Genomic DNA, 69,727 nt, shown 5'->3' on the forward strand with positions numbered 1-69,727 from the left:
GAAACACTGGAGTTACTCACTGAGAACAGAGAAACAGAAAAATGGAGGAGCTGAATGCTGAATGCCTCTCATCACCAGTGAGAGTGAATCAGTTTGGAGGTAGTGGAAAAGTCAGCTCTTTAAACCCAAGCAGCAGGAATTCCTGTCTGTGAGCAAACATTTTGAAACAATCCAAAAGGAAGACTTCTATATCATTGCACTTTCATGTTTCTTTCCCTGGAATGTGTTTTGGGTTAGCAGCTGGTCTTTTACAATAAAATAAACTGAGAAAAAAGCAAATAGAACAACACATGCATGGAGAATAACCTGCGTGGAGAGTTCACTAATATCACTGCTCTTCATCTGCTATGCATTATCCTCACTCTGATGGGACAGCTGTTAGCTAAAAGTCAAAAACAAGCAAGTCACACAATAACAATGTTTGTACTTTGGGATGAGCTGTCAGTTCTTTCTAATTTTAGTGAGGTAGCACCACCCCTACGTAGCAGGTAATCGTGCTGATTACCACAACAGTAACAGCATCTGTCATGCCACCAGCAAGTAACTTCTGAGGTGTTATGGTTTTGTTGTGCTCTTAGGGATGATAATTAACCATCAATGGAAAGGACTCCACCGCAGTAAAGGATGATCCCACTGTACAACAAGTTGAACAAGTTGTCATGGCTTGCTGAAGAGAGCCATGACAGAACTAATGAGCTCTCCTCCTGGATCACCATCCTTGCACTAGCACTGCACTCTTCCCCACCACATCAAGGCAGGCAGAATAAGACCTGGAAGGTGATTAATTATTCTCTTGGGAATGTTTCTGTATCACTTCCAGGGTGTCAAGAACCTATTATATGACCTTAGCTATCGGTGGTGTATTGGAGAAACAAAACAGACTGCTGGATTTTCAAACAGCAGCCAGTACTGTGAGTCACACAGAAGAGCTGTGCTTTGGACAAAAGCTGCCTATTAGCCTTGCATGCTCATGAGGGATTGTGAGCAGCATCCTGCACCCAGCATGCACCTGGCACATTTGCATAATTTGCAGTATTAGAGTAGAAAGAGGATTATGAAAACAATGGCTGAGGCAATATTCTGCTCCAAATGGACGTGCTGCTACTACCCTACCATAAAAGGCTGCTGACAGAATGAGCTTTATATAGATTTCTCACATCTTTGGCCTTGGTGTCCCTTTATTCTTCTCTTAACCTCTTTATTACTCCATTAATGACTCTCCCAGCTTCTCTCTCTTCCCACTTTTCACCATGCTTACTCAGCCACCACACCACTCTCTCCCCTCTCTCCCACTCATGATGATTCCTCTTTTCGTGCCAGTGTCTCTGCTTCAGCCACAATAAACCATGATCAACTACACCAGGATCCCACTTTTGATAGCAAGTACTGGTATATATATGAAGACAGTAAGAATCAGCCTTTTTTCCTCCATTTGTGAAGCCATTCTGCTTCTTCTGTCCCCTCACCTTGCTGTCAGTCAGCCTTTGCTCTCAGACCTGATCATGTGAGGATACAAAAAAATCCTAATAACTAGATCTGAGAGGATCAGGAGCAAAGTTTTACAAGAGCTCACCATCTGGACAGCACTTGGTATAGAGCTGTCACTCAGTACCAAATTCATATGCCAAGTCAGATCTATCATTACAGAGATGCCTGTGCGCATGGACCATATTCACAGCTGAAGCAGGAAAAATCTCAAAGAATTAATCTCCATTTTCACACATTTTCATTTCAGGCAATGCTGTAGAAGCAGTGTCCCTAATCCAGCATTTCGAGATGCTGTTGCTGCATCCCAAACAGCAAAACAAGCACCAAGAGTAATGAGGTACTGCTCCTCCCAAGCATGCTGCAAGAGGCAGAAAGAATCTTACCCTGTTGCCCTTAAACAATCTGAATTTTGCTGCAGCAAACTGCCATTTCCCTTCCCTAATCAAACCCCCAGAGTGGCAAGTCCACTTGGCCACCTCAGTATTTCACAGTCTAGGAAAAGAGAATGCCTGTTGTGTTGGCACAGGAGGGAGGCACAGGCAGCCACGCACAAACTTGCTGACCTGGCACAGCATTCAGCTGTAACACACAACTGCTTTCCCAGGCAGCTCATTGTTAGCGTTTAATTATGAACACTGTAGAAAAGACTAAGGGATTTTAACGGAGGTTATGGAAAGCAAAGCATGATCTGGAATGCTGTTCTGCAGGCTAGAGAGCAGTTGGGGAAAGACAGCAGAGGCTGCCTGGGTAAAGGAAGGCTGAAAGAAACTAGCACTACGCAACAGCCTGTCTCCAAGCACAAATAAGACTAGATCACCACAGAAATCAATTTTCATACCTACTCTCATTGCCACTATAAAAAGTATATAAATCACATCAGTAATAAATCATGTAAGCATTGCATGATTGGATTCAGGGGTGGAGGGAGCAAAGGGAAAACTCATCTTGCCCACCACAGTCCTCTTCCTTCCATCTCTGAGGGACACTGAGTCCTTTCTGATACCCAGTTCCTACCAGGAGCTGTAACTTACCATGTCACTCAGCTGAAACCCTGCTTAGGATATTAAAAAGCAAAAATATATGCTTCTTAACAGAATTCTCTGGATTATCGAATTGATTTTTAGAAATTAACAATAATAATGCTAAAGCATCCAGCAGCTAATTATCAGCCACTTCTCATTTATATTCCCATTAAATTCACAGCTGCTTTGCAAAGTGACAGGCTGCTGTGTGAAGACTGCCTTGTATGCTCTCACCCAAGCTGCTTCCATTTATTCCATTGAGAATGACAACACAAATAACTCAAATGCCTGCTTGTTATTTGGCAGGTGCCATTCGTGTATGACACACTATTCAAAAGGCAAACAGCAAGAATGACATGATGTTCTAAAGGAAATAAACATGGCATTTTATTCCTCTCATGGTAATAAAACTGTTAATTTTCAAGTATTTGCTGACCTTTTCACCATCCAAAGGAATTTTACTGTGAGCATAATCTGCCAGCTTACCTGTCCTGTAACAAACCATAGCTGAAAAGTGGGAAGGTGGGAATATTACAATTGCTGTTGAGGGGTGGGGGGAGAAGAACTAACAAGCAAGGTGTCTGCATGACTGGCACACTGCAGATAGGACCCCGAGGTGTCAAAGTGCCATCTTCCAAAACTCACCCAGCTGGGTTCCTTGGCAGGAACACCATGAAAAGAAAAGAGAACCTGCAATTGCATCTCATTGGCTTTGAAAAATGCTAAATTGACTGAATATGTGTCAGCTTTATGCAGCGAGATATTTCAACATCTCTAAAATGTACTTGCAGGTGTGTTTCTAATTTGCAAGGACATTCTCATGCCAAGCATGTGGGTACTTACCTGATGACACAAATCTACAGCAAGAACAAGTCTGCATCTTGTCAGCTGAGAAAGGAAGTAGTTTTGCTAGACAGAACTAGGCTGATTTCAGGCAGGATGTTGTAAGAAAGCACAAAGAGGTGTATTATACCTTTGCATTACATAGAACAGCCCTGGTATAACTCAATCTGCCAGTGCTTTGGCCCTGGAACTATTTGTCGCCCATAAGGTGGTCTGTCAAAACTGATGCAGTTTCTACACACAAATTCCTGCCCACTGAGATGCAGGCTGGGATGTGCCTGTCTGTTTCACATTTAGCAAAAGGCTCCCACTGTAAAATTTTATCTACTGTGTATTCCAGCTGGAATAATCCAGACGACCTAATGACAAATAGTCTAAATAATGAACAAACACCCTGAGGTGTTTTGTTTTCCAGGATCAACTAATCACACTCTGCCCGATAGCTTGATTCAGTGTCTCCAACAAAAGTGAGAAGCACAACTGAGAAGCACGACTGAGATATTTTCAAGTAATTACATTTTCACAGCAACCAATTTTATCACCATATAAAATGAAGTTGTTTCTCTCCACTCACACTACCCCTAACTAAAAAAACAGGAAAAACAGAGAACATGTGAAATACAGTTTTTACAGCAGCCCTTGAAGGTCAAACACAACCTTTGTACTCAGCTGATGTTTGCCTATTCCTGATTTCAAATAGACAGAAAGTGGGTTATTTGGGACATATTTGGTTTAAAGGTTCTCTTAAACAGACTCTTCAAAGCCAGCCATAGGATAGTGAACAGAACATATATCTAAAATATTGAAAATGCTCAGTTTCTGGACATTGATTATATTAAAAGAAGAAAAGCTTGTCATGAAAGAATGAGTATGAAAAAATGATGCTGGACTCAAGCCGGATACAAAGCAATATAGAAGATCTGTTTGGCAATATCAGTTGACATGAGAGGTGACAACGCTACACTTTAGTGTTTTAAGAGCTGCAGAAGAGCATCCTTATTAAGATCAGGAATGCTGTGCCGACAGCAATACTCCCTAGACATTCACCTGGAGCAGAGGTTGCTACATTTTGTGCACAAAGATCTTGGGGCAGGTGCAGTTTATAAATGACAAAACAATCCCAAAGTAAAAGATGCAGCCTTAAATACTAATTTGTAGTAAATACCACAACCTGAGCTGAAATGAGAAAGAAAATTGGCACTTGTGATTTGAGGGGTTGACTCAGCCAAAAAGTCAACAAAACCACAATGAAATATGGAAAATATAATAAGCCTAACAGCTTTGCAGGAATTTGTGATAGGATCTGTGTGCCTTGGTTCCTGTTCTAGAATAAATCAGATGTCATGTTGGGATTCAGCCTAGAATTTTGCAGGGTTTTTTATTATGGGGTAACCAAACTATGAATACTATACTTATTTTAAGTAAAAACCTGTGAGTTTCACAGTCTCTTCTAACTAACCTCAGCCAACACACACAGATTATCAATGACTTAAACTTGATGAATTACATCTGGTTTCATCACCATGCAGCTCATAAACCACAAAGCAGACCAAAAGCACGTTTTTACAAAATAATTTGTAGTCAATCAGGTTCCAGAGCTTCGAGATTTTGAACTTGGAAATCAGAAGCCAACATGTGAATTTAAGGCAGTCTGTTTACTATCAATGATGCTTCCTTTCTTACGTGGCTATAAACATTTGGTTGGCTTATTTTTGAAGGGGTAAGGAAGAGGCGATGAAATTAGATAGAATGATTCTGTTTGTTACAAGAAAACAAGATATTTTTATTTACAGGCTTATAGCAGAGTGCTCTGGGAGCTCTCCTGATAAATGCTTCACCAGCTGAGTCACAGTGCGCACAGGATTAGTCACGGCTGAGGAAGTGTCCCAAGGTTTCATTTGCAGCCGCAGATTTACCTGATGTATATTAATTCCTCCTGTGAGCAGCAGCTCTCGGAAGATGTGTGCTTCAGAAGCCTTGGCTCCGTCATCGCCTCCACGTCACCACAGCCTCAAAGACGAGGGTCAGAGCGGCAGTACGCACGGGGGAAGGCGATGTCTGCCGGCTGTGGAGGGAAGAGGAACCGAGGGCTCCCAGCCTGTACATCAACATATGTTCTGTGGGCCTCAGCAGAGCAGAGCATGCGTCACGCTCACTTGACGCTATTTTAGGCGACAATGGGTAAACGAAATGACTTAGCTGAGTGACCCAGCACACTCCTGGCATTATGTCCTCCAGCAGAGAAACCTGAGAAACCAGCAGTGCTTCTCTGCATGTGAGCTTCTACCCATGGTGTCCCAGTCGGCAGATGGGGAGCAAGGACAAGAGGTAAATAACTTTGCCCAGGGTTTTATTGCAAGTCCCTGGCAGAATAAAACACCTACCAATACCTCAGGCATCCAGGTTTCAAGTCACCCTTTGCCTGAAAGATTTGACCTAGCAAAGCCTGACTCTTCCATGAGAGGTGTAAACTGCCTTCACTGGATCACCAAATACAAGGCATCTTATCCCTGTTACGTTTCCTCACAAGTTTGAGCAGAGTCTGAACATGGGTGCATGCACGAGTTAGCTGCACGTCCTCTGTTTTGAGAGGCTCACATGAAGCAAATGGAAGATCAAACCTGCCCACTTGAGCAACTGTATGAAACCAGAAACACAGGATTCCTAAATGGCTAAAGAGCGAATCCAGCCTTTGGAACCCGAAGGCACCTGTGTTTCTGCACCCTATATCCAGTTTTTACACATTTGCTGATTTTAGACATGGAGAGCCCTTCTGCTGTTGCCTACATCCTCATGCCACCTGTGTGGATGATGTTGCCTTCCCAACAGGCTGTTCACATTCTGCCCAAGGGATGTCTACATCTTGCTACACCTCAGAGACTTGTCCCCAGCCAAGTGAACTACAGACACACTTGAAATTTCTTCAAGTGAAGGTCTATCTTAATGAAAAAACACCAAAAAAAAAGAAAATTGTAAAGTATTAAAACTGCACTTAAAGGCTATGTTATTACAGTAACAGCCCCTAGACAAACTTAAAATTACTATTAAATGCATTTTTGCATGAAAGCAAACCACAGTGAAGCTGCTGTATGCTGGTTGACATTGTTTATAGCTTTGAAGACAAATACAGAGGTCAATTTGTCTAATGAAAATAAACAGCTTCACTAGACTGTTCTGTTTCTTTTGAGGTGAATATATATTTCATTTAGTTTAGCATGTCCATTGGGTATGTGCTAAACATTGACTCAATTTTGCATTTCTTCCTGCAGCAGAACACAAATTGTTAACTCTCACCTGTGGGTTAAGCCATGCCTAGTTTCCTTCCTTCTATTATTCTGTATTCTCCTTCCTCTCTTCCTGTTTCTGTGCTAAGGATACTGACATCTACTTATGACAAAATTTTCCTCCTTGCTTTCAACAATTTCTCCAATAAACAAATAGCCAATTTTTCAAAAATTTCTCCAATCAACACGTTTTTGTAGAAGCTTCTTTGGTCCTTGACACAGAATTCTTTAATACCGTGTAAATGTAAATATATTGTCTGAAAGCTTGACTAGTTCCAACTAAGAAGTGAATCAATATCTACCAAACACTCTGTACTAAAATGACTTGTGTTATTAATACAACTGATGACAGGACTAGTCAACAGTGATTTGAAGTTTCAAAACCAATAATGTTTCCCTGCTCAGATCTATACAGATGCCCCAAAGAAAAGAAAGATTATTTCCCAAGTGGTTTCACTGAAGAAAAAATAAAAAAGGTATTAACATAGCTGATCTAATATTTCAACCACTTTACACCACAGTTCCTGACAAGCTCTCCCTCAAGGTTAGCCTTAAAATTACATCACAGCCTAATTTCGCCTTGTTTTACATTAGTCTGAAATCATGTCTAGATTTTATTGAACTTTGATTCTGTTATTGGTTTTACATATTACCCAGATTAAACTTTTAATATGGTTTCATGGTTTGAAAAGCATCATCATCTACTGGTAGGGAGTTTTTAGTGCAGCTGGAAATGGAATTAGGAGAGATCCACTGATTTAATTGAGGATGCCACTAAAAGCTTTGCCAACTGCAAATATCCTGCCCTTCTGACTTCAGCGGTGATCCTGGGCAGAGAGTGTGGAGCAAATTGTGCTCCATGTACACAGCAACTCTGCCATAAAGAAGCCTCTGATACAGAACAGACCTGCTGATGTACATCACATCTAAGGGTGCATTTACTGCCTTTAGACCACTAATATTATCAGTATGATTTCAGGCTGTGTAACAATTTGATATGATAATTGTACTGTGTTGTGCCTGCCAAAAGAAACACCTCTGTCTTCTCCACTGCTGCAATGTATATTCAAATCCCCAAACTAAAAAAGGAGAAATGTACAATGAAAACTCATCTAGCGATGTGTCAATAGTATTTCCTATGGTCACCATTCTGATTTACCAGGCAGCTACCATCTTCATTCTATTACAATAAAAGGGAGGTGGAGACCTCAAATGAATGCCCTAAATCTAGGAATACTGACACCATGACTGTTAGTGAAATGAGTCTGCTTGGAAATATCTCAAAAAATGAAAAACACAGAGAAAAAAACCTTGTTTGAGTTTTGCACCATGTTTTCTCCCTGTATCTCAAGATGCCAGTGTCATGACTCACTCTGGAGATTTGAATTGCTCCCTGGGCGATATGACCTTCTCATACCAGCTTTGTTCCTCATGCTAGCAAAAATTGGTCATCCACGAGTACTGAAGGAAGAAACTTCCTTATTAGTCATCTCTGAATCTATAAAACTAATACCGGAAAATGGGGTTCAGACAAGCCTACTGCCGCTTCAGGTATGTGGCCATCTAACATTTCAAAGCTAAATAATTTTATCAGGTGTGGGAGGAAGGATAGAAAAAGGGTAAAAAGTTAGATACATAAGACATCTGGGTCAAGATGAAATCTATGGATCAGCCCTCCTTGAAGCAGTTTGGGTCTATATTTAGGTTTTCATGTTTATATGCTTGACTGGAAAATCCCATAGTGATTTTGAAACTAATGCTTAAAAACTCAAAAACCTACTAAGCCTTCAAACTCAGAAGGCTGAGCTCTCAGTTGCATTTTAGCTGGTTAGATGTCCATCCTCATGCATGCTGTAAAACACTGTGACTTCTCATACTCCATTAAAAACTACAGATCAAATTCTCCTTCCACAGGAAGAATAGGTGTTTGTCTACACATGCTCTTGCTTGCACCTCTCCTGGAATAGTTCATTACATCCCTGACTTTGTACGAAACTCAAAACTCAGAGTAAAGCACGCTGCATCTCAATAATTAATGTTACAGATGTGTTGCCTCATTCAAAAGATACTGCAATAGTATCAAGTAATACCCATTATAATGGTCCCTGACAAAAAATATCACCTTGTTCGCATGGACATAGGTTGCTTTTTTGTTTAAGCTCTCTCTGCTAGTAACAGAACAGGGTCAAATGCCATTGAACAGCGTATTTCACCCTCTTCCCAAATTATGTGAATAGGATTGACCAAGATGAGGACAAACATTCCCATAATTCCAGGGGACCTAATCAGAATCCATCATCTGTCTCTGAGTCAACAACATACTAAGCCAAGTGCTAAATGCTCCTGCAGATCTAAAACTTTGGAAAGATTTCAGATCTATAACTGCACTGAAGAACTGAAACCTTCTCACATGGGAAGCACAAGTAATCAAAATCCTCATGGAAAAAAATCCAGGGTATGAAACAGCACAACATATTAACTACACCTTTTCTCCTTTGTAACTAAAGGATATCGATAGCACTGCACTTAGGCAGTGCAAGACGAAATTGCTAAAAAACTTGAAAGAATTTTTTTTTTTAAAAATAGCCCAACCAAACCCCCCCATAGATTTTTAGCCAACACACAATGAGTAAAAATTATCCCAGAGCCCAAACATGGTGTTGACATCTCTGTGTGAACAAGAATCCAAATCTTATTATATCTCTAACTTGCCTATATCTTACTATACCCTTGGCAACCTGTTATCCTGGCTTCCCATCAAGATGGATACCACAATATGTTCTTAGTAAGTTTAGCATTTAAAGAAATATCAACTAGTAGCTCCACTTTTTTTCCTTCAAGTGACATATAAGTAGGAACATTGATAAAAATAGTTCTAAGTGCCCATTTAATATACTCTTCTTTTATTAGTAGCCTCTGCAAAGTGCCATTTGCTGGCCAAGGTTCCAATCTGACTTCATCTGTAGACAGCTGCAACGACATGCAAGAAAATTTCTGTAAGAGACATTTCAGTTTCATTTTCAGAGGAAACATCTTTAGAAGGACTTCCAGTTTCTCTAAGTGTTGGATCAGCTGAAGGATGTCAGACAACATTCTCTGATTACCAAACACGCTGATTACCAGGAACAGGATTCTAAAGCACATGAAAGCAGTCTTGCTGCTCAAGTAGTGACTAACATGATGTAGAAGGAATGTTTAACAAGTTCTTTCATGCAACAGGATGGGTGAACACCATCTCTACATGCACACTCCAGAAATTCTCTCACTTCAGGGAAATGTGTCTGAAAGTCTGTCAGTAGGCTGAAGGATGGAAAAGTTTGGAACAGTGATGCACATATTTTGCATTTTATGTAAATTGTACATGTTGTTTATATTGGTAAAGGAAGTACATTGATGTGTGTGAATTCTGCAGCTGCTATGGCATGGTTAACCTTTTTAAAGGTTCATGTACACTATAGTTAGCAAAAATAAACTTATCATAGCTCAGAAACAAGAATGTTAACTACTGGCAACTTCTAGGTTCACAGGATGGGAATCCAGTGTAGCATAAAAATGTAGTCAAACTACAATAGTCCTTGATACTGCTCTGATGTCAGTTATTCTGCTTCTGCATCAGTAGAACTCACCACATGATAATTTGCCTTGAATTATAATTTAGAAAGAGAATTCTTCATTTTTTCACTGGATCTCATTTAATATTCATCAGTACTATGTGGCAGTGTTTTTTAAGTATTCATTTCTACAACATAAGGTAGCTGTATTATCCCTTGTTCTAAAGGAGGGCAAGGAAACAGAGGTACTGACGTCCAAAGGTATCCATGTGATTAATTAAACTTCTGATGTCATTAACTTCAGAAGACACAGAAAATAATCAGAACACTCTTAATAAATAAGTAACACTGTTTCATATCTCTTCCTATTTTTGACTGCCTCCAAAACGACTCGTATTGCCTAAGTAACACTCATCAGGAGTGGTAGCTCTTCCAAGCCAAGATGCTATGAACTTTCAAAACCTAGGAATGTATGATAGTTCCTAAAAGCAATTTAGCCATGCCCCTGTGGTAGCAAAATTACGTCCAGATGAATCAGAGCTTTTGTGGTCAGTTCTCAACTACAAGTCCCATGGGGCAATTAGCTCTAAGTTTACACTCTGAGCTTTTATTGCATTCAGAGATCTACACCACTCACAATATGTAGATACTCCTACACAGGAGAATAAACCCAGATCTTTACATGGCTATTCAGTAGCCCTCTTGCAAGGCTCTCTTCTTTCAGCTCACTTTCCTTTACAATTCAGACAAGAGCAACACAGGATCCACGAAACACTGCCTATTTTTAACTACACATTCTGGGTTACTGTAAATCCTGTGTTCTGAACAGAGTGTTTAGACCAGGAGAGTGCAGCTCCGATGGGGGTGGACCACCATGGGTGACTGCTGGCACCAAGCTGCAGCAGTGAGACACAGCAGAGCACATCACCAGCACCCAGAGGCCACAGAGCTCATGGTGGGCGGCTGCCGACCAGCTGCCACAAACCCCAGCCAGTGCGTGGCACACAGCTGGCAGAAAGCCTGTTCTGGGAAAACACACACAGTCATCACTGCTGTCAGCTGCACCTCATATCCCCTTCCCTCTCCTTTCATGTGCTCATTACAAGCTGCCCTCTCACTATGCATACAATACCCTCCTGTTTGTCTACCCTCACTGTGCAGGACTTAGGTTTCCTCTCCCCCACACCAACCCCACAATCCATCCCAGCAGTCTGTCTTGTTCCTTACTTCCCAGGTCCCTCCCCACACACAAACACAAAATACCCCCACGCTGTTCCCATATTAACCTCAAGTTCCTGCTTCCCAAACCTCCCACACTGCTGGCTTGCTCCCTCAGCTCCTCTCCTAATCCTCCCAGGCTCCCCTACCCGCTGCAATGGCCCATGCTCCCTACTTTCCAAACTTCCCTCAACTTCTCAGCGTTCCTGCCACTCAAACACCTTCTGGATGTAAGGAGTCTCAGAAGCACAATTCCTGGCACCCTGAGAAGAAGAACGAGCATCTCCAGCTGCTTTCTCCTGCAGTGCCCAGGCTTCAGGGCTGACACGCTCCCTGACGCAGATGGCAGAGCGCCTCAGAGAAAGAAGTCACACCTTGCCTTGGAATATTGCTCCCAACTGAAGGCTCACGAAGCTGCAAATCCCATCTGACAGACTGTGTTGTGTAGGCCTGAGCAAGACCCAGCAAACGGACCTGCTGCTTGTGCCAGTAAAGTAAACGATCACACTGGCAGGTTGTCATTTCCCACGTAAGCTGGCATTCTCACAAGCTGTCAGTTGCAGGGGAATGGAAATCCAAGAGCTTCAGACCCTTCTGAAGTGGATGACATCATAAAGGATGCAAGTTTTCAGTCCATTCTTCCTAATTCTGACATTTTCCCCTTATCCCCATGCTGCCCCACCCTGGATCTTATTCTTCATCAAGTTCTGATTCACTTTTCCCCCTCAGTTTTAGTCACTGTGCCTTTTTCACCAATGGGACATAATTTCTAGAGTCATTCAGAGGACAGAATATGTTTGAACTCTCGGTTTCTTTCCTTAGCACCACAATTTGCACTGATTACCCGGGCTGCAGAGAGTCAAATTATGTTCAGGAATGTGCACACAACTCACTTATCTGACCTTCCACACAAACTTCTGGGTAAGCAGGGATTGCAAAACCTGACAGGCCAACTTTCAAGAGAGTAGACTGACAAAAAATGCAGAATTAAAACACACAGAACATCCCTAAGAAATGCTAAGCCCATGTTTTAAAGCAAAGAGGCACTTAAACCTCTCAACAGTGTAAGTGTGCATTTTAATCAAGTGCCTGAGCAAGCAGCATTTCTTTCTATAACTTGATTTTATAAGTGCCGAACTGCTGAACTGTTAAGTTCAGCCAGACTGAAACAGACCAGAAAAAAACCAAAACCAGACTGTAGAAACAAATTTTGCAGGAACAACACAAACAAAATGCCTCATTATGGGAAGTATTGCAAAACTGTATCTATGGACAAAGTTGACAGTTCTGCTCATAATGACAAATGGCTAGGGGAAAAAAAAAAACAACCTCAAATAAAGCAAATTTTGCATAGAGGCACAGGGACAACTGAACAAAAATCCCTTGCATCTTCAGGAAATAGAAGAAACTAGGGAACCCTAAAAATTGAAATATCAACACAATATTTTCTTAATCCAAATTAATATACCAATAGCTTTCAAGACTGACATATTGCCCAACTGACAGGGCAATGCCTGCTATGCAGGCAGCCTACCAGAAAAGCCGAAAAAGATCCAATGTTTCCATTCTGGCCTGGACTTGAGTTACAACTTCTGTCATGAGGACAGACTGGTTTGTTTGCAGAAGCCAAGTTTTTGCTAGTGGATAGGTCTCTGTGCTGAGCACAACAATACACCCCTACAAAGCCGAAAAACAGGACATTAAACCATTTGGACATAATAACATCTTCACAGCATTGGCTGCTGCTCAGCACTCGGATCTCTGATCCTTAAGTGCTTCAGGATTTAACATTAAGGAATACAGAATTTTTCAGATTTAAGCGCACTCGTTCACCAAAGCACACCCATGTTTCAAAAGACTGTGTAGTTCTAGTTACTTTCAAAAACAACTTCCTATATATGTTTTCATTATCTAGTCATAAAAATCGCGCAGCAGACTGTAGAAAAAAGGCAGAATTGTGGACCTGGAACAGAGTTGTTTCTCGAGGTGCTAGTCAAACGCGGCTGGCGACGCAGACATCTTGCGCAGCACCACTACCACCTCCTGGCGAAGCCAAGCGTGGCTGCGGGATGCGCCAGCGCCTCTTCCAGCGGCAGCTCAGTTTGCCTTAAAGGCAAGCAGCCCCTTCCGGAGCGCCAAGGCATGCCCAGCTATCCCGGTTACTGGAAACCTCACCTTCCCAGCCAGCTGCGCCATTCCCTGCACCGCCGCTGCCTCTCCCGGCTGCCCCGCAGCGCCAGCACAGCCACAGAGGCTCCGGTTACACCAGCTTTCCCTCGTTGTTCCGCAAGTGCACTCAGGTCGGTCGGACAGCTTCCCACCTGGAATCACAGCTGAAAGCCCCAGTGCTAATGGCAACAGAGTTTGTTTTTGGTGAAAGGCAGTTGAGTTGCCTTTTCTTTCTGTTGCTCGGTTATATATATTGCTATGAGTAGTGCTAATGTGCTACTGCGTACATATCCCTCCAAGGACCAACCATTTAATGAACTACAAAACATAATTTTTAAAAAATGTATTCTGAAAGATAGCAGGAAGAAGTCCTCCTTACACTGTTTTTCCTCAATATAGTATAAAAGAGCTTCTCAAGTCAAACACAGAAAAAAATATCTCTATCTTTGGGTGAAGATAAATCCAGTTTTAAGGATGCGATTAATCAGAATTTTCAATTTGTAGGAGTTAAAGATCAGTGGTTTCAAGATCTGGCCTCTCTTCCTATATATAGCATATATAGCTTATAATATTGGTGGCTCTTTTTAGATGGCTGCAGACCCCATAAAACTCCATACTCTAGAACCATAAAACTATTTCAATATTAACTCTCACCAAACATTCTATAGAAATAAAATGCCTCTTTATGCTTGCTTCTGCTGATGCAACCCCAGAGGTTGCAAAAAGATCTCCTTTTTGCTGTTGCTGCCTTTGGAGATACCTGGACAGTGGATACCTTCTCAGTCCCTCTCTGTCATTTCAATCCTAGACACAGCACAGATTTCTTGTCTTGAAATGTGAAGTTGAAATTTATTGTACTAATGTCCATTTTAACAGATAGGTATGCCTAAAGTCATTAGGATTGCTCTGTATTGATAAATTCGTATGTATTACAACAGTCACTGATCTATCCACAAAGTCTTATCAGAAAATGTTTTCTTATCTATTTCTAGTTTATTGTTGCCCAATAATGAAAATACTAAAAAGATGCTGTTGCTATTTTCATTGTTACACTTATTAATCAGTCTCTGAACAGTGTCCAGTAATTTCTGCATTTTAATTATCAAATCATACACCAAGATATAGAAATGTGTTTCATTCTGGGTCAGGATATCCTCTGAGGACATAAACCAAGTGTCGTAGAACACAGCAGATATATTTTCCTCGTAATACATAAACAAATCCAGTGAGTGAAGTCAGCTTCCTGTGCAGCACCATGTGCCTGTGAGCATGAGGGGCAGGATGTTTGCAGGAGACACCAATCCTCCTGCTAACATGAAGAAAATTTTTGGGCATCTGCTTAATTTGCCTGGCTCACAGGCTCACATTCAAATTAATCGCTGGTTTTCCACCAGAAATATATTTTTCTTCCTGTGACAGGCTTGAAGAAGCCACTGAGCTTTTCCTCTCGGCTTGCTCTCCTATTGCAGAACCAAATATCGAAACTTAATAGTTTGATAGTGTCCGGAACGAAGATGTGAGTGAGCAAACCCTGGGTCCTGGCAGGCTTAGGGATCCCTGCAGCAGTGTGTCCTCCGACAGAAAAAACCTATCATCATTCCTCTGTGAACTAAGCATCACAGAATGGTTTGGATGGGAAGGAACTTTAAAAATCTTCTCAGTCGAACCCCCTGCTGTGGGAAGGGACACCTCCCACTAGACCAGCTGGCTCTGAGCCCTGTCCAGCCTGGCCTGGAACACTTAGAGCCGAGCCTTGCCCCAGAGAGGTGTTGATGCCATCCGGAGCACGATGAGAGGACACAGCCTCAGGCGGCACCAGGGGAGGTTTAGGTTGGCCATCAGGAGGAATTTCTTCACACAAAGGGTGGTTAGACATTGGAATGGACTGCTTAAGAAAGTGGTGGAGTCACGGTCCCTGGAGATATTTAAGGGAAGACTGGACATGACACTTAGTGCCATACCCGAGTTGACACGGTGGTGTTCGCTCTTAGCTTGCACTCGAAGATCTCAGAGGTCTTTTCCGACCGAACCGGTTCAGTGGTGCTGCTGCCGTGAGTCCCGTTAGGGCTGGCGCCACAGGGCAGCTCCGTTCCCGTCCCGCGGAGCCGCAGCGGGGCTGTGTGCCCGAGGACGAGCTCCTGCAGCCGCTCGGGCCGGCGCTGTCCTCACACGGGGCCGGCCCTGGGACGAGAGCCATGCATCGCCGCTGCCCATCCCGTTCCCGGCCGGCCCACGCCCCTCACGGCCCACGCCCCTCACGGCCCACGCCCCGGTCCAGCCCACGCCCCGGTCCAGCCCACGCCCCGCCGGCCCGCACTCTGCCCCTCAGCCGCGGCTCCGCCCCCTCACGGCCCGCTGGGCGGGGCGCCCTCCACGTGACCGGGGGACCGCGTGACGCTCGCGCGGGCCAGAGGCCCACGTGACCGCTCTCGCGAGCTCCGGCGCGCGCCGGCCGAGGCCCCGCCCCCTCCCGCCCCCCCACCCCCGGCTGCGGCGGAAGGAGCCGAGCGGAGCGGAGCGGAGAGGCCGCGGCCTGACGGGACCCGGAGCGGCGCCCCCGGCCCGGCACGGCCTGCACCCGCACCGCCGAGGTGAGACCGCCGGGTGGGCCCTGCCGGCCCCGCGCGATGAGCCGCTTCCCGCTCCGAGCGACCCTGGGCCTGCGCCGGGCCCGGGCTGGGCCTGCCCGCCGGCGCGGGGCCTTCCCAGGCCCTTCTCTTCTCCCGCGCTGTTCCGGCTCCCCGAGCCCCGGGTAGCCCCGCGAGGGGCCGGATGCCGCAGAGGATGGCGGTGCTGAGGCGTGCGGCAGGCAGGGGGCACACACCGCAGTGCGCGGGGCTTTGCTGGGGACGTGCGTGCATTTTCGGAAGAGCCGGGGAGCTGCGAGGGTTGCTCAAGGCCCCGCTGCTCACACGCTGTGAGCTGTGCGTGTGTCCCTTACACAGCTCCAGTGCAAGTCTTCTGTTCCTCACAAGTCTCTTGAGAGCAGCCAGAACTGTACAAAAATTAAATGAGCGGGTATCTATGGTTAAATTACTGAACAAATACTTATTACTGAAACTTAATGAGCTGTGTTTCTAACACATTAGTAACAGCTTTTTTTGGTTGTCATTTCACCTCACTTGGCCCACAAGGCGTGATTAAAAGGCACCAAGGCTTTTGTTGTGATGTGTGGTTTTTGTGTGTGTGTGTTCCTTGCAGATGTCAGAAGACCTTGCTAAGCAGTTGGCCAGCTACAAAGCTCAGCTCCAGCAAGTCGAGGCTGCCTTATCTGGGAATGCAGACAATGAGGATTTACTGAAACTGAAGAAAGACTTACAGGTGAGAGCTTGAGTGTAGGTGAAACTTCAGGGTCTTTTACAAGTGTTTTATCTTTCCTAAATATTTGTCCTGCAACAAAAATAGACACTTGGTGGGTTGGTTACTTTCATTTCACATAGCTTGATATATGCTGTATGGTAGGCTTAGTTTGGAAAAACTGAGGGTATGCCCTATTTTAAATCTATCTGTTTGGATGAGTGAAAAATATGTACTAGTTTGTGCGGCAAACTATTAACTTTGGCCAGAGAGGTGAAAGATATGCCAGTGCTGTCTTTACTATGTGTTAATTTTTAATTCTTTTTTCCCCTGAAGCATTTCTCAAAGCCATGATTTTTTGTTGCTTTTACTCATGCTGAAGCCTGATGGTTTGGCTTAACATGATGTTCTTACTGGGTTCTCAAATAACTTGATCCAGAACGTGCTTACTCATTAAATGCATTTGCAGTGCTAAAAGCTTTGGAGTGTAGTTCTGTGTTCCTGAGTCTCGACTGTGTTTCTGTGTAAGAAAGGAAAAGAGTTGTGTTTTCCATTTGTCACAAGAGCATAGTGTGTTCATAACAGCTAAAACCCATTTCTGGTCCTTGGGGTGTGGTTTAGTGACAGGAAGGCCACTAGCCTAATTTTAAATGTATGAGTGGTCTTTTAGATTCTCATGCATATAAAGACACATTGGCATATAGAAAATCCCAGCAGTGCTGTTAAAATCTGTCATGAGAGTGCAAGATGTTGCTTCATTTCTGTTGTGGATTGCTTTAGCCATCAGGTGTAAAAATATATAAAACTACCCAGTGCAAGGTTCAGTGACTACTGCTCGGTATGGAAATAACAGCAGTAAAATGGGGCTTCCACCAGAACACAAGTAGTGCCTCCAAACAGAGATCTTTAGAATTCCTTTTAAACTGCAAAGGCTTTGTTGCCCACAAGGCACTTTATAGATCATCTGAATGTGCTCTGTTGTACACTGTTAAAAGCATGTGTATATTTTTATATTTTTTAAAATGCACAGCAAAACCCATATGGGATGATATTTCCGATACCAACACGACCTCGGCTTTGATATGCAGAGATCATTGATGTGAAAGGACAACTTGCAAACTTTTTAATAAAAGCTTTCTGCACAGAATGGGGAAGATCTTTACACTTTCGTCCCCAAAAGGTTTGCTATCCATATGTTCCACCTTGAAAATGACATAATGTTTTGCAGACTTGATATATGCCAGCTAAGCAAACAATTGTAAAAATGGGTTCAATGCATCAGTGTCCCGACTAAACAGCTTTTTGTCTATTCAAAAAGATTGTTACTATGTAATTGGAACATCTTTTTCCTGTTATAAATACTGATGCATCTTGTATGCTTAGATTATTCTTGAGTAACAAGATTAAATATTAGAAGAAATTGTTAGAAGTACTTAGCTTTTCACTTTTTGGTTCACCAAAGCATTTCTAGGACAGTATCTGTGCACCCAAGAACCAAACTTACCTTTTCTATCAAGTAGGATTGATGGCAGCTGTCATCTTCTGTAGTTGGAAATGAGATCTGTGGGTGTTGTGCTCTGGAGTGTAGAGCTCTGGCTTTGCAGAGACCAGTGGGTCAGGAAAAAACTTGGCAAACTCTAAGCAGTGTTCTCTGTGGGTCACACCTCTATATCACAGGGATGTGGCACTAAGCCATGTTGTTCAGTCTGTTTGGCTGTACTGAGCTGCTGTGGTAGTCCAAGTCCTGCTCAGAAATTTTCTTGGAATAATTTGTTCTCTTAAAAACTTGAGACCTGTCTCATGGCTTGCAATAAAATTAATATCCCTATCTTGTGAGCTGAGCATTATGATATATGGATATCAGATGAAATTTTTTACAAAAAGTTTGGTATTTTAATAGCCTGGTGTGTAAGTGGCTTTTATTAAATTCAGAGGATTCTTGGTCAACTTGTCTGAAACCATTCACATCCAAGTTCTACAATAAGCCATCTCCATGTGTGGCAAGGATTAGTCAACAGTTTGGTATTACTGGTAGTTGCAATACCTGAAACACTAATTTTCAGGAGTGGCTTGTGCCTGATGTGATGTATTTGACCTGCTAAGAGAGAAGCTTGTCTCAAACCATGATGCCTCTTGGATTTGCAGAATACAGCGACCTGTATGTTGAGGAATAGTTTGGGATTTTGCATCTGGGAGGGAAAATTAGGCTAATGCTGTATGTTCTCAAATTAGGTAACTTGATAATCAAAATCTGTTGTGCTTCAGCTGTGGTATTAGGAAAATGGTGAGCTAAGTAGTAGAAGTAATTGTGTGTTTCTGTGCTCACAGTTGCTACTGACTGTGCTCACTGGAGTACTTATTAACCAGCAGCTGCTCCAAAGAGCAAAACTTCTATTATAGTTGTTGGAAATTCAGACATTAACATGCTGCAACAGAAACAAACTGTTAGGCCATTGATGCTAGTTGTATAGTTTCTCAGATAAAAATGCATATAAGTTTGTATTGTATTAACTTATTTCAGAAGTGCTTGCAGTCCTTTAGGTCCTTAAGGAATCATGAACTACTCCTTTACTGCATTTTCCTTAGTCTTTGTATGCCCATAGCTGAAGTAAGATGTGAAAGCTGGAGGAAAGTTCAGGCTCCTCTGAGCCACAGTTGAACACTGTTTTTCTGTAACTCTCCCCTGATTTAAATGTTTGCTGGTTGTTAGGAGAGTCACAATGGTTCATGCTGAGGTACTCAAAGAACTGAAGAATTTTTCTTTAGGGCCTGCAAAGTTTCTTTGCATTATTATACAGAAAGTTTAAAAAGCCCTTTTGGTGCTGTCTCCTTTGACTTTTAACACCAGTGAAAAAGAGAGGTCTTGATTGCTTAGTCTTTAATGTAATAGTTACAGGAAATTGGGAGAGGCTTTTGCATGCTCCTGCCTCCAAATGAATAATGTGTGAAGGAACTGGGAAACTTTGTTTGTCATTTTGGATTAGCAAGGGTAGGCCTGACCAGAAATCTCAAGGTCAGGGAATTTAGTAAAAAAGACACTTCTATCAGAATTACTTAGGGAGACCAATTTCTTTAGTGTGCATCTGGATACTTTTAAACAAAATGACAGGGCTTCACCGCTTGGAGGGTGCTCTGCCACCCTGGCTCTGGATGCTGCAGTTCAGCTAACGAGAGAAATGCTATAAAAAACAATAGGCTACTTTTTGAAAATTTGAGGAGGGCATGGGCAGCTTTACAGCAGTACAGTGAAGACCATACATATTTTCATCTACAATTACAATTAATGTGTTTAATTAAATTATTAAAAAAACAAAGTAAGTGTAATTCACGCATCAGCTATGAATTTAATACAGTAACTTAAAATCCAAACCAAAACCAGTAAGCTTGGGGTTAAAGATATGCTTGGTAAGAGGAATTTGAAAAATTATTCTTTGTGGGTTTTTTGTCTTTTATAGGAAGTCATAGAGTTAACCAAAGATCTCCTTTCAACACAACCTTCGGAAACTCTTGCCAGTTCTGACAGTTCTGCGTCTGCCCTGCCCAGTCATTCATGGAAGGTTGGGGATAGGTGTATGGCCATATGGAGTGAGGATGGACAGTAAGTGTAGAAAACTTCTCTAACAGTTACATGAAATAGTTCAATGGTAAGAGATTTTCATTCAGTTTGAATTGACCTAGGGTGACTAAAAGCAAAAAGAAACTGGGAAACAAATGTGGTATTAAGTATTCTTGTGCTGTTTATTAAAGGTCAGTATTTTAGGTAGCAAAGAGATGTGGAGTTATTTTATAAAAATGCCCTTTTTGTCACTAACCTTATAAAAGTAGGGTAGCTTTGTAAATTACCATTTGCTGATGTAATACATGGCAGATTGGAAGAACTGATCTGTCAGGGCAGTCTTTTATAAAGCTTTTGGTATGTGTAGTTCATAATTTGTCATTGCATTCATATATATATATATATCTATATATATCTCACTGATTACAATGAAGAAAAATCCTTGCTGTATCTCAGTTTGGGCCTCTAATTGGAAATGAATTTTAAATTTTTTAATTGAAAATTCTGGGTTTGGCTGTAAAATAACTATGTAATGTAACTATAGAATTAATCAACATTTTGGGTTTGGTCTCCTATATATTAGCTTGTGTAGTTCTGGGAACCTAAGCAGATTATTCTCACAGCATATACTTTGAAATAAACATTCTGAAGTTACTTTTCATACTGCAAATGAGTAACTGTTGCAGCTTTAAAAAAATAACTGTTTATGCAGGAGCAATATCTCAACTGTTACCACTTAGAGAGAAGCTCTATTCAATGAATGTGCTTCTCTTAACAATGTAGTAACCACATGAGGATTTAGGTATAGCTGTCAATGTTGTAAGTAGAAAACAAACCTAAAAGTGAACAGTTCTTCTGTTTATTCATGAGTAAAATGTTTTTGTGTTAGAACTTAAAAATTGAATCTCTTAGTCTTAGATCACCATTGGGTCATTCTTCTTGCTCTGATCTCTGGGTTAGAGGATCAGAATTTGGGGAAGAGTGTGCCAGTGTCCACTGAAATGCATCTTATTGGACTTAATTGTTCTGCTTTGTTTAGAAAACCCTGCTTCTGTTGCAGCATTTCTTAAGTGAGCAGTGTTTCATAAAGAGCTAGCCAGACTTTTGGGCTTTCATGTATTTTCACTTAGCTCAAGATGTTGGCCCACTGAAAACACACAAGAAATTAACTTTCTTAATTGGAATACTGTCTATGAAACAGTTCTTTTTTTTTTTTCCTCTGTTTGTTCTAGATGTGTCCTTTTGCCCTGAATTTAGACAGAATTATTTTAAATATTTTTTGAAATATCAGTTGTCTTTTTTTTTTTTTTCTTTTTCCCATTTTGAGGTTAGTTTGACCAAAGTGTTTCATACATGTAAATATGAAATGGACTGATTTCTGTGAAAATTTTAAAATTTCTGGTTTAAATCAGTAAGAAAACTTCTGAAGTGTTTAAGATGCAATGTTTTGAAAACTTCAGTTTTTATTAATTCTTTTTCGTGTGGAGAAAAATGGAACCACAGCATTGTGCTTCTGAGCTGGCATTTTCTAAAACTCCTCAATGAATTCCATGAAAACTGTTCTGTGAATGCAGTACTTTTTTTTTTTTTTTCTCCTATCCCATGACCTGCCAGAGCTAAAACCAAATCAGGATAGCTGATTAGATTGGCGCCAGCATTAATCATGAGTCGTGATTGCTGTGAGGGCATTGCTTCTTGAAGCTAAAGGTCAAATACAGCAGATTCCAGTCTTTGTACCTGTGTCCCTTTGACCTTAGGACAATAATCTCTTGGTTTGATTTGTGTATTGTCCCTGAAAAATGAAGGCTGGTATCTGCAAATTTTTCACTTAGTGGCATTAGCTGGCTGTTGTAGGTGTTGCTGAGTATTAAAGCTTTACTCACATGCTTACAGCCATGATATCTTTACAGGTGTTACGAGGCTGAGATTGAAGAAATAGATGAGGAGAATGGAACAGCTGCGGTTACATTTGCTGGATATGGCAATGCTGAAGTCACACCTCTGTTCAACCTCAAGCCTGTGGAAGAGGGAAGAAAAGCAAAAGAGGACAGTGGCAACAAACCTATGTCCAAGTAAGTAATACACAGACAGAAGTCTGAATGCTGCTTGGTGAGTCATTTTTGGGTTGGTTGGTTTTTCTTTTTTCCCCTCAACTATAAAAATTGGTTAATGAAATAGGTAGTTTTTTGGCTTTTGTTTAAATTTAAATTTACTTGGTATCATGTTGTGTCTAACACAGGAAGGTATTTGTAAGGGCTGAAAACTCTTTTTTTTAACTTGGAAAAAACCAGATGATACAATTTCAGATTTTATTATAGCCAATGATCCCTTTTCTAAAAGGTTGTTCTAAGTGCACTGCATTGTGGCATAGATTGACTCCTTGAACTTCCTTATCTTCACTGAAGTAATCTTTGTCCTTTTCCTTCCATCCCTGTCAAATACTTGGTAGCATCAGAGTCTTGCAGACCTCCAGAAAAGTTTGGGCTTTTCACTCCAATGGGCTATTTACCTTTGCCAAACCCGAGATGTTTCTGAAATTTGCAAGTGCTTATAGGTCCCTTTTCAGTTTCAGAAATGAATTGCACCAAGTCCCATGGGTTGCTGTGTTTGGGATGGGCTTGTCAGGTGTGGTGGTGGTTGTTGTCATGCCAAATTTATAAATAAGTAAGGTATTCTTACTAATGGGAAGATTTGGTTTGGGCTTTTATTTTTTTGAGATTTTTTTTCCTCCTAGAAGTGGTGAATATTTACAAACTGGTGAAGATGTACAAATACAATATTTCTGTCATTTACTTCTGGAAAACTAATGTGCATATCTGTTTTAGACAGGTTTTAATTTGTTACAGGAAAAGGCACAAACATAAAATGTGGGGTTTGTTTTTTGTTTTTTTCCTTTTCTCCAGAAAAGAGATGATAGCCCAGCAACGAGAGTATAAAAAGAAGAAAGCTTTGAAAAAAGCTCAAAGAATTAAAGAACTTGAACAGGAACGAGAGGACCAGAAAGTCAAGTGGCAACAGTTTAACAACAGAGCCTATTCTAAAAACAAAAAAGGCCAGGTTTGTTTGCTTTTGTCAGTATGTGAGTAGCAACAGGGCATAGACTTCTGTACAGTATCTTGGGAGAAAGGAGGAGGTGGTTTTTAAAGGGATGTAACATGGGGATTTGGGAGTCTTTGGGATTCTGAAGTGTGCAGTTTTTTATTTTGTACACTTCAAATGCTTGGGTTTTTACTGGGTTGTTTTGGAGGATTGCTGCTCCTAAGAGGCTGAGTTTGCACTTGGCTGGGAGAGCTGGGCTTTCATCAGTTGCCAGGTCGTGTTTGTTGGAGCCAAGAACCTGAGGGCTCCTCTAAACTTCCAAGTCTGGCTTCTTGCTGTGTTTATGACCCATCAGACAGAGTGCTGAGGACGTGCCTGGAACGGCAAGTGCAGTGCAAAAAAGGTAGTGAGGACATTGAGTCTTACTCCATTTCTATCATGGCTTGACCAAGAACTGCCAGACATCAGTGGTAAAACTTCAGTCTTCCTTATGAGCAATTGTTAGAGATCACTTTATGAGAGGTGAATTTTATTCATTATTGGCCTGACCTGACATCCTCAGTATGGCAGTCACATCCAGTACTGAGGTGCCAGGAAGTTCCCAGCCCCATTGCCTCACTTAGTGACATGTCACAGCTGAGCTGGCCTTTAGAGAGCGTACCCATCTGTAGGGCAAAAACTGAGAATGTTGAAGCACTTCAGATGGTAATGATTTCTTGTTTTTTTTCAATAAACTCTATCTAGTAATTATTCAGAAATGGTGTTTTCTGTTTTATTTCCAGGTGAAGAGGAGTATTTTTGCTTCCCCTGAGAGTGTGACTGGCAAGGTTGGCGTTGGAACATGTGGAATTGCAGACAAACCTATGACACAGTATCAAGATACCTCTAAATATAATGTCAGGCATTTGATGCCTCAGTAACAGGTGAAAAAGGTGGAACTTCATCTCTGCAGGGCTTTACACTTATCTTTTTATCATTATATTTTTCTAAAAGTAAATTATTTGTTGGCACATAGTGAGTAGTCCATTTTGTCACCATCACTTTGGCTTCAGCTGATATGAGCCTTAAATCTCCAGCTATTGATTTGAACCCCCCCAACCATTAAACTTTTTGTAGCAGGTAAATGTTCATGAACTGCTGCTGCCTGTTACTTTGAAAGCAGTATTTGTCTGCAGCTTTGAATCTTTCATTCATACCAGTAGTGAAGGTTTGGTTTTTTTTTTTCCTTTAAGAAAAGTGGTGGTTTTAAAATGGCACCTTAAGAGCCTCCCTGGTTTCTGTAGTCACGGTGCAGTCTGTGACACACTCAGCATTACAGAGCTGCTGCAGCTTTGGGACAGAGCTTATATGTGACATGGAATTGCCAAGGAAGTTTGAATAACTCCCTTACAAATCCACTGAAGATCGATTTGTACAGCTGTAAATGAGGGCAGAACAGGGCTGATAGGATCTTTATTATTAATGATCATTTACATTCTACAAACAATAAATTTTACTTAATTCCTGTCCAAATTTCTTGCGCTTGAAGTTAAGCAGAGGAGATGCTGTTTCTTGTTGGTTGTTTTTCTTTGTTTGTTTTATAAATACTCATCAAATTATAATAGGAAGTTAATGAAATGTAACCAGAAAACCATAGGACAAAGAACTGTATTTAAAAGTCTCCACCCCTCCCCAGGGATCAGAGCTGGAGTGTCACTGGTTGTGCTGTGGAAAGGAGCTGTCCTCTACTCCCTTGCAGATCTTGTAGGTGTGCTGGTACAGTGACAAACCTGTTGGTACAGTCACAGCAGTGACAGCCTGTGCTCCATCCAGACAAGAACCACGGCACTGCAGATACGAATGCCTAGATCCCACTTAGTTAGTTGTGAGTGAGTAAAGGTTAGTTGGGAGTTTCTGTCCTTACATAACTGACTGGCCCTAGTGTCCATTGTACCTTCAGCTGTATTACAGTGCTGCTGAGCCCCTTCAATTTTATTCAGGAATTCACGTGTAAAAGCTCTTGCTTTTTTGTACTCTCTCTGTGATTTGCTTTCCTCTGTTACTTGTCTCGCACTTACGGTAGTGATGCCACTCTGAACCCGTAATGTGTTTAAAGAACTTAATGGGTAGCCCTGTATACAATGTAGATATTATTTTTGTAAAATCTAGGGCTGAGTTAATGGACAAGAGTACATCAGCTATTTCCCCCATTAAATAAAATGCGTGTCTTGTCCATTAACCCTGACCATTATTTCCCTGTATATTATGTTAATGTAGCTCATTTTGTAATTTGTTAACTAGATCAGGTCACGTCAGCAATTGTTGATGCACTGATTGGTGGAAATGTCCATCAGTTACCTGAGTCACAACTCAAGCTAAACTCTACAAGCAGTAGTTTAGAATCCATACATAGAAAAAGGTTCTCCCTATAATGGGAGAAGGTGATTTTTATGAATACAAAGTGTGTTAATTTCAGTTTTGTATGTTTAACTTTTATTAAATAAAGTGTTTAAAATCTGCTGGATATATTTGGTGAAGTGGAATTATTCATGGGGGGCAGGATGACAGTAAATCATGAGGACGGGGTGAATACAGAATCTGCTGGACAGAATGTAATACTCAAAAGTGGCTCCAAAGTACCACACACACTACAAGATGAAATGGGTGTTGCTTAATTCTTCATCTTCACTGGCAGCAGGGAGCTTAAATTTTCTTTTGCATAGAAAACCTCTTCAGAGTGAAATGAAATAATCTGCTTTTTAGAAAGGGAGTTTGTACTGCAGCTACAGCCACGTTCCAGCAGTGACATTAAATAGGTGGCAGTCATGGCACACTGCCAGCTTGGTGCTGAGGAACGTCACCTGTTGTCTTTCACAGGTGGCTGTGATATAATGTCCCTTTCACTTAGCCAAAAGGAGCATCTTGAAGTTACAACTGAAACACTAAAGTAGGCAGAACTGGAGTTTTCAGGAAGCCTATTCTGAACTCCACCTGTTCTTTTAATAGAAAATAGTCTTTGGAAAAAAAGGCTCAATCCATACCTGAGATGCACTACATCTGCTTATCTTTATTGATTGTATTTATTACATTAGACCATCCCAGGGTGATTTATTTGTTCACTAGTCCTGAAGAGCAATAGAGTGAATCATCAGAACACAATGGGTGTGTAAGCCTCCCCTGCAAGGGACAATCCAGCCCAAGTTGCTTTAGCTGAACCTTTCAAAAACTTTAGCAAAACTTGTACCTTTCCTTTGAGTAATTTACTGTGAAATCTCTTACTGGGGGTTGCCTCATGAACTTGGCTGTAAATCTTCTGTTGGGCACTGCTATGAAGCAGTGAAAGAAAGTTTTGATAGGCTTTTTCCTGAAACACCTTACCTGGAATAAGTGAAATGGTAAGACCTCTGTGCCTGGGGTGGTCTGATCTATGAAAACATCTTGGGAATAACTTACATGAACAAAAAAGCCCCATCAAAACTGCTGTGTTGGATACACTGCCATTCCTTATATCAGGTGTTTTTATGCTCTTGCCTCATCTGCAGGATCTGGCCAGTTCATTGTAGTCAAGCTTTGGAACACAGCCTTAGTAAAGTGGCTTGAGAAATTAATAAAAATAAATGCTGAGTTAAGCAATGCTAGCAATTGCCAAAACGTAGAGTTCCTTATATTACAAAATCTGAGTTGACCTGAAATGGAGCTGATGGTGTTTCAGTTGGTTGGGGTTGTTTTTTACTATTTATTTCCCAGTTTTATTAACTGGTCTATATAGTGAGAAGCCTGAGAACTCATGCTCTGCATTGGACTTTTGCACACAAAGTGCCTACCCCAGAGCCAGCAAATCCTGCTGTAGGCAGACAGAAACACTGAAATGACATGGAAAGTTCATTTAAAAGTTCATTCATGTAAAAGTAAAGAGTTCAACCCCCCCAAGTTATAGACATGGAAGAGATATGTGTCAGAGAACACAGCTTTGTGCCTGTTTGATAAGGGTACTGTACAAAATGTCCAGTATGGGCTACATCTTTCCTTGTAAACCATTTCCTATAGGGCGTTACTTTTATCTAGTACAGCCCCAGTCCTGTGCAAATTGAAACCTATTGTGGAAATTAAACAAGTATAAACCTGACTCACAAAACTGAGATTGCCCCAGTCTAAGTATTTAGGAATCTTAACAGTAGCAAGTTGAAATTCTTATGGTCATGGCAATCGATTTCTCTTTTGCCTTCCCTTATGCCCAGTGAGTGCTGTGTCACTTATTTATGTAGCTGCTTGGGCTCAGAGGTTTGTAAATACGAAAAAAAATATTTTATCTGAGAGGACTACAGTTCAATAGTGGAGATGTTCAGAAGGTGAAACCCACAGCAAATCAGCTGTGGCAGGGTCTTGGGAAACAACTATTGCAACAGTTAGTGAAGAGTGAGGTTATGGAAAACATTCCTGGGCCAGGCCCAAGAGAAGGATCGCTGCCTGGCAGCTGGTGCTACTCTGCATTGCAATTTGTCCAGTCTTTATCTGAGCTCTAAAAACCTTCACTTAGATGGCAAAAGAAGGAAGGACTTTTGCATTGGGATGATGGTGCCACCTACCCAAGCCAGTAACCTGAGTCAGCAGCTTTCAAAACTGTGGTCTTGTGCTGAAGGCTCTGCTACACAAAAGCACTTGCATAATTCCCTTCTGTAAAGCAATTCCCTTTCTATGCTGAACTCACCTTGCAAGGACTCCTTGGTCTGTACAGAAGTGCAAAGCCTTCCCACATTAGTGCTGACTGAAAATGTCTTGCTCTCACCTAGACTGAAAGGTGCTGTTACTTCCCAAAGAGATATTCATGAGGAACATGAGTGATGCTGCATTTTACACCTTACCTGTCTGACTGACCTGCTGAACCTGGTATTTCCTGGGGCGACAGATACTATTTTGTAGTAATCCACCACTCTGGGATAAGGAAAGAGCTTTTGTATTTCCCCATCAAACCTTCCAGGAGGAGATCCAAACCAATAAATTGTTTTGAGACATATTTTTGAAAGGGGATTAAATGGAAAGAATTTCCTAACCTTAGCTGAACAGAGCATTAGTGAGAGCACTGGTAGCCCAAGTCATGGCCTAGGTCTGTATACATTCTAACTAACGACCACAACATTAAAACCACCATAAAATGCTTTAAATTCCTTCATGGCTTATTCTGCTTTGCTGCAACATCCCTCAAGATCAAAATTAATCCTTGCTGAAGCTGTATCCTTGCTGTATGAAAATAAAGCTTCATCACATGTCTGCAGCACAGCAGCCTGCAAGCCAAGAAGCTGGATGACAAACTATTCAGCTCACCCCACCAGCTTGCTCTGGGCCTCTCTGGGGTACTACAAACCAATGGGCTGATTTTTTCCAGTGTGATAAAAATAAATTGTTACCCACAGTTCTTACAGAGTGGTTGCTGTTGAAGATGTTTCCCAAAAGAAATGATGTTTCACACCTTTGACCAGCACCAGCCAGGCCAGCAGCCCTGTGAGACTCAACTGTCCAGCTCTGTACGAGCCCACACCTCCAAGGACACATCCACCCTTCCCAGAGGCTGCTCAGCAATTCCTGATCCTTACATTTCTGAAAGGACCTCAACACATGCGTCTCTGCTTGTGAGACAACTTTCATTTTAGCAGCACCCCAAGCAGAACCTCTCCACAATGGATACTGAGTACCACAGCCACAATGCCAAAACCCACAGACACACTGCTCCTGCCTCTGCCAAACAACTAAAGGGATCAAGTCCTCTTTGCAGGAGGAAATGAGCAGAGAAACAGAGGCCAGTGCTGGTATATTATTCCCAATTAAACAACCTGCCTTTCAGTAAAAGGAAAACATTGTCCAGACACCATTCTCCTGTGTTCATCCTCCCAAATGTCACTCAGATCTGTTGGCACATGTCAAGAAAATGTGACAGCACCTCAGTGTTTTCTAGGTATTTTGTGCAGACTGGGGAACAGAGGGGCAGAAGGACACACTCCTCTTCCCTGAGGGTCCCACAGGACAATTCAGAGATTTCACTGCTGATGCAGAGGAGTTTCAGTCACTCTCAAGTCACGGAATTTGTCACTCACTGGGCAATCTGTCCATGGGAGAAAGCACCAGGAAAAAAAAATAGGATTTTATTCTGTTTTTATATAGTTTTTAATTATTATCACCCCCCTAACCTCAGAATGAAGTCCTGATTTTTACCATTCTCTTCCAGGAAGTGACCCTGATTTCTCTTTTCAGTGATGCACGGTTGGTGTCAGAAAATATACAAGCAAACCTTACAATCCTGGGTGGGAAGGAAGCAGAATGACTATATCCAGTTAGTACACCCAATGGATCCCACTTCCACTGAAGCCAAATGTTTCATCCATTCCAACAGGGCAACAAAATGAACAGGGAACAGCAAGTATAAGAGAACAAAGCAGAAAAGCAGGAGGCTGGAGCTCACAGACCACAAACAGATGGTAGCAAACAAGCAAACAAGCGGACAAAAGGAAAACACAATCACAAACTCCAGAAAATGATAAGTCTGTCTAGTTAACCCCCTTTCTATTGACCTACAGATTTCTTGAGACAGACAGATCTGAGACCACCTCCATCACTGACATGCTGCTAATGCAACGGACATTAAAATGACCTTCAAGTGACAACTCGCCACAGGATAACCATGACAAATGCAGCCAGATAGTCATCTCCACCTTGTCTGCAGACACGAGATGACATTCCATAATACACTTGTGTCAAAAGAAGGAAAATGCTGGATGGTCTTTTTAATGGGTTTGTCTGTAGCAAAGGGACCCACTGGAGATCTAATTTACAGAGGGAGGATTTGACAGAATGAGCTTATGAGGGAGCTGTGTGTGTGTGTGGGGATGTGTGCCTACTGATGGGAAGGCTGCCTCAGGAAAGTGCATCCAATTATGCTTTTACAGGCAAAGTCACCATATTCTTGTAAAATTATAGCACCTTCTCTAAAAATTGGTCATCTTGCACACTGCAATGTGACAGAACAGGCCAGCAAAGGCAGATGTGAGGAGGGTGACACCTGTGTGAGATGAGAAAAGGCAGAGATAAAGTACACAAAGCAGAAATAAAGCAGGGCAGGACAACTTTCAAAGGCCAGAGAAATGTTTCCATCATTTAAGAAACTATCAAAACTCTACCTGAAATCTGCTAGGATCTGCCACAAGGAACTCACCAGCACCACAGCAACCAACCTCAGGTCTTTGGAGTTATTAGAAAGGCTCTTAATTTGTTCTTCCTACACATCCTCCTGGCTGGATGACGGCTGCTGGCTGAGCAGTCAGGCAGGAGGCTGGTGATGGAAGTTCATCTCCTGTGACATTTCCCCCATTGTATTTGCACTTGACATCAGGACCCCTTTGAGACCACAACACTAGAAAAGGTAGGAGATACCAAACTGGCCCCAGAGCATTACAAACAAACATTTCAAACACATTTATTCCAACCATAGACACATCACTGTTTTATACCAATTGGGAGAGCATGGCCATTCTCCACCCCTTGAACTTCAGTATTTCTCAGCTGTGGTATTGCTTTCCCAAGTGGGCATTTAACACAAACAGGAATAACAGGAAAGGGGAGGTGCTGGGACAGCTATGGAAAAAGACTTGTAAATAAATAACTCCTACTGGTGTCCAACTGCTCAGCACCAGCACTGCCAGTGGTCAACACTTCCAAGGAGAATAATAATGAATAAATAAATAAGGCCCTGCTAGAGCTAAAGTTTCCTACTTTTCACCACTCTACACACTGTTCCAAGCTTTGTGCCATGGAGAGATTACATGGACCCCAAATACAAATCCAAGCAGCATTCCTTCTTTCAAAGCCCTCAGGCTCCATTTGTTAACCTAGAAGTTAATTTACTCTGTGGTAGACTCCTGCTCCTGCTAGGTAACCTCCCAGAAAGAACAGATGGACTGAGCCACTGGATTACACACACACAAGTGAAAACACATTTAACAACTGCAACCAGATGCAAACTTAGTAAGCAAATTAATGTAAAAAAACCCCAAACTGAACAGAAATAATTCATTACAGCCAAGGAAAGATTATTTCTCTACTCAAGCATGTGTGTTGTGCCTCTTACAGGGAATGACACGTTTTGGAGAGTGGGGGAAATATCAGACTATTTAAACACAGGCAACTTATCACAGTGCAAAAGTCTACATGAGACTGGCTCAGGATATCACCATGGGACCAAAAGGCACAAGAACAACAGTCGGCTGAAGTGACAGGAATGACCAAGATGGAAGAACACAACTCATTTCAGATACAGAAATGTTTAATGGCGTTAAAGTGCTACTTTAATGGGGACCATATGCTAACATTTAAACACAATTCCACTGCACTGCTAAATATGGTTGTCTTTATTTTTTTACTTTATTTTACCTCTTTTTACCCAACCCTATCTAAAACAATAAAATAAAATCTAAAGGACTGAAATTAACAACCCATTCAAATCAGCAATAAGTTATGAATTTTATAAAGCATTTTTTTCCTCTTTTTTTTCTTAGTAATGAGGGGTAATTAAATTACTTAAGGATATACAAAGTTTCAAACAATGCCATAGGTGAAGTCTCTATTAAGGTTTTTAAAACTTGGAAAATAAAATAATCCTGGCCATTAAAAAGACAAAAATAAAAAAGCAAAGCGCTCAAAGTGCAGGTTAGAATGCTTGTCTTGGAGAAAATTAGAAAACATTCGCTATAACAGCTCTTAACAGCACCTGCACAGATAAGATGGCAAGGCCCTTGGGAACAGGACGTGCAGTCAAAACGTTACATTAACATGAGAGACGTGCTGAGCTTAACTAGGTTAACTACTGGACTGGAACTTCAAAAATCAGCAAAGGGAATGATTCTAAAAAGAAAACTGAAGAAACCCCCACCAAACCTGGCCTCTTCCAGCTAGCACAGCCTTCATCCATTGTGTGCATGGCAAAAAAAAGCATCTTTGCATTTCATCGGGTCAAGTGCTTCATCAAAACAGAGATCTTTTCATGGCATAAATTCATATAAAAGACATCTAAGGTTTCATATGGACAAGCTCTAAAAAGACGCATCAGACTTGGGGTGTTTTCCCTCCCAACACATTTACAAATGTTTATCAAAAAATCGCTTCAAATAAAAAGGTCATAGTGGCTCAGTATCTGGGCATGACTGTCTGGTGTGTCACCTCTCGAGTGCTGGTTTCGTTCTGCCCTCAGCTGGCCGTGTGCCTGCGAGGGACACACATCTACCGGGGACCTTCTGGCGCTGGCACAGCCCCGGGCGTGACAGCCCACCGTGTGCTGGTGGATTACAGGTGTGTACCTCCTGCTTTAGCCACGCTTCAGAGGTACTCACTGTTTGAATGATGTCCAACAGAAAGCTGAGTTGAATGGTGTTCTCCCCTGAACATCTCTCTTTGCTGCCTCTCTCCCTCTGGGCACAGAATGAGACCTTAATCATTATTGTCACTGTTATTCCTAGGCTACGTAAGCCTTCTCAGATTTCCTAGTACATTATGACAGCATTACATTGTGATAAACTGTAGGATAAAGTCCTTTTAGGACCACAAAAGCTCTTCAGAAGGGCCTAAATTAGGTTGTTCAACCTGAATGCAGCGTAAGAAATTTTGACATTTCTCAGATCTCATGACAGAAAGAGAGAGATGAGTAGTCTCTAGTATCCTCTTTCAAACAATTTCAAATAAATTCAAAACAAAGTGTTTCATCACTAAGGTCTAGATCCAGGTCCCACAGAAACAAACGGATTTCATTGACTTCAAAGGGACTACTGTTTGGTCTAAGTTTTTGCCAGCAGAAATTGGGATTGGTAACATGACCAAATGAACAAATATGGGTTTCTGGGGAGGCTTCCCTTACCCAAAAAGCTTTATATACAGGTCTCTCCAGGCCTAGCTGTCAATATGTCAATTCTGAAAGAGGATACTGGCATCTAGGACCCAGTTTGATCACCCCAGTAAAATCATTCGCCCTGCACTGTTGTCTCACTTGGTTCTAGGAAGCAAACGAGAGCTTGACACTGGCGCTGGAGTAACCCTCGTCACTCCCAATACTCTGCAAGCTGCTGTGATCATCAATGTCACTGATGCTGGTTGTGCTGATATTGTCCACTTCTCCATGGGAGAACTCTGTGCTTTCAACGTCCACTTCAATCTCTTCTAGAAAGGGAAACGAGAGAAATGCACATGGGTTAGCACCACACACCCAACTGCCCCCTTCACGCCAGCGAGCTCCCCAGCACAGGGAATGAAGCAGCCATCCTGCAGGAAGGTTTTCAGTGTTCCTCCTGGAATGGGATGGGTTGTGGCCATGATTTACAAAAAGATTAGAAACCAGCTTGGAGTTTTTTGTAGGGATTTGGCAAAGGGGTTTCACTCCTCCACATGATGGCCACACTGTCAGCATAGGTGAGCCACTCCACACACTGAGCTTGTCCCACTCCCTCTTTCTCTGGAGGTCTAATACCCCCCAGTATTATATAAAAGAAGAAGCAGGTAAAATTGAGTGCAAGAGAGAAAATGCAGCATAAATTTACCCCTAAAAATGCTATTTGCTTGACATTATACTGCCACAGCCAGGACCACACACAATTACAATGCATTACCATGTGAATCTGGGTTACTCTCATACATGCTCACTGGATTTTGGAATACACGTCCTCTTTTGAAGAAAGACTTAAAAAGCAAAGATCTAATTAACCAGGTATCTTGGTGCACATATTGTTCAGGAATTTTCCAAAGGATTTTTGTTTTAAACTACAGATTCATACCGAAACTATGCAGCATCTTTTGGTCTGTCAGTAAATATCAAACCATCTATTGTGCCTAATGTTCTCTCCACTGCAGGGGTATTTTAAAAAGAGGAGGTTATCTTAATTTACTTAGCCATTCAGATATCTCTAGCCAGTTTTGACTGAGGAGATGAACTCTATGGGAAGTTTGGGGGCAAAAAGGTGGGGGGGGCAACGGGGTAAGTGTGTGAAGCATCTGTTCTAGTCCCATTAATACCTTCTTACTTTTTCCTTGTGTTGCCAAGAGATTCAGTAGACCAAAGAACACAATGGGTATCTCAACTTGACCATCACTTTCAATGCCACAGAAATAAGCTCAAGTTGACAGCAACAACTCTTCCAGACTTAGAACTCATGCAAATACTAAACTCTCCATATCTGTGTGTGTGTACATGCTTATGTGTGAGCAGAATCAGCAACCTAAACATCAAAGGCCATAAGAAGGGGAAGCTGAGAGACAAGAAATGGATTAACTCATTCTCTCACTTCAGAGTCCTAGGAATTCCATGCTGGTTCAGCAACACCCACCTCGCTCCGAGTCCGAGTGATCCGAGGAAATGGTAGATCCAATGCTGTCCATTCGTATTCGCTCTATCTCCTGAGGACCCTGTAGTTGTTCCAGTCTTCTCTTTAGGAATCTTTGTTCTCGTTCCAGGTTCTCAAGCTGGTGTTGGCTTCTTCTCTCAGCCTCTTCAAGTTTCTGACATGATCAAATATAACTCAGTAGTTAGTTTCATCCTTTTCTCCTTCCTTCCCACATCCACCTGTCTTGCTCAGACCTTCCCAGGTCCCAGAAGGATTTAAGCTGCAAGTGCCCTGAACCAAGCTGCCTCACAGTCTCTGAGCACAATGCCATCTCCTCATGTCTTTCCACCTCTCAGGTCCTGATAAATCATACCCATTAGTACAAATAGTCTCTGAGGAGTGAGGCTCTCCAGGGGAATTGCAGCAGTTAGTGGGTCATTCCAGCCGGGATTGGACACCTGCATTACCATCTCTGCCCACGCAGGGGCCTCCATCCCCCGGACCAAACCACTGCAGGGTTTCTTACGATCTGCTCCAACATAAAAACGTGCCCTGGGAGTTCTGTGTTCCTTACTGCATGGTTTAGAAGGATTTCTCAGAAACAGTTTTCTATTCAGTGAGTGATTTACATAACCTACGACAGATTTCTTTGATCACGGCTGGGAAATCTACCAGGGCACTGTTCTTTGTTTCCTACGACAAGCACATTGCATAAGAAGGAGTCATTTCAGGCTAACTCTGTCCCTTTGGCAACACTTTTCCTTCCTCATCACCCACCTTCCTTCTCTATATCCTGACCTGCAACAAAGTATTTCAGCCTCTCGCAGACACTGACAATGCTGCATTTTCTTTTCATGTCTCACTTTGCCAAAAGTGAAGCTAGAAGTGCACTGGACTAGCTGGAAGGTTCACACATATAACTCCAGCAAGCCAACCTTGTCTCATACTCTTGTGGTTTGTGCTAATGCTTCGGCAGTGGAAACTCGCTAGCACATCAGAAAAAAAACTGCATTTCCCGTCAAAATGCAGTCATTCAACAGTGGGTATGTTTTTCTTTAAAGAGATGCAGCTGTCAACAAATTATCACAATACAGAACAAGATCCTTGCTCTTCAAATCCGTAATTTTCATAGTTAAGGAGCTCATTATGGGCTCTTCCAACAATGTGGCTTGTAGAAATTACAAATTGTTAACTAGGAAAGCAAGGCTTGCTTGCGCTTTTAATTAATTTATATATTTTTTAACATTGTTACGTTTCCTTCAACAGAGCTAGCTCTAGGCAGCAAAAATGAGCAACTGAATTGTACTGCCCAAGAGCCCACGCTGAAAGCTGCTGGGGCAAGCAGCTCTTACCTTGATATGTGCTTTGGCTTTGTTGAGCAGCCCAAGCGTGGTGTGCCGGGTGCAGTCTGGTCCGAGCGGTATCAGAACTTTTAAGCGTTCTAGACACAGGCGGAGATGAGCTCGGCTGCAAGGGGAGAACAGGAGGATCAGAGCCATGCTTTCTGCAAGGAAATGTGTTTTCTTTCACTGCTGCCCCCTTACAAGGCAGTTTTCAGGTTACTCTGTTTACGAACATCACAAGATTCCCCGCAGGTACCAGGACAGACTGCCACTAAACTATTTACACTTCAAACATCAGCTGCTCACCAATACCTGCATTATTGCTAACCTCTGACAGACACTGTTTATTTTCTTGCTGTCTGAACTGATAATCTGACTCATCTGGATGAACTTTGTGCAGGGGCAAAGGCACACAGTAAAATGGTACAAGTATCTCATGGGTTTCCACTCTCTCCGAGCTACTTGCTGTCTATTTTGCTGAGAACTTTTGTGAAAGCTGTTTTGAATGACTGCTACCCCCTGCATGCTTGCTCTTTGCTAGCTCATTTGTCATGAGCTGACCTGAACACCTTGTTTTTGCATGAAATTAAGATCAATGAGAAAAATGGTCAGTTCAAAACAATGAAACAATCCCTGCTGGCAATTAAAGGAGCTAGAGGGATGGTAGCTCCCAAGAACTGCACTCTCACTCCTTCCTGGGCCCAGGTCTGAAATGCTGCTAGGGGTGTAAGGTCTGTGGGAATGAGAGAACCCAAGACCTTCCCCCAGGCAGACTTCTGACCTTGGCTCACATCTACAAAGACAGGCTGCAGCACAACAGTGCTGCTGGTGATATGAACCATTTTCTGCAGAATATGGCAACATGTTCTGGGGTAAATGGTTCAGGCAGCAGTGGCAAAGCACATCGTCCTCAGGCTGCAGAGGCAAACTGTTCCCACTGTCTCCTCTTCTGGATCACATATGCAGGGATGAACAGCAGATTTATGGAAAACTATCGAGTGCGGGTTGCCTTTTTCCCCTCCCTCTCTCTTTCCCAGACATTAATGATTTATGTCCAAAGTTGTCATCCCAATCAATAACACAATGACATCAGCTTTACCATTCACATGCAAGAAACACCAGTGCAAAAGAGTCCTGAAAGCCTATCCCAGCCCCTGTTCATGCACAAAGAAACTGAATCTTAGACTGATCCATCTCAATGCAGGGGAAGGGGAAAAAAAAAAGAAAGAAAAAAAAGAGCATGGACAGTTCATTTCCATTTGTTTTTCAAATGCACTATTGCACCCAGTTTGAAAGGGGTGGGGGAGAGGAGTCTGTAATCAGGCAATTATGTCAGTGACAAGCAAGGATGATTAAGGGTGGAAGGGTCAGGGGTTTTGCTGATGAACTGTCAGCACAGGGGAGTGTTCACTGGCCGCGCTGTAGCTGTGAGCTCCTCACAGTTTCTACCATAAATCTCTTTGCGAAAGGTCCATCATTCTGCCTCAATAAGAGTCACAGGGCTGCATATGACCAGCAAGGGCCTTGAAGAAAACGTGTTTTCCATTAAACATTAACAAATAGAAGGGAGGGGAAAGGGAAATCATAATCCAAAAATCAAACTGAAAGAACAGTAATCACTTCAATCTCATCTCTTACTTCTCAGCTTGCTCTAGGGCAAACCCCACTGTCACTAAACCCATATGGCTGACATGGGGGGATTTTGTCTACCTGGAAGCCAATTTTCAACACAGAGCTTGCTCAGGAGTTGTGTGAACCCACTACAGGTGTTTGCCCTGTGCTCCATGATGACCCATAGGGCAAACAATGAAAAAGTATTGCTGGTTCACACTGGCACTACAGTTCATGTCCTCTCTCACGAAGTTGAACACTGACTTCTTGCAGAGAAACTACGAGGATCTTGTGATCAAAGACATTTTGGGTTTTGAAACCCATTTTTGGATATACCACAGACTTCTTGAATGGCCACACAGGCGAGTCACTGAGTCAGAGCTGTCAGAGCACAGCCATCAAGCTGCAGCACAGAGCAGCACGTGTCTCCTCACAGCACAAGTACAAGCTCCAGCCACACACTTCACCTACGAACTGGCTGCAAATAAAAATAAAGCTCAAGCAGAGCTCAGATCTCGGGGCTCTACCTAAGAGCAGACTGCTACATGGCATCTGCTACAAGCAGGTACCACAGACCTGATGGCAGCTCCCAGCACATGGTGAAAACCCAATTATTTGTGTAACAGCAAAAAAATAGTTTGGGGAATCAACATCTAACCAGTGGCAAAGGTATCACAGTTCACTCCTGAATGCAGAGAGAAATGGACAACACATCTACAGCCTGAGCTTTGGGCTGATTCTCAGCACTGTGTTTTAACAGGCACAGGGAAGGTGCTGCACCAGGAACCGCAGTTCCTGGAACCAGTGATCAGCTTCAGACAGGAGCAAGCACTGGCTGGATTGCTGAGACAGCAATCAAAAGGGTGGCACTGATCTGCCATGTCAAAAGCGGAGTTTTGTGCAGACTGAACAAGATCAACTCTTTTAAGCACCTGAAAGCTACAGGCAAAAGTCCAGGCAGGTAATAAAACCCTAGACACTTGAAAATTTGCCACTGTGCCCCAGGACCCCACGGTGGACTGCAGAAGGTTACTGCTTGTCCCATGCTCATGCAGACCATTTTCAGAGAAGCCACTCCTGCCTGTGGCTCGGCTGGCCACTGGCCAAAGGCTGTGGCCTGCAGCAGGGGTGATGGGCTGAGCCAGCACACCAGGCATCAGGAGGGGACACCTGCCTGGGACATGGGTGTGGTATGAGCTGATAAACTCACAATGGCACATAGCACAGCTTGGGCTGCAAGCGCAGTGCAGGGACAGGTGGTGTTGGCTGACCTGAGGCAGGTTTGGAAGAGATTTGACCAAAGCAATTACTTCTGTGCTGCTGTTGGATTTTCCCCCTATCCTGCACTTCAAGCTGAGCCACACTGGGATAGGAAAGAGCAACCAAGCCTGCAAACTGTCCTAGCATGTGAGCATGTCACTTTTCTTCAGAGAGATCAAACTGAACTTCCCCAGCTGTTTCCCTTATGCAGTGTTCAATACCTTCCTTACCTTTTATTTTTAAAATCTAACCTGATCACAGTCCCTGACCTCTCTTAACTCCCAACAGCCCCAGCGGACCATGATGGGTTCTTAAAGCAGAGAGCACACACTGCAGGTCTCACACACTGATGGGTACATGTGAAATGAAACTCCAGAGCCCTGGGAGGAGGTGGAGTCCCTGTTCACTGGACTGGACATGGCAATGAGGGCTACGGTCCAGCTGACAAAGTGGTGATTGGTCAAAGGTTGAACTCTATGGTCTTGAAGGTCTCTTCCAACCTAAATGATTTCGTGATTCTTTGAAAAGCATCACAAAAGACTTAGCTAAAAGACCTTTTCAGACAGAAAGCAATTGCAAGCCCATTAATCTTCCTTATCCAGTCCTGGAGCTGTCCCTGGGCAGCTGTAATTCCACAGGTCAGGCCATGATGTGTCTTTTCCCCTTGTTTACCTGGGCTCTGTTGCAATGTGGCTTTGACAATGCTGCAGGCTCTTGTATTCAATGAAAATACCAGCATTGTGCAGCCTCCAGACAGAGCCAGACGGCTTTCCATGTAAACCACTGGATTATGCCAATATTTGACGCATCTGCCAATATCTGGAAAAACAAGTCTAAAAGCCCATATTGTTATATAACAGAGAAACAAGGAGGGCTTGGTGCAAAGGGCTGCTGCCTCTCGCTGCCTTGATCCTGAGGAAGACAGAGGATGACAGAAGGAGAATTCCAGTTTCAGCAGAGGCTGAAGCTTTTGCATGTTAGCTGCAGGGGAGAGGGGAGAAGCTGAAGCCCTTCCTCCTGCCTAAGTGGGCTTGGAAAAAATCAGGCTCTCACAGCAGCATCTTAAGCATATTGTAGGTGCTTGATGTGCTGAAGAAGAAATCTGTGAAGGATTTGAAAGAAGGGGGCTCTCCACTTTCCCAAGAGATCAGCCTGGTCCCCCCTTCCTGCTCAGCTTGATGAGAGGGCAAACTACTGTTTGAAATTCCCATGTTGTGGGGGCATCAGGATGACCAAAAAAGGAGCAAAGCACCTGAGAGGCTTCACAAAACTAGAGCCAAACACAAGCTGTGTCTTGAAGAGCTGAGGATCACCTTTTACTCTGTTTCACTCACGGCTAGGACAGAGCCCCTCTGCTGCTTCTCCTTTCTCCTCTGTGTGGGGCCAGGAGGAGACTAGAGGCAATTTCCTCTGGGATGTGGAGGGCAAGCAGAGCAAGGATGCCCTCTCTCCTCTGCCAGGAGCTGCAACAGGACAGGAGACTGAAGCAGAAGGACAAGAAAGCCAAGCAGCTTCACAGTGTCAGCAGATCCACAAGAAGTTGTAGATGGCTGTATGTGGAGCAAGGGAGCCCTGGCCCTTGAAATAGCAGCCCCACTGCTGCCCACTGGGCACCTGCTGTTCTCCCTGCTTTTCCTTTGTGCCTCTGCAAAAGCTTCTGATTGTATTTGGATTATCTGACTGTATTTGGTTTATCTACTTCTACCCCTAGCTCCCCTCCAAAGCCCTCTGTCCTGAGCCTCTATCAGAGGGGAGCCTGGCTCTTGCTCTGTGCAGCCCCCCCTTGCACTTGGCTCTGCCTGGCTGCAGAGGGCTGTAATTTCACAGCCTGCTCTCCTCTCTGGCTCCCAATGACATCACCCACTCTGATTATATAAAGCACAGGGAGGAAGCCTTTATTTATGCGTGCTTTTTGCTCACAGCTTCAGCTGTCTCAGTGTACAACACACACGCAAATCCCACTGCAGGAACTGGGTTCTCTTTTGCCTGAATCAAAACTCCACTGCAGAAAAAGGTGTGGGTGCAAAAAAAAAAGTCCCCATTTCCTTCCCCCACACCTCTGAGTACATTTTTGAGGAGTTTGGGTAGGAATCAACCTAGCACAACACTCTGCACCACAGCAAGCTGGGCACAAAGCCACCAGCTTCCTCCCTGCCTGGGAAGTCCCCAGAGAGCTGAGGGACCTGTGGTGGCAGCTCCGAGTCTTGTGTCTGCTGGTCACAAAGTGGCTACACAGGGACTGGAAACCCAGTCCCCTACAATACCCGAGGGGGTCCCTGCAAGGGCCAGCCCAGGGCTGTAAGACCACTGGCAGTTTTCCCCTCGGGGCCCTGGTGGGCTCAGCCAAGCCCCTGTGCACCCCCTGACAAGAACGTGACCTCCCACCATCCACTCCATCCTCCTCTGGTGAGCGCTGCAGAAACGGCTGCAGACACCAGCCATCCCTGAATGTTAACACTGCCAGAGAGACAGCAGCTTCTTTGCTATCAGTGGTTTGGGATTTGTGTGGGGCTCCTGCCAACTTCCACCATGGGCAGAAGAGATGGAAACTGAGAAAAGAAACTTTCTCTGCTAAGGAGTCAGGCAAACATGCACGCACACTCAGCTCTGGAGCAGCAGGTTTACCAGACTCAGCACTATCCCCTCGTCAGACACTGCTGAGACACTTTGCTGAATCAAGGCCTGAACATCTGCAAAACACACACACACACAGACACACACACACACACACACTCTCTTACCATCTTTAAAAGATCAAGCCTCCCTCCCAGCAGGAAATGACCAACTCGCCTCCAGCGGCAGTTCAAAATGCTGAATTCTTAATTTTGTATGTTGAAAGAAGGGAGCATCTGAGGGAAAAGAAAAGCATTTCCCAGATATTTTTGTACCATGCCTCCAGGTCTATAGGGCTTGAATTCAACAGTGGATTTAAGCATGTGCTCAACATTAGGAATATGCTCAAGTTCCACTGAGGCTAAATCACACACTTGACCTCTGGGAGATATTAAAAAAACAGAACTAAACAAAATGAAGCACCAAAAGAACCAGAAGAAGGAAGATCCTAACATAAAGAAGGACATTATCATATGTCTCCCCTTCCCTCTAAGCCTTTTCAAAGTCGAGTCTAATTTAACCCTGAAATTAGAAACCACCAACTTTGTTTGGATTTCAGAGCTTAACAGATTGCCTAAAAAACTCAGAAGGGATCACTGGTTAAAGAAAGCGATTCCTGGAGAAACACATGTGACCCCACATCAATAATTCACTGTATGAGAATGATTTCGAGATAAAAGTAATGAGAAACACATGCAAAAACCACAGGGCAGGGAAAATCCTGTTTCCTTCTAAAAGCAATTCACAGGTCAGAGGCTGCTTATCTCCAACAGCCATCACACGACTTGATGTTTTTTCCTTACTCTTGTCCCGGACCCCCAGCCCAGCCCTCTCCGCGAGGTATCTGCTCCCTGCTTTACTCAGTGCTCGTCTCCAGCGAGGGAAGAGGCTTTTCCAAGCACCTGGCTGCGGGATGGAGGCGGGCAGGAGCAGGGCTGAGCCCCGCTGTCTGTGCTGCAGCACGTTATGCAACCACCGCGAGCCCTCCGGCCACGCAGGAACGCTGCGGTGCGCCCGGCCAGCCTGCAATAAACACTCACACCCGCTCACCCCCGTTCCACGGGGCACCACACACCACACACATGGTTCAGAAGGAAATCTGGCTCAGAAATACACAGCTGAAAGTTAATGTTCTCCACCTGAGCTGTGAAATCACGCAGAACAAGCCTTGCTTTTGGGTTTTAAATCAGGTCTCTTCTCGTGATTGTTTTCCTGCGTTTGCTCCCAGTTGGAAGAGGATATTTGCTCATCTGACTGTTTCCAGTCAATTTCTACTTATGGCCCCCTGGCATGTAGGAGTATTTGTATTCCAAACACTAATAAAATGTGCCATGAAAAGTAATTGAAATAAATCCTTCTTATATTTAAATTTTTTAATGTAGAGATCTACCATTTAAAATAAACAAAGAAATGAAAATTTAAGAACTACAATAAAAAGACCTAACAACATACTATAAATAGGAATTTAAAGGAACAAGAAAGTTCTATGGGCAACATTTTCAGCCTCATCTTAACTATGTCAGGTCTGTCTGCATAAGTTAGAGATGAACATGCACCCAACTGTATTCTCAAATCAAAGGCAAAGGAAAAACAAACCACAAATGAGATCTATGACCTAACAATGGTAAAAACAATAATAGAAATAATAAAAAAACCCAACCCCAAGGCAATGCAGTTTTGCAAAGTCACTCAAATCAATGCACTTCTGCCTGGTGACAAGCCACATACTAGGCAGATAAGGGGTGGCACAGTGTGTAAGAAAGCAGTGGTGTAATTCAAGCCCATAAGTGGAAAAAATACAAACAGCAATGTACTGATGTACTCCACAACAGCAGTGTTTTGGCCAAAGGCCACCTCAGTGACAAAACCAAAACCAGGTACACACTGGGAAAGGGAGAATCTTACCAAACAACTGAAATAATCCAGCAAAAATGGGCAGTTTTGCAGCACATAAGCCCTTCTCCACATCTGCAACAGAAACTGCAAGCCTTAAGGTAAGCATAAAGCAAAGGTTTTACCTGAAAATGTACTGCCCACACTCTTCACTGTACACTTTGAAGGAGTGTATGCAGCTTGCAGCTTGAGCATATGGCCAAGTGCACCCTACAGACACACAGAAATTACTTCTACCCCCAACTCTTCTACATGAGAAGACTCATCACTGATGTCAGCTTTGGAAGAGCTTCAGATTCTTGGCAAACAGAAGCTGCAAGACCAACAAACCTTGTGCCAAGTGATGTGTTGCCACCACTGGTCCATTCCAACATGATCTTTCTAGCCTACTACTGCAGTCTGGAGAAAGACATGCTCTCTCCACCTCTCTTTGCATTACATAGCTGTCAAAATCTCTGCCTTTCCTGAGATCCTTCTGGGTATAAAACTGAGTGTTGTTGAGAGGGCTCTCCTAATTATGTTATGATTTGGAAGCCAAATTAATTACTTCAAGGTTTTCAAAAAGCCAAAGAGAGGAATGGAGGGAGGGGAAACCAGGCAGCCTCCAATCCTTTGGTGAAATTTGGGGGATCTGGCTGAAAGATTTTTATTTCCTGCAGGACAAATGTCTCCTGGGCTGCAGTATGGAGTGGTAACAGACAATTTTAGCTGTATCTCCCAGTGGCTGATCTGTTCACCCTGTGCACATGTTAAGTGCAAATCACATTGCTCAGTGGGTGCAGGGGTTGGCCTATGTACACTTTGTGTTATGTGGACACGTGAGAGAGCACCCACTTCCAGGATTCAAAGCCACAGCACTGCAGACACAGCTGTGAACAGGACATTTCTGGAAACTTGGGAGCCCCACCCTCATGCCAGAAAGCACTTCAGGGAGTAGGATTGCTCTCATTTCACACTGAGTCTCCATTACCTTCCTTTTCACTCTGTTCTCTGACAGCACTCTTTGCTCTTCTCTGCTATCACTTCAGCCTGTCCAGGCTTTGTTTCTGACCTCTTCTCTGATGGTCTCCTGGATTGGAAACTCTTTGGAACAAGTATACAGCTGCCAAAAGCACAGACATTGAAACAGGATCCTGTGACTGCACTCAAAATTCCTAAATCAAGCAGATCCCAAATAATCATACTAAAGCAACACTATGACTCTGAAGCTGAAGTGATACATCCAGGACTAATTTTATTCACATCATAACTTCTGGGCCTTTGGGTCCTATTTGTTGCACATCTTGAGGTTTTCCTCTTTGACTACAGGGCTAGAACCAAAGATTCATTTAAATGATAAAATATTTTTTTTTTAAAGAGACTATCTTTAATCTCATGACTTCCAAAACTAGAAAAGGCAATGTCAAAACCTTTTGAACATTGATGCTCACAGTAATAAAAATTATGCCATTTTGGAAGGTGCCTCCTCCAGAATGAACTCACAGCTGCTTGGTAACATGACTGCTCATCCTTTCATAACCTCTTTGATTTTCAGAGGGGCCTATGAGACAGGACTGCTTCAACTCAGTAGAAAAAGATCAAATGCAATGGCCTGGGCTTCACAATGAGAAGGTGATGAGAGCAGCATAGGTGGCCATCTGCCCAGCAGAGGAATGGAATCAATCAATGCCTGGCATTTTCTCTCACCCCTTCATTTTCATACAGACCTAGCACTGACCTCAGTGTCCATCCGTCAGTTTCTCTTCCCTACTCCCAGCTCCTCTGTGCTGCTCCTTGAAAGCAATTTGGACAGTTGGTAGGAGACGTCAAATAGCAACATATGCTCTGGAGCAGATTTCACCTTGAATTTATATATTGAGGATCTCCTATTACTGATCTTGGTCATTAGTCAGAAAATATTTTAATCCCTGGTGAATATAATTAAGTGTATTTTACTGTAGCACAAAAGACAATGTTACCAGCTAAACCCCTTTTAGGCTGAGCTGTGCTCGCGAACACATGCTAAACCCTACAGCCATCACAGCCCACGAATGCTCTACATCATGTTCTCCTTTTGACTTCTAAACACAGCCCAGATGCCACTGGTATGGCCACATGCAGGTACCTCCTGCACAACTTTGCCACCAACTTTTCAGTTGTGCTGCCAACCATGCAGGTATTGCAATTTCCTGCCCTGGCTGTAAGATTTGGTTAAAGTCCTGCATTTGACTATCAGGAAACATGCAAAGTAAGCTGTAAACATCAACATGCAACCCAGGCTGGTTAATTATAAAGCCCAGTCGAATAAAAACTCCATCTTGGTCAAAAGGTAGTTAAAAATAGACCTGCTCTTTAAATAGCCAGCGGTGTCCTGTGCCCTGGTTCTCACTAATACCATTGTAATTATCCTTCTAGGGATACACAGTTGCTCACAGCCGACAAGTCAGTGCAGTGTTGTCCTCCTCCATACTGCCAACATGCCTGCAAAGCAGCTGTGCCATTCATCAGAAACCTGCCTCCTTGCAGAGGAGGCACTAACCTGCTTTGCTGCGATCTACGGATTTTCAGCTTTACTGCTAGAATTAGGTCACCAGCAAAGATAGCCAAGATTTTCCAAACTCTCCAGCTATTCTTGATTATTCTGTTCAGAGGTTTCCTGGCTAAACACCATGCCTTTGAAATGAAGAGGTATTTCAGGCTCCTGCAAGGCTTCTGCAGTCAGACACTGAGAAGCAGGGATGCTTGCTCCATAATCCTTAATTGGCCTCTAAAACTGCCAGGCAATGGGAAAGCTCTCCAGCTCAGACCTACAACCACCAGGTCCTTCCAGCATCTCCAGAAGAAATCAAAGATGATGCACACCAGAAAACAGATGAATCAGCAAGGCTCTGCAGAGACCCTCAAAGGCCCCATGCACTTGAGCCTGGCAGAACCCAAGGCAGCAGAGTTTCCCAGCAGGCAGCTGGAGAGTACCCATGGACTGGTGTCCCGTTTACAGCAGAAAAGCTACCCCTGCTCCACACGGTGCCACAGCAATAAAAGCACACACAGTACCTTAAAGCCTCTGTTTCTTTGCAATACTACTGAAAGAGACCTTGGACTCTGGTGCATTCCAAATACAGCCAGGTTTCAAACTTGTACCTCCATTAACCAGCTCAAAGAAGCAATTTGCTTTATAAGACAGACATAATTTGTACATCAGTTAAAGAGTAAAGGAGGCTACTAACTTGTTATTTGGGGAAACATATTTCCTGTTTTTAAAAGCACGAGGGAGAAATTTGTCAATATCAAGAATAGATTCTGATCTGGTACTAGATTTTTTTTGTCATTAACAAAATAATTTTTTAAAATTACAGCAGTAAGTTATTGCTACTAAGAATTTTTCCATCTCATACATCTATTTTCTGAAGCTATATTTCAGTTTCCCTACCTCATGGAAATAAATTCCTAATAAAACTATATTCTAAGAATGTAACCATTTGGCATAGTTGTTTACACAAAATCTTTTATGCCAGAAGGAAAGCATGTGCTCTTCATCTAATATCTCTTCACACTGTCAGAAATATTTAAGGAGTCATCAAATATCCACTGTACCTTTCTGGTATAGAGGGCATACATCTGGAACAGAGGAAGCAGTGCATGTAATTTCACCTTGTAAAATTATTTTAAATTTAACCTCAAACTTCCCAGGGAAAATGAATTACCAGCCAAGGTCACTCTTAGATGTGTGTTTGGAAAAAAAACCACTAAGAAGGAGAACTTAAGAAATCCTAGCAGTATTTTTCCTACAGGATATGGATTTTTGCACAGAAAAAACAGCAATACTGTATTTTAAGAGGCTAGGAGTTAGCTAACATTAAGTGAGAAATGGTTTTAACTCAAGTTACCTGTACCTGTTACTCAGGAGGAGAGCCTGAACAGAGCACAGCACCCAGCATGCTGACAGCAGGTGAGCCATGTCCTGATCTCACACATACAGAGGTAACAGGAAAAAAAAAGAGTTTTTGAAAGGAGGCCCCAGAGAGTGTGAAAATACACATTGCTGCTGCTTAGCTGGTGTTATGTGTTAATACAAACTCTTTCTCAATACACGTCTTCCAAAGAGGAGCTGAGTTTATCACCTAGAAAATTAAAACAATGTAAACTTCAGGGGGAAAAAACCAACACAAACCCCCTGCTTTGCCCTTTTTTTCTATAACTTGGCACCTTCCTTACATTTTCTCTCTCTCCTGTGGGAATGTGTGAAGGCCAAGAGGTATAAGATGGCTCAAACCTCAAACAAGGAAAAAGCATGGAGCTGGCTACTCAGAAACAATTTCCTTGGGCTGGAAGCAAGACAAAACATATCTGTAACACATGAATACTGCTCCATTTCTTTCAGCTCAACTACAAAACTTCTAGTGCTTTCAACAAGGCTCAAAAAATCATTATATTAAGCACAGGACACTATACCTTAGTGAACTTTTGATCAGCAGGAGAAGACCATTATGACCCCTGTCTGGGTCTTCAATGCCACAAATGGATACAAATTTAATTCCCCCAAATCAAGAACAGCTGTAGTTGAGTAAACTAACATTTATAGAAGGATTAGCTGCCTTATGCTTGCTGACCCTGTATTCTCCCAGCAGGAAAAGGGTTAGGACCCCACCTTGGAAGAAACCAGCCACTGAAAGGTTCATGGCTTTTTTTGGAAAGAAAACTAATTTAAAAAGACAAAGAAAAAGAGAAGGGAGCTGGAACACCTACTCCTCTGGTTTAGTGGAAATTTGTTTCCATTTGCTCAGCTATCAGAGAAGTATAAAGAAAATAACCACATGACTTTACAGAAATACCTGCAGCAGCACCACTTTATAATCACAGTCACCTCCTTTCTTGCTCTTTTGTAGTGCTTATGTCACTCTCAGGGCCTCATGAATTTAGGCAAGATTAATTACCACTTCACTGTCAGATATTTTCTGTGCAGCATCCCATCCTGGAATCACTTCATGTTGGTTTGAAAAACCACCAGTGTTAAAAATCATAACTAAAAATCCAAGAAAAACAACAAAAAATGTAATTTTCTCAAAAAACAATTCACCTAGGGGAAGGCTGTGGTGGGTTTCCTCACCATGGGAGCCAAACTGCAAACCAGAAGGATGAGCTTCTTGACTTTCCTAGTGCTGTGCTAGGCAGGAGCTGGCAGAGCTTGCAGCCACTTTCAGGAAGGGCAAAGTAGCAACTAACTGGAGCCGACATTTCCACAAGCAGGAAAGGGTTATGCAGCAGGCAAGACCTTTAAGTGAGAGTCAGGAGACCTGTCCACAGACAGCTTGCATGACCCCAGGGAAATCCCTCAAGGAACTGAAGCACACACCACTCATCCACAAAATGGAGCTAATCCTAACTCCTTCACGGAGTACTGCACAGCTGAATCTACTCTTGGTTTTTAGGCGCTCATGTAGCTCAGAAATGACAATGGTATGGGAACAGCCAAGAGAGTAGGACTCTTTGGGAAGCCAATTCATCCAGCTTTCTCTGCTAGTTAATAAGGCTCAGAGTACAAGATGGCCACATTTCCAAAATGGACCAGTAATTCCTCACTGCTCCATATATGCAGCAAAAATCTATCTGAGGTCTTCTCTTAACTCTGTCACAAGAAATTCTCAAGACAGAATTTCAAAGGAGTTTGGTCATAATCAGGAAGACAAGATGAAGGCTGTATTGTTGACATTGCAATCAAGAAGTCATAAAACCTTTTATTTCTTTAAAACCTTTAGTTTCTGATGTCCTGCTGTTAATGCCATGTGGCCAAAAGATTATGGTTTAGGCCCCATAAAAAAATATACATCACAGTAGCTCAGACATCACATGATGTAAAAAAACCAAACACCTACATAGGATGTTTCCTCTTCTTTCTGTTTTTTAAATACACAGGTTACATTGGCTCACACACTAGTTTTATGTGAGGGATAGAAAACACCTAACTGCAGGTCCTGGAATGCCCCAAGTATCACCAGAATTGCAGGGAAGATTACAAGAGTTGGCAAGATCAATCATATTTTTCACTTTAAATAACAGAACAATTAAAAAAAAAAAGCTCATTTGAAATGAAAAAATAAAAAGTCCTTTAAGATCCTCATGCAGTTTACTTTCCCTGGATGGCTGAGAGGAAGCACAAGGCAGTGCTGTCTGCACAGACCTGGGAGCCAGCCTGGAGGGCTTATGGGAGTCCCCTGTTTGTGTCCCACAGCTTTCAACTCTGCTGCTGAACACTTTCAGAGTGCCCAACACACAGCACAAACCCCTTCCCATTCTGCTCTTTCTCCACCACATGCACTCTTCTTGGCCATCACTACGAAAAAACACACAACTCAAAGAAACTCCAAAGGTACTCATGACTCCAGAGAGCCTTCACATGTTTTCCTGAAGTATATGACACTAGACTAGAGAAGTATATGACACTAGATGTAAGATTTTGCTTCTCCTCTCCTTTTGCAATCCCTTTACTGAAATGTATCCCCATATGTGCTTTTCTCCAATGAACACCAAGCCTGTAAGCCGCTTTTCCAAGCCAAGAAAAGTTTAAAAGAGGTCATTCCACGTAGAACAGGCTCTGTGCATTTCCTAAGAGGGTCATATTACGTAGAATATCCATGGGAGACAAAGTGTTCCCATCCAGTTTCCCACTTTTTTTGGCATCGAAGTTGCTCTTTGGGTTGGGTAAAGTGGGAAACGCATGCATTGGAAAAAGAAAAGATCAATGTTTTTTGTTCCCCACATTTGCCTACCTCAGCCAGAACTCCTCAGCATACACTGAGGGTCTAACTCTCACTTTGAGAGTGATTCTTGCTATGAAAGTTGACTGCTGTATTCAGCAATTTGGTACTCTCTCCTTCACACTCAGAGGCACTCAGCTTTGGATGGCTTTTTTTCCTCTGTAGAACAATGCTGAAACCATTTTCTCCTTAGTCAGACAAAACTTTCTAGCAGTAACCACAGTTAATCAGGGCAATAGGCTGCACTGTTTCCCTGTGCAATCCTGCTGTCAAATGCTTTTAAGGTTCTGCTAGACTGGCACTTGCCAGAAAAGCTTTAGATTGAGCTTATCCTGCCTTGGGGTGAGGGGACCAAATGAGTACTGCAGGCACCCCTCAGCCCCATCTCTGACAGCTTCAGAAAACTTCAGAAACCATGGAACTCTGAAGAACACAGTTTCTTGCCCTCCTTTAGGTACAGGGCCTGAGCCAGCTGCAGGGGCAGTGTGCTGAGTCTCCAGAAACCTCTCTGAGGTTTGACCTGGGTGACAGAGCAGAAGTTCTGCTCCAGAGTGGCAGCTGCAGCTGGCAAAGGGCATTGATGCCATGCATGTGGCAGCAGGCGGGCAAAGTAAAAGGGAGGATCTTGAGGCATCTGCAAGGCACTGTTTCCATTAGCAGAACGAGACAACTCCCTGCCGTGCACATTGGCAAGGAAAGGACAGGAGCAAAGCAAACAACAGGAGGGGTTGCAGGGAAGAGGAACCCCCCACACCAAACTGCTGAAACCAGCTGCACCCCAGCAAGCTTCACTGTGTGCAGTTACACAGCTGCAAACTTGGAAAAGGGCAGACAGCTCCGAGGAGCGCCAGGATCCACTCTATGAGAAACACTGGAAACAAACACAGATCAAAGGGAAACACCAAGCTGTATACACAGCTGGGGCTGTCTTCCCCTGTTAAAAAGAGAAGGGCACATAGATTTTAACTGCAAGCTCTTTGTGTGTGCTTGCACGTAACTGTGCATCTGGGCAAACGCGTGTACTCACCCCACACTTGGCCTCCTGACACTACCAGAGTGTAGCTAATGAATGGTATTTTCCGAGCTGTATAGAAGATTCCCATACAGCTGGGCAAAATCTGACTGGGCAACCCACAACTCAACCCACCCCAGGGAACAAGGCCAAATAGGTGGAAATAAAAGACATGGGAGATACAAAGCAGCCTCTGTTTCAACCTCTGATTTCTACAATAAACCTGCTGCACCACTCCTCCTTTTAGAATGACTCATTTAAACAATTTCAGTGAGTTTCCAGAAAGAACAGAGCAATTCCCATCTAAGGGCTAGGCTTTGGCCATGTGAAATTAGAATGCATTACCTCAACTGTTCAGCAGGTTGTGTCTTGAGCACTGTAAAGCCTCTCTTGAGAGAAAAACGTGGAGGACACATTGCCCAGAACCTCCTGGGAGAGCAAAAGCAATCCCTCCTGCACAATCCAGCTCTTGAGAGGAAAGAAGAGAGGAAAACACACCACAGTAGCACATGGAAATGCTGGCAGCTTCCTGTTGTCAGGTCCTGGAACACCCTTGGCTGACCAGGCTCTAGTTCAAGGCTAGTGACAGCCACAGTGGGCTTCTCAGTGCTGATTTCACCTCTGAACCTTCCTGTTTTGTTCCTTTTCTTTCCTGGGATGCTCACAGGGAAATCTACCCATACACAAATAAGCAGCAAAATCAAGTCTGGCATCAGCTACCTTTCCACATATCCCTCCTGATGGTTGTAGGCTTTGCCAGCCTTCACCAGTGTGGAATGGTCCTTGCCCCTTTTACTACAAACACACTCAGTCATGAGAAGAGCCGTGTCTATCAAATGCCCTCCTTTTGTTTTTGCATTATCTGCTGGACAGTAAGGAACCCTTGGCACGGCTCCCCAAATGACTCGGCATAGCTACAGCACTGGAAAGGCCACAGAGAGGAGCAACAATTGCCCAAGTGAAGGAGCAAGCATTCATCTGAGAGTCATTAAGAGCTGTGCTTCTAAATGATTCAGATGCTTTCAGATATTCCACCCTGGCTCAGCAACCAGACGACCCAGAGATAGCAGCCTGCACTTGACTTTGTAAGCATGACTAAATTTTGTGCAGCTGTTTACTACCTACCACGATAAAAACCACACCCTTACCATAGGAACTGCTATCAGCCTGGACCATGTGTGAACCTGCTGATACCATGCACAGAGTCTGCTCCTATGAAAGCAACGCCGCATTTCAAACTCACGTCCTGTTTCCACTGCTGGCTTCATGAATAAGCTTTCCTGTACCAATTTCTGTTATGCTTCCTTCTTTCCCCCAGCCCCCCGTGCAGAAACCCTTGTAAAGACATCTACAAGATCACTCTGTAACTGCTACACTCCCTTTCCTGCCTCACCTTTTGTGAGCTGAACATGATCATTTGCAAAATCTCCCATTCATAGCAATCTGTTCTTCATCCTGAGCCTTATAATGTTCTGAATTCTTGGGCAAAAAATTAAGAGAAAAAAGCATCCATCCTTCGCAAAAGCTTTTCATTTTTCCCTAAATAAGTTATGTTGCTTTATGAATGTACTCTCAGAGGTAAATAATTAACAGGCAAGAGGGACAGAAAATCTTATTACATGGCTAATGGGAAGTGATGCTCAGGCCGCAGTGTACCCATAAAGTAGAGCTTCAAAAGACAGCCCCCAGGCTTTCTAAATGGAACATTAGGCTGAAAACCTGACTCATGAAGGGATTCCTCTGCATTCCTCTAGACTCAGGCAAATCCAAAACCTTCATATGAGATTCAGCCTGCATCTAACAGACTCAAGTCTGTTTCACCTCTGAAAAACAGGATACTCTGATTTTGCACAGGCATGTAAGGAGGAACTACAAAGAGCACTAGACACAGATAAACTGTATTTCTACACAAATTCAAACTCCCATGGCACACAGAATAAATGAAGGTAGATGACACCAACTACTGCTAGGTTCTGCCATGGCCCTGACTTAGCCCTGTCCATGTTATCCATTGGTTTCACGGGAGGAGAATTCCTGACCCTTGGTTGCACATTGCCTATTTAACAGTTTTATGGTTTTCTCAGGCATTGTTTGGGAGGAAACCTGTGAGGTCTGTCCACTCACAGCTATGAAAACTGCTCAGGGTGACCAGCACCACTTGCAGCCAGGCAAGAACCACAGCAATTGTGAGATGAAGCCCTTCTCTCCTTTCCTAGACAAGGCTGTGAACACCCATCACACACTTGCATTTACCATCACAGCACCCAAAACCAGCGGTTAGACAATAGTGTTGCCTCCCACAGCAGCCAAGGTGCCTCCACTTTGTGTCCCTCTTCTCTTTCCTGAGGGGAGAAGGTGTCATGCAGCACCTCCTGGCCCCAGCCAACACTGACAGCACAGAAGCCCACTGAGAGGGACAAAAGGAGTGAGTATGAAGTTTTGAAGGAAGGTGGGATAGGGGAAACTTGTGTGAAGGACAGAAAAGACAAGCAACTGGCTGGGGATGTGGATCAATGACGCAAAGGACTGGGTCAAAGCGAACTTGTTCCTGCTCCTTTTCTTGATCCAGGCACTGGATCTATGTATGCTTCTGCTTCTCACCTGGCAGAGGTCACACCAGGAGACACCTGGGGGTGTCTCACTCCTCCCATCCTCCCTTAGATTATAAGGTTAGAGGTTCTCAAAGTTGTGATACTTTGGTAAAAATGGGCCACATACAGAAAAGAGAATGAGAGCTGCCTTCCTTCATTTCTTATCCCACTTCCTTTGGTTACCACATGTCTGCATGGGCTAGATTGTTACATGTACCAGATGTAGATCAACACATACATCTGCAACTTCTGCCCCAAGAGTACAAGGTCCTGAAACTTGCCGTTAACAGGTGATCTGTCTCAAAATTATACTCCTATCACCTCATCTTCTCTACAGCAGAAATTCCCCAACTGGCTTTTAGCAAGCAATGCTTTCAGACCCACGAGCAATGCTAGTCACTTGAACAAGAAAAGGACTTCTGGCTCTCAGCACCTCAAAGAGCACCCTGGAGAGAAGGAGAAAAAAAAAAAAAAAAAGCCTGCAAAATCTCCAGAGATCCATTTAGGAGAGAGATAGAAAGTATAGAGCCACGACATGACTGAAAATGGAGCCAGGAAAGCTGAATGCCTGACTTCCTACCTGGGGCCAGAGGTCCAAGCTCCCTGATTACAGGGGGCATTTGACCAGCCTTTATAATTTTTTGAGGACAGCCATAAGTATACAGAACTGGAGAGGGTTCAGCCTGAAAGAAAACTGTAGCAATGCACCCAAGTAGAAATCTGAGAATAGCAAGTTTGGGAAGAGATTCAGGAACCAAAGCTGGCAATGATACACCCCAAATCAGACTGGTGACCTTCGATTTGGTGCAGAGAGCTGACTGCAAAGAAGGTTTCTTTCAAAGATGGGGGTTTCCTCTCAAGTCTCCCTTCTGGGAGGCAACACGATGAAAGGATTCTCAGCATCAGACCATTATGATAAGGCCAAGCAGATTGTGCTGACAGTTCTTTCTACACCATATGAGAAAAACACATCTGAAAGTGCCCCTAAACACGTCTTAGTTGAGAAGGGCTTTGTGATAAATATCTGTTTCCGAAAAATGGCTTATAACAGTGATTTTATTGTGCAACACTGTTGAAACAGAAACATTTTTCTTAGTGACAGTTTATCCAAAATAGTAGTATTGTTCTTTTCCCCCTTCTTTCTTCAACAGCTATGTGATTCCTAAGGGGGATGCAGAGATCTGGGAGCAGAAAGGAAGACAGGCATGCATACATTCTTCACTGCATTGCTTTGAATAAAAAAATAAATCATATTGAAACTAGAAATTCCTATATGAGCAGTACTAAAGGACTTGAAGTAAAACGTGGATCATTTTGTTTCCTTCAAATCTTGGCATGGAGACTAACTGTCCCTTTGCAGCAGCTGTACTCAGAGTTCAGCATGTTCAGCAGCCCAGCCAATGTGAAACAAAGCCTTTGCAGTTGCAAGTGAATCAAAATGCTGCTTCTGCCCAAGGAGGCACTTTGCATGAGCAAGTGTGGTGGTCAGCCAAAGAGATAGAGGCCAGTTACACCAGCGACTGGTGAGTTTCCAGAGCAATGCAAAGAAATAACAAAAGGTAGACTGACACTAAATAACACTGGCTGAGCCTGAATGTATCCAGAAAGAACAGCTTTCTGACAGCCTGACTCCAAAAACCAGCAGCTTTACCCTCTCCAGGTTAAGCAAAACAGGAACAGCAGTGTAATAAGTTATTCAGATCTCCTAAACCAGAGGAACATGCTGCAGCTCTGCTGAAAATTGTTAGTCCCAGCTGAAAACAGAGGCATCTGTCATCCAAACAAAAGAGTTGAAGACAGCTAACTACCTCCAGCTCTTGTTCCACACTGGCCTCGGAGACAGGAGGGTTTAGCTACAGTTCCCACAAGGAGCACGTTGGATCAGTGCATGCTCTGACCTTTGGATGTGTCAAAGAAAGATGCATGCTCAGCTGTGTTGGATACAGTTTGACTGCTGCAGGGAACATCACAGGTTCCAAGTTTTATTAATGAGGAAAACAATATGTACTGTCAACGTTTGCTACATGAAGTTAGCATGAAAACAAAGCCCACTCCAGAGAACAAATGAAATTTACTGGATTAGTTTCTTGTTCCAGTGCTCCTGATAAATAGCACTGAACTCAACACCACATTGATTAGTTGGATCAAGACAAACACTGATCAGATTGCCTTGGCAAGTATATATAGCACTACAAAAGCACAATCACCCCTGTCTATTCAGAATAGCAAGGATTCACTATACTTTCATTTTCCTTCCCTCTATCTTTCCCAGCCTAGACAGGTTGTCTGCACTTTTTAAAAGCCCTACATTAAATGCTTTTCCTAAGACACACTCAAAGCCCTTGTTCTAAAGAAACAGAACTGAACTGTGCAAATGCTGCAGAGCCTCAGAAGACCCCACGTTTCAGTGCAAGCTGACCCAGGTCATGGTTCTCTTCAACATTCAGCAGTTTTTCCTTTATCTTATCTGCTACCTCAGATATGCACCCAAGCACAACAGTCAGCTCTGGGTGAGAAACTGCCTTGGAGAATCACTCTGCAATAAACAGTCTCTCACGTCAAAGAAAGAAGGGGTGAGGAACCACTGAAGATGGGGGATTCTGGTAAGGGTCAGGCTAAAAACCACAGTACTCGATCCTTGCTAAGTGTTTGTCTTCTTTGCTTCTGATCATCTCAAAAGATATCAGAGAGAAAGGATGTTACATCACTCCACTCTGTGCTTTTACACTAAACATACTTTTAGCAACTCTGTTTAGAAGTTTGTCTGCTTTAGACTTCTTCCTTTTCCTTTCTAAATAATGTACTTTTGCAGAGCCACAAATTCTGCAAGATCTTAAAAAATTTCTAATTTCAGTGATCCCAAGGTCTCTTTCACTCCTTGGATCTATCTTTTGTTTGAACTGAATTATTCTTACCATAAGGAAAATATGCCCTAATAACTCATTCTTTACCCAATTACTCAGCTTTCTGAGTTATTTCTTTTCCTTCTGCTGTATTACAAAGAAATCATCATGAAAACCTAATAGAACAACTTATGATCTACAGAAAAATGCTGGTGGGGTTTTTTTCTTGTTTGTTTGGTTTTGTTTTTATTTTTTATTTTTTTAACTCTGATCAATAGCATTACAAACCCCTTTCTTGTTCCATCAGGAGACATAACTTTTCTCACAGACACCACGACCGTGTTGGTCTACCAGAACTGCCACTTCACAGAGCAGCAGGAAGTCACCTCAGAGCTGTGTGTCTTCCCTTAATACCACACTGACCACATCCTCCTAATACTGTCATTCGTCTAAAATGTTCACAGACAACAGCTAACACCACTATCTGTGTAACATGCAACATTTAACTTCAGCCTGAATTTCATTTGTTATCCTTTTTGAGAAAATATAACACCAGCAAACTTCATCTTTCAGTCACATGCTTTATCTTGTTTTCTTTCAGAAAATGATGAAGTGTTGCTTACACATCAGGTTTTTTGGAAGGTGTGCTAAAGGACTAAAAACTATCATTTTAGTTATGTATTGCAGCAGATGAGAAGAATGCTGGTTTCTTGTTTAAATGCAAGCTATGACTCATCCTGAGCAAAGACAAACTGAAACACATACCCATTAAATAAAAAGCACAAACAATTTTTCTGTGTGAGGATTAATGGCAGATAATAACTATAAATTAACTTTAATCTTTTATAACAAAGTCCCTTATACAAATGTCACTGCAATCTTTTCAAATAAAAAAACCCAAATCAAAGCCAAAAGAGGAGTAATTTAAATATTACAGCTAATGTTTGGTACCAAATCAAGCAGCTCCTTAGCAGAACCAGTGGAGTGTTGTGGAGCGAAATATTTTCAAGCAGTAGAACATAAAACATTGCTTTAATATTTTAAAATGAATTTTAATTATATTTTTACATTGAAAGGGTACACATTAAAACATCATCAGTTCTGCAATATTGAGTCCAAGTTAAATCACATTTTCAAAAAGGACAAGAGCACTGTTTTACTAATATTCTCTTGTTACTGCTTGAAAGAAACTCTCTGTAATTGTTGAATGGGTTAAACCAAAATTTAACTGAACATAAGAAGACTGCTGTTCACAGACAAGAAGGGAAAAAACCAGAGTCAGAGACCTAATAGTGGACAATTTTGAAAATTATAGTGTATGTCAATAATGGAGATAACAGTGAGATTCAAAAGGAATAATCTCACATAATAGGGAAAATGAGCACCTGTCAGCCACAAAGCCATTAGTATCAGGGCTTTTATATTTGCAACAGTCAAGTCTGGAGACACTGACAAACTTAACACAGCAAATAAAACACGGTGCTGAGGAACACAGGAAGCAATCCCCCTCACTCAGAGAACACTGCTGTGGAGTTTGAAAATAAATGCTTCCAGTATGAAACTCACTGCTGAAATCACTGGAAATGAACACTGCAAACACAGCAAAGGCACTAACAGCATCTAGCTGGGTTTTGCAGATGTGAGCAGCTGATCAAGCCATAGCATCTGCATCGAGGGACAGACCAAACCAGGAACAACAAACTCCTGACCAAAGCTTCCAGATATAGGAGTTTGCCTGTACAGAGCACCCAGTGTGATCAAATGTGTGCCCTTCCCAGAAGGATGAAAACCAAAGGCTTGTAAAACCATGTCTGAGACACAGACCTGGAATACAGCACCCTGGGATGGGAAGCCCTGGAGAAAAGACTTTGCTGAGAAGGCTGAGGGTTAGGAATCTTCAGCCTGGAGCAGGTGGGGACTAAGGAGAATAACTGAGACAAAAGGAGAGGAAGAGAGTGATAATGCACCAAGTGAGAATGGGAAAACAAATTCTGTAGCAATCCTTGTCAACATTCAGGAAAAGGTGGCATAAGGGGAAGCTCAGGTAATAACACTCCTTTCATGAGTAACGTTTGTTGACATGCTGGTCAATAGTCAATCCTTGTGGTGTCCTCACCTCAGACAGTATTACTGTCCTCAGTTAAAGACAGAAAATCAAGGCAGAAACTTCCTCAACTCAGACAGCTTCTCCAGCACATTCTAATGCCATCAGTCCATGCCAGTCCTTAGCTGGACAATAAGTATGTAACAGTGGCTGCTAAGATCTCACCCACACTGAGTCTGAAGTTTTGCTGCCTGCCCTCACGCTTGAAAAAACTGATCAAATTTCCATGCAAACTTTGTCAATGTGATAGGACGGGGCTGGTATAGGGAAAGATGGAGACAGCTATGCTCTAAAGCTGTACTGAGTGCAAGCAGCATTTGCAGTAACAATTAGATATGCAAATAAGCACACTGAAGATTAGTGACGGTTTACTGTTGTCATGCAGAAAAAAGCACCTTCAGTTCTGGGTCAGACCCAAGGACTACATTTTCTTTACCTCACTGGTAAATAGAACTGGAGAGAGAACTGGAAAACCCAGGAGCCAACACTTCTCAACACAGCTCAGCCTGAGACTGAAGAGGCTGAAGCTCAGGGAGCAACATAACCCAAATAAAAAACCCTCCCTGCATCAATCCAGAGCGACAAGACCATGGGAACTCTATAGAAACTCAAAAATACCAGGAGGCAGAAGCACAGGCTGGAAGAAAACACCCACACCATACAAAAGCCAAGCTGCTTCCCAGCATTGCTCCTGCCAGGGGGAGGCAGATGTGGGGAAAACTGAGGGCAACACAATTCTTGAGGTACTCAGCTCCAATTCCCTTGAAGCCACATGGGAAGATCTTGTCTGAATGAAAATACACACTTGGCTCAAAGCCTCCGTGTGTCTTTGGCCATCCTCACAGTCCTCCCATCCCTTGTTAAATGATGGCTGCTAAGGGAGGAGGCAATCAGCCTATTTAGACCCGGCTTTCCTTCCCACCCTGGGGGTTTCTTCATAGGAGCAGCTGGCCAGAGCACCGCCTTTGTTACAGCAGCCACAAAAAACACAGACACCCACCCTCAGCCCCCCTAAAATCCCACAGAAGAGCCAAGATAAGTTTATAATGGAAACCCTGACACAACCTTAACTATAGCATCCTGAATGGAAGGCGATAATCTGATCTGTGTGTGAACTAGCTCCCCTTGTCTCAATGGTATTTATCTTACTTTAACTCTTGTTACAAAAGGGTTGAGTCATATAGTAGAGCCAGCCAAGTAACAAAACTGCAGGGCTTGCTAAAACGTCAGATTCAAGGATAAACAGGAGCAATCCTAGAACAGGTTAGAAGAGTCTCTGCAGGAGCACTGGTAGCCAGACCTCCGAGCCTCTGGACAATGGTATTTTCTTCTGTGCTACAGAGATTATAAGCCCAATGCAGGGGTGGGGGGAGAGGGTGCAGAGCACAGAGCTCTGTCCTTTGGTTCATGGTAACACACAGTACCCAGTGCCCAAGAAACCTGATCCCGTAGCAACCTCATGTATGGAAAGTGCCCCAATCAGATTTCACTGTGTCAGGAGAAGAACAGTATTTACTCTGCATACAGATTAGTCACAAAACTGGGTCACTTCTTCCCTTTTCAGAGGGAGAGGAAAAAAACCCCAACCAAAAACAAAGCTTCTTTTTCAGATCTTTTTCATTCTTCCTCTCAACTTTTAAAACTACGTGAGGCAGTGTGGTCACTCACAGCTGTCTAAGCTGATCAAACAGCACCTGCATGGGTAAGGTCAAAGCACATTACACTCACCAGGCTTTCATTTCTTAGAATTCAGCTCATTAGCTACTTACCGGTTCTTTTCTAGTTCATTGTGCGTAGACCTGGAAGATAAAAAAAAAATAAAAAAATTTGGATTAGCCACCTTTGACCTCTGAGCACTGAAGTTCAACTGCTGCAAGCTGTACACATCCCCAGCAGCACATCACAGAGGAAAGGCAACCAACTACATACATTAAAATCTATAACCTCATCCTCCTTGCTGACAAGAAGTTCCTCCCCTCCAGTGCAAAAGCTGGTACCCTTATTGCTAAAGAAAATGTTCCCTAGAGACTTAAACACACAGAAAATCCCAAAGAGAGGCAACAATTAGAAGAGAGGACCAGAATCTGTCACTTCCAGACTCCTTCTGACTCTGCCACCAACTCAGTACAGGACTGAAGTTATGTTTCTTTGTGCTTTAGTTTCTTCATTTACCCTGGAAAAATATCAGTATCATCTGCTAGCACAGGTGCTCGTGGAGCATTCATTTATGCACATCAAACACATGGGAACCTTCCAGCAGAACTGGCTCTGTAGGGACAGCCCCTGGAGCCCTTCAGCCACCACATGCCAGGTTTAGCCAACTGAGCAGAAGCAGACATGGCCAGCTTTTGGGCACAAAATGGAACGGCCGGTACTGCCATGTCTGCAAACATCAGAGGCACTGAGTAGCACATTTAGGATGTCTGGAAACCCCTTGGGGATGGGAACAGCACTGCCACAACACCAGCACGCAGTGGAGTGACCCATAAAGTGGCACTGTGACGCTAGACAAAGCAGAGGCTTTTGTCTTTTTACCTGCCCACCATGCCAAGCATGCTGCCAGCACTCCTTCATTTAGAGCTTGCAGCTTGAAAATGAAACCAAGTAGAAACAAAAGGGAAGCAGGCAAGTTCATTCTCCTTGTCTCTGTGATGACAGCATGAGTGGCAAAAAAAAGCTTAAATCCATCCAGGATTTCTAATCTAACCCAGGTAAGGTTGCTGAGGATTATTTAAAAGGATAGCCATTTGTCCAGCATTTCTCTTAACCAGAAGGTCACCTTAAAATAAGAGTAAAAAGAACCAAGAGCTTAATAAAAAGGATCTATTTTCTCTAATTTGGCATCACATTTCTTCCGGAGCTCTGAGAAGATTATCCTCTATCCCCCATCTGGAGAATCCCACAGAGAATTCTACAATTAGGGAACTGAATGGAGGATGTGCTCCAAGGGAAACCTTGTCATAATTAAATGCTTCTCCAAAAAAAGGAAGGAGGAGCACCTAACAGGTGTTAGAACCTCATTGAAAATGATGAGTAAACCATGGATGTCTGCAAAAAACAGGGTAAATGAGTCTTAGTTGACCATGGCTAAGGGCAGAGGAAAAACAAAATGTTACCATATACCTGTGCAAACCACCCTGCTCAGCAGGACATGGGATACCCTAAAGGCAAAGCACACTATAGTCAAATTCTTCATGTTGAGGAAACTCCCAAAGCAGATTCCCTCCCAAAAGCAGTGGATGCCTTCATTCTGGTTCCCAGGAGTTAGAAACATGAACATAATATTTAGTCCAGAAAATCTCCCAAATCAAACCCATATTGCCCCCAGAGTTTAAACCTGCAAAATCCATTTTTCTAGGCAACTTGGATCCAAATTAACCCATCTGGACTGGGCTGTGGCCCTTTAAAACCACTGCCTGTATGTACTTTGAAACATGCTTATTGTTCTTATTTACTGTATGTTCCTGCAGGACACTGTGCACTCTTCTTGGCTATGACATTAGCAGTTATAAGGCCAGAGATATGCAATGGCTTGAATTCCTATATTATATCGAGCCAATTACCAAGGCCAGCACTGAAAGAACAAAGTTTGGCCCACTGCTGTGAACAAAATTAAAACAGCAGGTTCTCCTTACTCCTCTCACACAGGAGACTCTTTATTACCTATCTGCCTTCTGATGAACAAGACAACTGAGAGAGGTCACAGGCTTTTCACCAAGTCAGGAAATATATGCTGTGACTTTTAACCACGTCGGTGGCAAGGAGAAAAAGCAATCCCCCTCAGCACCTTCCCACTGAAAATGAATGCAAACAAAAGAATCTCAGCAGCACTGAATGAATCCCACAGGGAGGTTTCTTCTCTTACCTGCCTATGTTTTGCTTAGTCTCACTGGGGACCATCTGGAAAAGTTTTAGTTTTTTATTTCACCCAAACTTAGAAAAAAGTCCAGCACCACTCTCCATTATCACCATTCACTAAGTCATATTTTTTTGTGACAGTTTCCTTTTGCTTGGATAACACATAAAGGGAAAAAAGCTTCCTCCTGTTCATAATGCACTTAATTTTCTACAGCTCCTAATCTAGAGATTAGTTTTTAACCCTCATCTTTGGGCTGCACATGTTACTAAGATTTATTTGGAGTTAAACATGGACAGTGCTGTCAGTGAAGCAGAAAAATTGGAGGAACCTCTATTGATACGACTCAGGAAAAGAAGCCTTTTAAATAGGTACAGAAACAACTGTAACTAGATCTCTTTAACTGAGCTTATCATCAACAGAGAACTCAGAGACTATCAGCAGACTGAAATCAAGGCCTCATCCTTGAGCACCATCACCAGCTTTTTAAGGGGTACAGGATGAACACTGCGGCTGTAAGCTATCACCAAAACTCAGAACACTCCAGCTTTACAACAGCAAGAAACTAGTGTGCTCAGTGTGCTGCTGCTGTGCTGCTGCTGACAGTCAGCCACTGCCTGTGTCACCCAGTGAAACAAGAACACTGCTGTCGAGCATGGACCACAAACCAGAGGAACTCACATCCCTGCTGTGGACAGGGCAAGCAGAACCTGCGAAGCTGAAACCAGAGTCATGCGGGTATGGACATGCTCAGAGGGGAAAACAAAAGCCCAAACACATGTGCTGGCACTGCTCAAAATGTCAGCTGCAATTTAAAAGTAGCTCAAGCACAAACCGTCTGCAGGGTCCTCATTTCAAAGTCAGGTTTCTATAGCAGTCAGTTCTTTAACAATCAATTAAAATCACCCAAACCGATAACTACTCCTAAAAACTGAAGAAATATTTTTAAGGAGGATGGTCCTGCTCACTACATTTTGAAAACAGCTTGGAAAAAGATCAAGAATGAGTTTTAGAAGCTTAACATAAAGGAGCCAAGCAAACAACAACAAAAATAGCAAAGCAGTCCCCATCAAGATTTTAAGCAACAAAAAGCTGAAAGAGGACACACTCAAGATTATCCTAATTTACCCCGGATACCTGAAACTGCATACAAAATAGGAAGAAAGAGGGAAGCAGCAGTTGTCAGTCATTCTAATTTAAGGTCAGATGCAACAACCTTTTTATGCCAGTTACAGTGATTCTGCCTGCAACCTTGCTATTCAACACAGTAACAAGGTGTTGCTGAAACATTAAGCTACACTGAAGTCCCCCAGTAAATGAGAATCTGCAAGTAATTTGCCACTTTATTCCATTTTCTTTATTTAAATAAAGGCTCTCCTACCATGGCCAGGGCAGCCAAACTTTGCCTGAGCACAGGTAAGGCAACACAACTAACTGCATCAGGGAGGAACAAGCTCTAAAGAGCACTGAATTCATTCGTCATTGGGGGTTTTACTGTAATTAAAATTACAAAGCTGCCACATGACATTAAACACAGCTGACCTTTCTGGTTAACACATTTATTATTGATAAATGGGCCAATACATGCATTTGCAGAATATCTGCATTTGAGTTCTCAGTGAAGTAACTTTTTTCTATTGGGATAACACAGCAGTCGAGAGCCCTTGTCCTATGCAATACACAGATGGCATTTAGACCCAATGATCCTGTCATCTCTCTTGAACCTGGTCACCTTCCTGCCTGTGTCTGGCACCAGCTCCTGGCTCCAGAGGAGTCCAGGAATCCAAGAGCTCCATCTCCAAGACAACAGATATACTGCTGTCTCAGGAGTTGCTGCTGGCCCTAAGTAAGGGGCCTCTTCCAATACATGTCCTTAATGCCTACACGGACCCAGTGCTTCTCCTCCAACTTCATTCACCCCAGCTTTATCAAGAGTTTAATAAGGAAAGAAATATCCCACCAGCTTGTGAAAATTAGGGCACAGTTACCTGAATCTTGTTTAGCAAAACAAGAACATCCATCTGCAGACCAGGCCAACTGCTTTCTGTCTCACTTCACTCAGGCTCAGCTACTTCTCCTGCTTATGCATCATCACACCACATACAACATCATTCTTCTTTATTTTACAGACCTTTCCCACCTTCTGGCTCTGCTGACACCCATTCACTGGACCACTAAATTCCCCTACAGGAAATGCTTTCTTCCATTCCCCAAGCCAAGAACAACTAACCCTTCTGGAACCAGTGAACTACATTACTGCTCCCTTTTATGCAAGTTCTTCCTCAAAAATGACAAAAAAAAAATACATGGAAAAGAAGGATGATCAGCTTTCTTAAATTTAAAATACACTTTTGTCTACAGAACAGAACTTACTGGCTGAAGAACCCCAGTGTTTTGCCACATTTTCAAGTGGATCAACACCATAAGCAGCCTATGAAGCCAATGCAGAAGCCAGCCTGGGAAGCTGGCTGAAAGAAGCTTGACCAGTTAGCAGCACGTGAGACTTCCAGCCCAACAGCAAGGCAAATGATGGCTGCACAAGAGTTATCTCTTCCTGCCCAGACAGAGATGCTCAAGGGCTGTTTCTAAGGGAGTTGTGAGCCCACCTTAGCTGTGGGAGGCCCAGAAGCCTGGCCCTCAGAGAGCTGCAGGGGAGCCTTGGGAACACAGCAACTTATGGTACTCAACACTGCCATGAGCTCCTAGAGCAAGGAGGAGCAGGATGCAACTGAACAGAAGATGGCACAGCTGGAGCAGGAGGCCTTCTGCTGCCATCCTTATGCCCTTTGCAATTAGCAGCCTCAAGTCTAACCTCAGCCTTGCACATCAGCAAATCTAACAAAACATTTCCTTCCAAGCAATACCAGAGACAAAAATTATCTTAAGCCATTACTATCTCATGATCCCCTGCACTGTCTGGCCTTGAGGTCCAGAGTAAATTCTTCTCCACGAAGAGCTGAGGTGAGGGGACAGAACAGACTGTTTCACCTTCTCACTGACGTCAATTGAGATGCACCAGATTAACCTGGCCCCAAACTCTGGCTAGTTTTTCTGTCGCTCTTAGATGGACATGGTATCAGATTCCTCCTAAGGCTCTGATCAAAGCTGTTTTCCCAGGATCAAGCCAGACCCTTTCCAAAGTTCACATTCTCAGTCTCCAGCAGAGAAGGGAACGCAGCCGTACTGGCATCTGTTCATGTTTGTTCATCTTTGGAAAAGGAGAAATGGCCCCACAGTCAGTTTTCAGCTCAAAGAGCGGAAGAGAGTTCTTCCACGTGGTTCACAACTGTAGAAAGTCACCTACCCCAGGGTTTCTACACAGTATTGTGAAAGTCTCCTGCAAGACTCAGTCAAAACAACTTTTAAAAGTATACTGCATGCATGCCTTCAAGAAGTAAATATATTCAAAGTCACCTACAGTATTTACACAGCCCCTCTTAATTTGGTATCTGCTCCCCATAATCATTATTTCTGTTTGCAACCTTTCAAAATTAACACTTCCACAATACTTTCTATGCCAGGGGACAACAACAACACACAGAAATTATAAATAATTTTCCAAAGGTCACACAAGAAACCTGTGTCAGAGCAGGGTACTTAAGTTGGGTTTCCTGAACCTCAGGATGAGGTAGCTGATCTCATGCATCCCAGAGACAGCTAAGAACACTCAGGACATCTGATTCTTGGGTCAAATACCCCTAAAAATCATGTAAACATTGTGAAGCGTAAGTGGAAAGCAAGAAAAAAAGCCCACAGCCAGCAACAACCCAAACCTAAACCAGCCTTGATGTCTTCCCCACTGTCTGCGAAGTAGACTAACTCAACTCTCAAACCACTATACAAAGTGCCAGAGAAGAACCTAAAATGGGAGCCAAAACCAAAGCAATATTAATTTACAGATAAAAACTAACAGATGTATCAGACATTAGCCTCAGCTGGGGAAGCAACACTGTTCTGTTGGTGCATGTTCTGCTTTTTTAGCACAGGAGAGAAAAGAGCAGGAAGACAGCTCCTCCTTGCTGAGCACCATGAGTTTATCCCAGCTCCAGAGCTGAGCTTCTCAAAACTTTCCCCCATGTCCTAATAAGCAGCACAAGGTGGTACTCTGCAGGGAAAGGTTTTCCAAGCCAGGCAACATAACAGCAGGAATGTTGTTTGCATTCAGTGCTGCAGTCCGGGGCCAGCTAAGAAGTCCCCAGCTGGCTTCCCTCCCCACTGTGCAGGCTGGGAGCAAGTGTGCTGGTGTGGGCTTTCTCCTGCACCACCTGAGACTCTACATGCTCGTCCTAGCCCCATGTGCTAGGGGAAAACTGTCCTGATGCACAGCCCTGCACAGCCAAGAGGAACTGGGTTTGCTGAACAAGCAGCTATTCAATATTTTGTTTTCTCCTCATTGTTCAACGTGTGGCCTCAAGCCAAGCCCTGCTCTGAATACAGAACTGGTGCTTTCCTTACAGGCTTTTTGACAGGCTCACCAAGAGCAGTGGCTGGGCAGCGCACAAACACATTTACTGTCAAGCATCCTCACTTTCCAAACTGGAAGCTAAGAAACAGGGAAATCAGAATTGCATCTTCACATCTCTCTGAACACTTCCATGAAGACCCCCAAGGACCTGGTTTTCTGGGCCACTTTACATGTTCTAAGCACAAGTCCTGCTGGTGCCCCTTGTGGCTGTGCACAACCAGCATTTCCACAGCCCAGATCCCAGGTTTGTATCTTAGAAAAAAATCACTGTGAGAGGAATAGACTATTTGGGGTCCCCTATAACATGCTGGGCTGAAAGGGACTTGCTGACTGGGCACTGGGCAGCTGACAACAGCCAAGAGTGAAGCAAGTTCTCTAATGTGGTATTCATTCCTCCACTTCTCTGCCTTTTAACTTCTGCCACAAGTGTGCAAAAGTCCTACAGAAACCACTTCCTTCTCTTCCCAGCTCACAGCTAACCATGTCAGAATGGGCTTGTGCACACAGATCAGAGACAAAGGCTGATGTATGTTCACTTGGCAAAGTACCTTAGCCATTTCAGTAGAGAAACCCTAGTCTGTCTCCCTTGGATATGCAGCAGACAACATCTTCTAGAACAATTTAGAACTTGGACAATTCAGGTAGATTCTCAAATGTCAGGAAAAAGAAAAGGCAAGGTTCCTGTCCGTGATCCATGATGCAAGGGAGTTTGAACTTCTTGTGAACAGATTCTTGCCTTTTTTATTAATACATTGACAAAATCATGTATTTCATGACCTGCAGAAGAAAAATGTCACCATGGCACCTCTAAGCTCCCCCATGAACAATGAAGAGCACGACAAGGAATGAGGACAGAAAAATACAAACACTTCTCTGTGTGGTCCCTGTCCTGCTGACTTCCAGCAGGACACGTCTCACTACATGGTCAGGGACTCAGCCCCTTCCAAGGCCATATCAGAACCAGTATCCCAGTTGCTGGTACCTTCATTGCAGTGATTTACAGAAAACGAATAAAGACACATGAGGCAATTTTCAAATCTACCTAGAAAACTTAGGATCTTAAGTCTCATCTTCTTTCAAACAGTTACAAGCTTTGAAACATCTATACGGCTCCCTGAAAACAGGATTAGAAAAGTGTGTGCATTACCCCAACGTACAGATGGTGGGAACCATACAATGTGCAGATGGTAGGACCCATGTAGGTCATCTGACGTGCCCAGATCGTGCAGACTTTCGGCAGCAGACTCAGGAAATGATCCAAGGGCCCAGCATGCCAGCCCCTTGCCCTATACCGTGCTTCTTCCCACACATAACATTACCCTTTTGAGGAAGATGGTCATTTCCAGAAATAGCCTAGGCAGTGTCTTCTGCAGTGCAGCAGTCTGTTTGGGGAACACGTACTTCTCTGCAACACACATCTTCTGCCCTAAAGAAACTGCCTTCAGATGCACCGGGGAAAATGAGGCTTTTTGAGTAAACACCACCTGACTGAAATGCACTTTGTTTGAAAAGAAACTGATGGCATTCATATGGCTGTGGGCCAGGCCAGACTTCCTTCACTTCTCTTTAGACTTGTTAGTTATCTCTCATGTTACAACTATACTGATGCAATACTGTGGCTGGAAATGAAGGCAGGGGAAAATACACTTGCAAACAGGAAAATTTATTAACACTACTGTTAGCTACACGGTGTACTAGGGAAACTGAGGCACAAAGACTCCACAGGCTTTAAGAAAATCAGGAAGAGAATCTAGATGTCCATATGTCTGGGACTGCATTCCGTCAACAGGGACACAGTCATCCAGCATTTGGGAGATCCATGGAAAAGGAAGGCTGAGAAAAACAGAAGAGCTTCAATTTCTTCTGTTCTTACAGTTCTGAGTCACAAGCAGCAGCAACTAACATGAAGGCTGCAAGGTGGCTACCTCCCACAGCTCCCAGATGGCCAGACTGCTTGGGAACCAGTTCATGAACAGGTGCATTTTGTAGCCTCACTGTTAAAGGCAAACCAGAACTGGTGCCATGTTACCTTACAGCCTGTATGCTGCTTTAGTGCTGCCTAGGCATCTGGGCAATGTCCACTGGAGTTAACAGCCCCAAGAGAAATCCCAACGTCATCTGTCCTTTCCCACAACTTCTCCCTTCTTGATGGTGTAACAGATGGTAGGACATAAATGAGAAGCTTTCAGAAAATAATCGACTATTTTATGGAGAGGAACTTTAATCAAAACTGAGGCAAAAGAATTGCTCTCAGTCCACATGCCTGCTTGTCACAGAGCAAGCAGCAAAGCATAAACAAGTAATTAGGATAATGTTGGAAATCATCTAAGGCTACTTCAAACTGGATTCATAAAGCAACAGAACTGAAGTGAAATCACTTTCATATCAGAGAATGAAAGGACTGAAAGTACAGTAGGGAACACAGAAAAGAGAGATGGGAATATGTCCAGCAAGATGGAAAAAGCAGGCCTGTTCCCTCTGAGCTGATCAACAAGGCACTGTCTCATAGAGAAGAGATCCAGGCAAAGGCCAGCCAAGTGCACAGCCCTAGAGACCCACAGCCTCTGATCAAGAGAGCCCAAAATAAGTCAACAAAAACAAATCC

The 69,727-nt window shown here is 43.2% G+C and overlaps 2 protein-coding genes across 3 annotated transcripts; one reads left to right on the forward strand and one right to left on the reverse strand.

Annotated features, from left to right (window-relative positions):
- The first annotated feature begins 16,027 nt into the window (after positions 1-16,027).
- SMNDC1 (survival motor neuron domain containing 1) lies at positions 16,028-25,970 on the forward strand. 2 transcript variants are annotated; one of them, XM_085048222.1, is made up of 6 exons: positions 16,028-16,166; positions 16,777-16,896; positions 20,328-20,470; positions 22,339-22,500; positions 23,332-23,485; positions 24,250-25,970. In XM_085048222.1, exons 2-6 carry the CDS (start codon positions 16,777-16,779, stop codon positions 24,385-24,387), a joined length of 717 nt encoding a protein of 238 aa, XP_084904348.1. In that variant the 5' UTR covers positions 16,028-16,166; the 3' UTR covers positions 24,388-25,970. The 2 variants fall into 2 exon arrangements, with proteins under 2 accessions (XP_084904348.1, XP_084904349.1); XM_085048223.1 differs by having other exon boundaries at positions 16,034-16,179.
- A 5,769-nt stretch (positions 25,971-31,739) lies between these two features.
- On the reverse strand, positions 31,740-60,692 carry MXI1 (MAX interactor 1, dimerization protein; the record flags this gene model as incomplete). Its single annotated transcript, XM_085048224.1, has 4 exons — positions 31,740-33,640; positions 34,801-34,972; positions 36,150-36,264; positions 60,571-60,692. Coding segments are annotated over 4 exons (573 nt in total), but the record flags the coding sequence as incomplete, so codon positions are not given.
- Between the last annotated feature and the right edge of the window lie 9,035 nt (positions 60,693-69,727).

This window comes from Lichenostomus cassidix, unplaced genomic scaffold, assembly GCF_008360975.1.
Source record: "Lichenostomus cassidix isolate B80296 unplaced genomic scaffold, HeHo_3.0 HiC_scaffold_607, whole genome shotgun sequence".
NCBI classification, from domain to species: Eukaryota; Metazoa; Chordata; class Aves; order Passeriformes; family Meliphagidae; genus Lichenostomus; species Lichenostomus cassidix.

Bases quoted from the DNA above. Each gene is read 5' to 3' on its own strand.
- SMNDC1 (XM_085048222.1), top strand. From the start codon at position 16,777: ATGTCAGAAGACCTTGCTAAGCAGTTGGCCAGCTACAAAGCTCAGCTC. The intron at 16,897-20,327 runs GTGAGAGCTTGA...TGTCTTTTATAG, and splicing joins AACTGAAGAAAGACTTACAG to GAAGTCATAGAGTTAACCAA. The intron at 20,471-22,338 runs GTAAGTGTAGAA...ATATCTTTACAG, and splicing joins ATATGGAGTGAGGATGGACA to GTGTTACGAGGCTGAGATTG.